Raw genomic sequence first — 72,089 nt, forward strand, 5'->3', positions numbered from 1 at the left:
ACAGTGAATAAATTTGAGAAATAGGAAGCTGTTTGCATAAATTTGCAAACAGAAGAATAGGCAGAAATCAATTTACAACATGATTTGCTGTTACTTGCCCTGTTCCAAGTTATAGCAGCACAATTTTTACTCTATTACAACAGTTTAAATCTGGAGTAACTCAGATTTACATTGGTGTACTTCAAATTTCATTTAGCATAATGTAAGTTTGCCAAGCACTTCAAAAATGTTTGATCAAGGACACTAAATAGATGCCAATAACTTATCTTTTATGCTAGAACCCTGAAAGCAAACAGTTCCCCCAGAGAATAGCTTGTTTGGAAGGAAAACCTATCATTCAATTTGTAGGTCCTGATACTCAGCTGGGGTAAATCATTATAGCTCCATTGTCGTCAGTGAGCTGAAATGGGGTTATGTATAGAACTGACAAACTCAGGATTTCTAGTTCACAAGAAATTTCAACCTTTCAAAATTTGATTTAGTTCTAGTCTATGCTAATTTTGTCTTTAAATTACTCACAAACTGGAAATTTTAAAAAAATTGTTTCGGAAACCCCAACACATGATGTTTCCAAAATGAAACTTGCTTCCCAGGACCAGCAGCTGCTGAGTGAAATAAACAGCTGGCCTGAGAGACTGAAAGCCCTAGGATCTCCTGGCCTGGGGCAGCCCACATACTAGGGCTTCCAGGTTCCCAGGTCTGTGACAGAGAGCCTGAGAACCCTGGCTCCAGCTGGGTCTTCCATGACCCCTACTCCAGAGCTGTGAGCCTGGAAGTCCTAGGATGGATGGTTGCCCTGGAGCCATGGACCCTGGAAGCAGGCAACGTGATTTGATGGAAGCTCCTCAAATCCAACTCACTTTTGTGAGAAATGTAGGGTGCAATGAACCAGAAAATCTCCAACCAGCTCCAGTTATGTGTGTTTTACAGCAGAATAAGTGATAGAATAACATGGCTATATTTGTGAAGGCCTATGCTGTCAAATCCTCCCTTTTGCCATTATTTTTTTTAAAGCTTCATTTTTTTTATTGAGTGCATTTGAGAATATCCATTTGTGTCCTGCTCCACATAGCAAGGATTGCATCCCCCCCCCGGATAACTGAGTGCATTATAATTGTTGATACAATTTGTGTTTAGAATAAATCTGTCCAAAGCTCTATTGGAATAAAGGTTATTTGGTGTGAATCAAAACAGTGAAGGGCTATTGGATTTGAGAATTTATTAAGAGCTAAAAACTATTGCATACTTGTGGACCTTTCTTCAGGTTGTTTCAAAACACTGTATTTAATTTTTTATGCCAACTTTGTGACTTGCCATTGGATACCAAATGAGCAAGTGTTAGTCAGGAAGAGAATTTGTCTCATGATGCTCAGTTCAACACTAATTATTTATACGACCTTGTTTCATAAGACCTGCATAATTGTAACACTATGCCAACAGACTGAGGCTATCCAGCTGGGCATTGGTAACAAAATGCCTTTTATGATCCAAATCAGTAACTCCTCATTCAGTTTTTACACAGTATGTAATGAATTCAAAACTACAAGTGAAGCAGTTTTTGCTTATCCATTATACCTTTTTTAAAAACTACAATGGGAACATTTCATATTCACCTTCTTACTGCCACAGTCCTATCACTGCCTATAATGGACCAGTTTTCGATGTGATGTAAACGTCAACAGTGGGAATGGGGAGGAGTGTCAGGGCTGTGTTGTTGATTCACCCTGCTAGGAGTAGTTAGAAGCAGTTGTAATCAAGGGTAAACAGAATTTACCCACTTCTTATTTTGGGAATATAGTGTTTAGGTTAGTTTACCGACTTTTTTAACCTCTATACCACTGGTTAGAACCCTGCATAAAGCTGCTGAAATTCTGCAAACTCATGATAGGTGTGGCTTGTAACCTCCCCCTGAGATCTAAGGAAGGTTGAGTGGTTTTCTGGAGAGCGGGATCAAAGAAGCTAAGACCTGAGGAAATCCTACAGGTGAACCCTCATTACAGCCAAACCCAGAGGATGTTTCAAGCTGAGGTTTGTGATGGTGGTTAGCAGCAACCAAACAGGGGGTGACCTAGGACACTAACTCAGCTTCAGTGTGCAATATAATGGGATAGAGATTCAGTTATTTATACTATGTATGTTGTTGCAATGGGTGGTGAAATGTCAGGGCCAGAGCAGGAAAGGCAACTGACAAGAGGGTTTAAGACACGGTAGTCTGCCATGTTCTACACCTGCTTACACTCGCCCCCTCTTGGTTGCTTTTCTTGCTGAACTCCTGCTGCTATAACACTGTCCCTACACTGTCCCTGCTATAATACTGTCTATATTTTTGCGAATACAGACTAACACGGCTGCTACTCTGAAACTGTCCCTACACTCTTCCTCCCCCTTTCCCTCACTGAGCACGTACCTTACAGCGACTTGCCAGTACGTTGCATAATTTCAACCATGCAGTAGTTGCAATAGGCTACGATCAGGCTATATATCTCATGTGCAAATATGAATGAACATTTTTTTCCATTAAAAATCTTGTTAAATGTTTAATGGCTTTGTGTAGGCCAGCAGTGGCTTGTTTACCGAGCCAACTGTATACTGCATTTACGGTTAAGACTACAATGCTATTTAACTGTGTCTTCATAGTTAATGAAAAATGTTCAAGACTGTGCTGAAGAGGGGATGCCTTGAGATATTTATTATTATGGCTTATTCTGTAAAAAGGAATAAGAGACTAACAAAGAAAAAATGGCTTTGTTTCGTGTTTCAGGGGGTGACAAAGGTTTAAGAAGAATGGAAGAATAGTAGATTTTATTCTTGTTCAACTAAAAAAGCTATAATAATTTGTTTTATCCACTGAAATGAAGGTCTGGAGGTTTATCAGATACTCAGAATTGCCATTTGCAGTCACAGTAAACCAGCATGAAAGATTTATCTCCCTCCATTCTTGTTTGCTGAGTTGTACTGAATTATATATCGGACAAGTTCATAGAATATCAGGGCTGAAAGGGACCTCAGGAGGTCATCTAGTCCAACCCCCTGCTCAAAGCAGGACTAATCCCCAATTTTTTCCCCAGATCCCTAAATGCCCCCCTCAAGGATTGAGCTCACAACCCTGGGTTTAGCAGGCCAATGCTCAAACCACTGAGCTCTCCCTCTCATTGCTTATAAACAATTCTAGGAAATAGAGAAGAACCTGATAGCATTAAACTTGTTTCACTGAGGATTTGTTTTTGTTTTTTTTAAATCTTGTCAAGGCCAATTTCAGAAGAATAATGCCTGAGAACACCCATTATGGCTCAAGCAAAAGCCTCTTTGGAATTTCCAGGATACCCAATAGCTGCACGTTATTTCCATAGGTAGTGGTAGATAGTAATTTGTTCATCTTCAGTACAGAGATTACAGACTTCGCAATGCAGTTTTCCCACAGGCCACAATTCCATATTAAATGATGGTAGGCTGTACTTTTGAACTCCATGGGCTGCTCTTGGCCCACAGACTGCATTTGGGACAACCTTGATTTTATAGTCAGGGCAGACTTTATGGTATGTGAGGGCAGGTACTTGAGGTTTTTATAGTCACCCAGAAAATAGAATTGTTTAAAATGGAAGCAAAACCAACCCAGACCCAAGGATCCAAAGACCCCCCCATTTGTGAACTTTGTGTGGGGAGAGTGTTAAATTTCAACCTACTATAGATTTTGCAATTGGTACCTATCTGCATCAGGCTGAACAAAAGCTACTGATTAAAACACTTCTGCAGTTAGAAGGTGTTTAAAATTCAAATTAGAATTCTGTGGCTTGAGCCTTTTTCTATTCTAAAGATGACTTCTATATAAGGTATTAGCATAAAGATCTTTTTCTAACCAATTCCAGCAAATGTTGTTTTCACCAGTTATGGCCTGCTTCATTTAATGTCAATTTCTTTTGGTGACATTAATTATCAGAAGTGCAGTAAGTATTATTTAAATGGAAGAAGCAGCCAGGTAGATTTTATGCAGTGACATGACAAAACGCCCGACACTAAAACAGCTTATGACAAGTGCCTATCAATCCCTCTTTGCATTTCAAATGTGGGCAGATGCATCTGTATCCTCTCTAGAATATATTCATCCTCACTGAAATTTAAATAATGGTGAATGAAAAATGTATCTTTGTGGCTGAAAGTGACATAGATTTATGAACAGCAAATGTAAGTTAACAGAATAAGGTATGTACATATTATTGAAGTGTTTGGATATATAATGTGTAGCCTTTTATTCTATTTAACGTTAATCATATTTAAGTGGGTTCAGCTCTGGCAGCTACAGTCTCAAGTTCAACAGAGTTATCTCTGTTTGTTCTAAATTTAGAGTTCATAGGAACAAATGAAACCATAGGCAAATAATACATACATTACAAGAGCATCTATTGTATAGTAGTTTTATTAAAGTTAACAACAAAGCTATAAATGTCACCGCATATGCAATTCCTATAGATATGTATAATGAACCAAAGGAGTACTTGTGGCACCTTAGAGACTAACAAATTTATTTGAGCATAAGCTCAAGAATTGTAACATTCAAAAACCAGTTGGGGAACACTTCAATCTCTTTGGTCATTACAGACCTAAAAGTGGCAATTCTTCAACAAATAAACTTCAAAAACAGACTCCAATGAGAGACTGCTGAATTGGAATTAATTTGCAAGCTGGATACAATTAACTTAGGCTTGAATAAAGACTGGGAGTGTATGTGTCATTACACAAAATAAAACTATTTTCCCATGTTTATTTCCCCCTTCCCCCCCCCCCCCCACATGTTCTTATCAACTCCTGGAAATGGCCCACGTTGATTATCAATACAAAAGGTTTTTTCCCCCCAGCTCTCCTGCTGGTAATAGTTCACCTTACCTGATCACTCTTGTTACAGTGTGTATGATAACACCCATTGTTTCATTTTCTCTGTGTATATAAATCTCCCCACTGTATTTTCCACTGCATGCACCTGATGAAGTGAGCTGTAGCTCACAAAAGCTAATGCTCAAATAAATGTGTTAGTCTCTAAGATGCCACAAGTACTCCTTTTCTTTTTGTGGATACAGACTAACATGGCTGCTACTCTGAAACCTATAATGAACCAGTTATACCTACAGACATACTCACATCCTCCTAGATAGTGTTACAGTCTGTTGGCCCTCTCATGGATTGACTATCAATACGGAAGTGGTTCCTGCTGGAGTTTCCCATAGGAAGCCCAATTGTCCTGCTATGGGCACTAGACAGACTCACAGTATGTCCTTACCTACATTCTGTGCATGTACATGAAACTGTCAGCCCTCTCTTTCTTATTGGTTGATGTCCCCTGGAAACACAAGGGACCCCGAATTCTATAGGCTGAGTAGGTTCTTGCCGATGTTGATGTACCACCTTTGTCCTGTGGATAGGGTATGTGTTAGAGACAATATTTGCTACAGCATTTTATGATTTAAATTTAATCTTCCCAGCTATACTTTCACAATATTACCAGTTTTCCATCATCTTTTGGGTTATTTCTTGGTCATGAACTTGCACCATCATTTCTTGTCTCTAAGACCCAAAATAGTTAAGCTAGAGTCTTGCAGGCTTCAGCCTACAGGCTTTTGCATTTCAGCTTGTCTTACATATGTCTACTACATAGTTCCTCTAAATACTCATCAATCTTACACTTTTGTAATCCTACAAATCAACTCCAATTAACATACAGTGAATCTATGCAATATAACATATTGATTAATAATAACATCACATGATAAATGGATACTAAACTAAAATCATTGCCTATAACTGGAAGTAAAGTGTAATAATAACTAATAGTATCATAGGGCATGGGGCGGAGGAGAAGCAATAAATCCAGTGCTGAAAATGGAGATGGAACTTATTGAAATAAGGATGAGCAATACTAATGTTCCCCAAAAATGTCAACTCTGGGATAATGCTACAATGACTGTGAAAGTCTCTAGGGGTAGCATGTGTAATGAATCTCTGGCCACCCACACTCAGTCATCACAGTTGCCATCTTAAACCACACATGCAGCATGAGGAGTAGAACTCAAAATTTCTGCTCTTAAAAACAGTCCTCTGTCATTGGAGTTCAAAGAAAATACTGTAGAGAATCACACTTCAACTTGCACCTCACTTGCAATATAAAGTCTTAATTTAGCCTAGGGTAATTTTGAGTTGGAAAACTGGATTGGCCTGAAAACTGGCAGATTTTTTTTTCTGATGTCAAGGGAGAATGTTTCTGAAAAGTCTGAAGAAAAATCTGTCAAATAGTTTGAGTTGCACATCATTAAAATGACCCTGAGTTGAAATTCTGGATTTTGTCTAACTCACTTTGTCTAGCTCTAGCTCAAAACTTGCTTGTTACTTCCTTCAAAATTTCCCCATCTTGTTAAATCTCTGAGAAAACCCCACACCAGCTCTATTTTGGGGGCTGGAGGGGATAGTATGTAATCAAGCAAAAAATATTTACTTTGTTTTATCCTAGATAGATATGGGTCTTTTCCTATTTCACTTATGGGTGCAATAGCATTAAAGGTTTGTTTGTTTTTTTGGTCTTTTGTTATTGACTTCACCAGGAGTATTATTTGTATGTCAGCTTGTTGCCTTCTATTGGATGGCGTCATCATAGAACAGATGATTGCTAAAATAGGCACATGTTGTTGGTCTGTAGGAGTTAGTTAAGTCAGACAAGTTCATGACATGTTTCTTTGGTACTAAAATATGTTTAGAACATCTTAAAGTGATGGTTAAAATTAGGAAAATGTATGGTGTTCTCTGTAGGTGAAACTGTTTCCTGATGTGGTTTAAAGGAGATTGCTGAATAGATAACCCAAATGTTTGGGGGGGAAATGCCATGATTAGTGTCCATCTCAGTAGGAGTGCAAGTTGATACTATGAGGGATGGGTAAGCTAATTTGAATAAAATACTGAATTTTTGCCCAAAACTCAAGTAGCATAGCCAGACATTAGCTCAGACATTCAGATACATTACTGAGCTCAGTGAAACAGTAACACAAAGCAGAGAGTAATAGGCACACAAACCCTACTCCTCACGTCTCTTCGCTAACCCTCCATTTACTCACCAAATGGGATAGAATTCTGCATTTGAGAACCTTTGCGGGAAGTGGAGCAGTTGCTCACAACTACCTGTTGTGATTTCTCTGTGGAAAAACAATAAAGCCACAAAAGAATATTTCCATTTTCTCTTGCTGCGGTATGCAGGTGAAACAGTTTCCAATTAACTGGATTGAAGGCAGCAGATATAATATGATAGTTATTCATTTCCAGGAGAAGATCACCAGTCTCCATGCCAAATCTAGGTCCACACCCAGATGAACAAAGCAAATGGTACTGAGACATTTCATCACAACCATCTCAAAAATCTTACTCAAATGAAAGATTGGATACTATACAGTATTTAGAAAGGCAGATAACATCGTGATAGGTTCCTTAACTAAGACTGCACTCATGTGTCTTTCCGAGTAAACCCAGAGGTGCTAACAATCTACACAGGTAATCAACCCAGAACTTCTTCACTAGCGACCACCAGCTGGGAAGGACATGGATCAAAAATGGAAGTTTAGGTGCCAAGTTTAACCTAGCATTTCCAGCTCATGCAGTGAAAAATACTGGCCAAAATTCAAGCAGAGAAGATTTTGAATTAGTCTTATACATACAGAGATGCAGAGAGCTTGCACTGAATCCACACCAAAAAAGAAAAAAGTTCCTCCCAATTGATGGGATTTAGAGCAGTCACTCAGCCAGGTTAATCTAGACTGTCTCTGCTATCTACAATCCAACTCAAATCTATTTGGCATTTTGTGGATGCTATGAGAGAAGCAAAGAGCCATTTCTCTGCCTCCTCACAGCCCTTAGAGCAGTAGTTCTCAAACCTTTCACACAGCAAGCCTCTGAGCGCAACCCCCCTTATTAATTAAAAAACACTTTTATATATATTTAACACTATTATAAATGTTGGAGGTGAAGCGGGATTTCGGGTGGAGGCTGACAACTTGTGACCCCCCCCCCCGAGGTCATAATCTCATGACCCCTGAGGGGTCAAGACCCACAGTTTGAGAACCCCTACCTTAGAGCAGTGATGCTCAGACTGAGGCTCGCGAGCCGCAAGTATCTTTAATGTGTCTCCTGAGGCTCCTTGCAGCACATGATATTAAAATACTGTGTGATTTCATTATTAACCAATTTAAGTTATTAACCAGTTGAGAGGCTTTTACTATGTTGTTAAAATTATAAGTGGTCAGTGGTTCTACAGTGAGAATAATATATAAAGCTAAATATTTCCCTTCATGCTTTTTAAATATGAATATATAGCACTATAGTAATTGAAAGAGTGATTATTCACACTACTGCAACTCTTTTTTTCGTAATGCTGATCACTAATTTGTCTCCTAAACCACTGAGGTCTGAATATCACTCCTGTAGAGGATTTTAAAAAAAAATATTTTACCATTAGCTTTAGCCTGAAACCACTAACTCTATCCATCTTCCTTCTTTTTTTTTTCTGCTACTGATCACCTGAAAACCAGGGTGACCCATGAGGTCAGAGCTGGGGAAGAGGATCCCTGGGGGCTGCCCTATAGGTGATGAGGTAAAAGAGTATTATAAAGTCCCACTAGACTTTCAGTCAAGTTCTCTGTTGCAGGAGCAATGTCCTCCTTCAGAGCCTTCTGGAAGTTCTCTAATTCTATTATTAACCTCAAAGGTTAATAATAGAAAGGGTTTGTTTAGTCTGGAAAAGAGAAGACTGACAGGGGACATTACGGTTTTGAAGTACATAAAGGTTGTTACAAGGAGGAGGGAGAAGAATTGTTTTTCTTACCTGTGAGGATAGGACAAGAAGCAATGGGCTTAAATTGCAGCAAGGGAGGTTTAGGTTGAACATTAGGGAAAACTTCCTAACTGTCAGGGTGGTTAAGCACTGGAATAAATTGCCTAGGGAGGTTATGGCATCTCCATCATTGGAGATTTTTAAGAGCAGGTTAGACAAACACCTGTCAGGGTTGGTCTAGATAATATTTAGTCCTGCCATGAGTGCAGGGGACTGGACTAGATGACCTCTCGAGGTCCCTTCCAGTCATAGAATATCAGGGTTGGAAGGGACCTCAGGAGGTCATCTAGTCCAACCCCCTGCTCAAAGCAGGACCAATCCCCAATTTTTGCCCCAGATCCCTAAATGGCCCCCTCAAGGATTGAACTCACAACCCTGGGTTTAGCAGGCCAATGCTGAAACCACTGAGCTATCCCTCCTCCCAGTCCTATGATTCTATGAAACTGGGTCTCTCATCCCAAAAGGCAAAAGATGCTTCAAGCTCAAAGCCCAGGAGGCAAGTGTCTGTTACAGAGATATGATTCCATCTGTTCTCTAATTTCCATGAGCAATTATGGAACTCATTAATCTATGGCTGAAAAAAATGGCAACAGAAATTATACCATGAGATTTAAGTGACTGGTTCTATACCAGACATAATGTATAGTGAAAGTGTGCAGTTTAGGCACTTGATGTAGACCAAAAATTGCTCATGGAAATTATTTGGTGAATAGTTATGAACAATGTGAATATTTGCAGAAAACAATGTCTGTTCATGAAGGATGTGCAGGCAGGGCAAAAAAGAGTAAACATACAATGAATGTTATTTGCAGCAAATAATTAGACCAGCTCTATTCATCAGTGAGTCAGACAAATCCACTTTATCAACAGGTATTCAAGTCAGTGAGGGCTAGGAATCTGCTTCTGAAGATGTTAAACCATACTTGCCCTGTGTCTGGTTGTAATTTTTATTCATGGAAGACTTGTTCTTTCAACATTTAACTTCTAAAATGTGCTCTGTTGCTCAATTAAGATGCATGACTGTCTGGGTAATGAAGCGCTGCCAAATGATCTGCTGTGTGTACAAGCTGGGCATAAATAGGGATGCACAAGATAATTACTTTATTTATCAAATGACTTTTCAATCAGAGTCTACAAGCCTTTCTGAACTACATGCATAGTAAAGCGGGACCCTACTGCGCTGGTGGAAAATGAATTTCAAAAAAGGGTCACTTAAATAATTCTATTTGTTTAATGTGGAAAATGTGAGAATTGAATGGAACAGAATTGAACTTTTGGCTAAATTTTAACAGCATTAAGCAGGGAGATACATGCTCAAATCTGACCAATAATAGGTGTGCATGTGCACATAGATCTTCATCCATTACTTGCAAAGTCAGATTAACATCCTAAAGACAACAGGCCCTGATTCTGCCCTGACTCACACTTGTGTAAATCTGGAACAGATCCACTGGAATCAATGCAGTTATACTAGCAAAGAAATGATGCAAGTACAATCAGAATCAGGACCAAATCAGCATACGGAGAAAAATTATTCCTATGAAGCAAATTATAGTAATTCACTTTCATATGTTGCCAAATATCACAGAAGTATAATTCCACTGCTGCAGTGTATAGTTATCTGCCTCTGCAAGCATTTTCATTAATAAAAAAATGTTTTGCAGGAATTTTTCAACATGATCTTAAAACTTCCCTCTGTGTTCATCCTTAATATGTACAGTTTCATCTTTGGAGTAAAACTATATGTATTAAAACAGACGAAACAAATGTAGGTACAGCTTGTCCTCCCTTTCCCTTACCCTCCTCTCTGATTGATTCTTGTTCTCATACGTTATACCAAATCTGGATTTAAATAATCCCAGAGCACAATTACCACTATCCCTCTGTGCTGCTGTATGGCCTCTACTTCCTGCTGATTCCCCTGCACACATTCTACCTGTATCACAGAGAGCAGCACGGAGGTGGGGGCGACTGTCATTACCCCACCCACACAGGGAGGCAAGCAAAATGAGCTGCTGCAGCAGGAATAGTAACCTGCTACAGGAATACACAAGTAACAATCTAGGTCCCCCTCCTCTGGAGTGAGATGGGCAACTAGAGACCGGATTTTGACAGTCTGGTTCCTGGTCTGTTCCTCGAACAATGCAGCTATATATTGCCCCTTATTCAGGGCAGACGGCTAACTGGCAATCTTGCCCAAATCTGCAACTTCTACTGACATGAATAGGAATTTGCAAGCATTCTCTGGCAGGGACACTGTCTATCTGTTTGTTTTTTTTTATTGTTCCATGAAGAGCCATAAATATTTATTATCTATTGGAATTTGCAACGAGACAATCATATTGTTGTGTAGGCTGATCATTAGTCACTGTCAATGTGATTTAGCAGGAGTACCAGAGATTTGTGATCAGTAAAAAGTTTAACAGATTGTAATTCATAAAGGACAAATATTCTCCACTTGTGTTGCACTCAAAGTCTCTTCAGTATAAGCACAACTCATTGAAGTATCTCAAGTCTGTATCCTAGGGCAGTGCACCACTAAACTTCACTAATTAATGGCTAACTCACACACACAGTTTGTTTACTGGCAATTTAAAAAATAAGTACTAATGCTTCTGTTAGGAGCTGTTTCACTCTAAATGCCTGTCCTTGCACTGTGTTCCAAGACCACCAGGTGCTTTCACTTTTGAGAAGCTCAGAGCTCAATCAGCTCCTCTGTCAACTTGCAATCTGACTTCATTGTCACTGATGATTTACAAAAAGAAAAGGAGTACTTGTGGCACCTTAGAGACTAACAAATTTATTAGAGCATAAGCTTTCGTGAGCTACAGCTCACTTCATCGGATGCATTTGGTGGAAAAAAACGAGGGGAGATTGATATACGCACACAGAGAATATGAAACAATGGGTTTATCATACACACTGTAAGGAGAGTGATCACTTAAGATAAGCCATCACCAGCAGCGGGGGGGTGGGGGGAAGGAGGAAAACCTTTCATGGTGACAAACAAGGTAGGCTATTTCCAGCAGTTAACAAGAATATCTGAGGAACAGTGGGGGGTGGGGTGGGGTGGGGTGGAGAAATAACATGGGGAAATAGTTTTACTTTGTGTAATGACTCATCCATTCCCAGTCTCTATTCAAGCCTAAGTTAATTGTATCCAGTTTGCAAATTAATTCCAATTCAGCAGTCTCTCGTTGGAGTCTGTTTTTGAAGCTTTTTTGTTGAAGGATAGCCACTCTTAGGTCTGTGATCGAGTGACCAGAGAGATTGAAGTGTTCTCCAACTGGTTTTTGAATGTTATAATTCTTGACGTCTGATTTGTGTCCATTCATTCTTTTACGTAGAGACTGTCCAGTTTGACCAATGTACATGGCAGAGGGGCATTGCTGGCACATGATGGCATATATCACAAGTACTCCTTTTCTTTTTGCGAATACAGACTAACACGGCTGCTACTCTGAAAACTGATGATTTAGACACCCAACCAACCAACATCCCTAGAACCCTAGCATTCCCTGGGCAGGCACTCTAACTTCTCTCATGTGACACAGGAAGCAAAATGCTCTCTTCTTACCCTTGCAGCATTTGGCTGTCCAGGCCTGGCATTGCCCATTATTTCCCTGCCATGCTGAATGAATGCAGGGCCTTGCATTTGCCTTTGGGGCAGTTTACAGCACTCTCTTTGGCTCCTTTCACCCTCAGAGGATTAAGGCTTCTGTGCTTTCTCCTGTAATCTTTTCCTGGCTCCTCAAGTACTTACTTGGCTTTTTTATTAGGTTAGAATCACGGACAGGCTGTATGGCTTACTCCAGTCCAGGCCAAATTGTATTGTCAGTTTCCAGGAAAACATCCTGGACAATTTTGTCCCTGGTGAGTTTTTGTTTCCATTTCCTCCAATCTCATAGGAGTCTGCCAATGCATACACACTCCTTGTAAATGCTTCTGTTGTTTCCCAAGCTTTGGGTCCCTCTGGTAGAAACATGTTGTCCTCATGAATTAAGGCATGTTCCCCAGGAAACAAAATAATCGTCCAGTGTTTCCCTATTGTAGAATCACTTTCATCCTCTTCACTCTCAAATAAGTACTTGAACGGTTTTGCTTCCCTTCTCAGAACATTTATAAAGGAACTGTCACCAGGTTCTTTCCCCAGAGCTCCCCCAGGGGTGGGCCCTTGCACTCACCCGGGCCTCTTCTCTGCAATGTCTGGGTATTCCATCGTGTCAATCCAGTAGTAAGAGGCTCAGCCCTCTGTCTGAGCCCCAAGCAGTCAACTCCTTCCAGGGTTCTCAATAAACACAAATGAATCATCCCACTGGTGGGCTAAGACTCTCTCTTCTGAGGGCTTCCATTAGGCAGTGGCCTCAACTAGGCTCACAGGAAAATAGTCCCATCAAAGATGGATCAAACCTTCAGGTGGGGCCACTGAGCAGCAGTCATCTGAGGAGTTCCTGCCTTCAGCCAGTCCTCTCCAGGAGCTGAAGACTGGAGCTCTGCTCCTCTCTAGTCTGCCATCAACTAGGCTGTTTTCCTTTTTTTAAGCTCCTGCCACCAAGTTTGACATCTCCCACTGGTGTGGTGGGGCAGAGCCGACTGAGCCCACAATAGCTCATTAAGCCACTATATACTCCCTCACAGAACAAACGAGTACAGGGGAGAGAAAACAGACAAAAGGGGAGGAGGGAACAGGACACGGTAGCAATGAAATGGTTATATTCTGCACAGTGAGCAGCAGGCTCACCATGCAGCTGCCTAGCCATTACAGCAGGTCAGGAAATGGACTTTCTGTCCTGTGGGAAATTGATATTTTGACATTCTGTCTCCATCTCAAAATCAAGACAAAGAGTTAATTATTGCACAGGGAGACTAAACCATCCTTGACGATGGTAAAGTACTTCAGTAGCAGAGCTCTGTCTCTTCTCTGAGTCTTTTGGGGTACTCTGAGGAACCAGTCCTTGCTGCCCCCGCCACACACACACACTCTTCACTTGGTCTTCACTTGTGATGGGCATTTGGGTGGGTTTCACAGGGGTGGAGGGAGAGGCTATTTCAGCCTCTCAATCTGAGCTTTTTCAGAAGGGCCAGTCACAATCTCTGGGTCTGGCACAGCATTCTGCCTTTGTGCTTGGCATGATATTTGCCTTCCTATGTGTCAACTACCTCTCTTCTCCTCTCTTTATCTAATTCTTCATTAACATGTGCGGACAGAGCTACAACAAGGATAAATTACAGTTTTACAGTGAAAATAACATGTAATTCAGCAGTTCTAAGCAAAACATCCAAAACCTGCCCTCCATGGGGGCAGAGTATACACGCAAGGGCCCATTCCACTTTTCTATTTTTATCTCTCCACCCTGGTTTTGCTGCCCTGTGAACCACAATGATCTGTTAGATTGAACACACCGCAAGTACTCTTATTTGGGGCCAAATCCTGCTAGCCTTAGTCCTGCTGATTTCATTGAAGACACGGACACAGTGTCCATGTGTAAAAAGAGCAAGATTTGGCTCTTAAATAGGAAACTTATTGAGTCAGAGATCTTGCTTTCTTATTTATCCTAAAACATCATGCTTATCTAGGGAGCTATATAAATAAAGTTCAGTATCACGGTTATGTTTTAATCATCACTAATTTAATCTCTCTTCCTCTTGTATTAATGGATCCAATAGTGAACATCTCTGTAGGTTGGTAGGATTGGTAGGATCTGAGGCTAAAATAAGGAAAGAACAAATTAAGAATTACTTAGACAAATTAGATGTCCTCAAGTCGGCAGGGCCTGATGGAATACTTGAATACTTAAGGAACTGGCTGAAGAGATCTCTGAACCATTAGCAATTATCTTTGAGACCTCATGGAGTATGGGAAAGATCCCAGAGGACTAGAAAAGGGTAAATATAGTATCTACTATAAATAGGGGAATAAGGAGAACCTCGGGAATTTATAGACCAGTCAGTTTAACTTCAGAACCTGGAAAGATAGTGGAGGAAATAATCAATCAGCTTGTAAGCACCCGAAGATAATAAGGGGAAAAATAAGTCAACATGAATTTTGCCAAGAACAAATCATGTCAAACCAACTTAATATCCTTCTTTGATAGGGTAACATGCCTTGTGGATCAGGGGGAAGCAGTAGATGTGATGTATCTCAATTTTAGTAAGTCTTTTTGATACTGTGTCACATGTCCTTCTCATAAGCAAACCAGGGAAATATAGCCAAGAAGAACCTACTATAAGGTGGGGGCACAACTGGTTGGAAAACTGTACCTGGAGAGTTATCAATGGGTCACAGTCGAGCTGGAAGGGTATGTTAAGCAGAGTCCCACAGGGATCTGCCCTCGGTCCGGGTCTATTCAATATTCTTCTTAAATGATTTGGATAATGGCACAGAGAGTACATTTATAAAGTTTGTGGGTAATACTAAGCTGGAAGCACTTCGGAGGACAGGATTAGAATTAAAAATTCTCTTGATAAACTGGAGAAATTGTCCAAAACAAATAGGATATAATTTTATAAGGACAAATGCAAATTACACTTAGGAAGGAATAATCAATTGCACAAATACAAAATGGGAAATGACTCCTGGGAAGGAGTACTTCAGAAAATGATCTGGGGGTTATAGTAGATCACAAACTAAATATGAGTCAAGAATGTAACATTGTTGCAAAAAAACCCAAACATCATTCAGTATTATGTCCAGTTTCAGACATCACACTTTGGGAAGGATATAGACAAATTGGAGAAAGTCCAGAGAAGAGCAACAATAATGATTAAAGATCTAGAAAACATGACCTACCAGGAAAGATTGAAAAATTGATTTTGTTTCATCTGGAGAAGAGAAGACTGGGGGGATGGACACGATAATAGTTTTCAAGTATGTAAAAGGTTGTTACAAAGAGCAGGATTGTTCTCCTTATCCACTGAGGACAGGACAAGAAGTAATGGGTCTAAATTTCAGCAAGGGAGTTTTGGGTTAGACATTAGGAAAGCTTCCTGCTATCAGGGTGGTTAAGCACTGGAACATATCACATAGGGAGGTTGTGAAATCTCCATCACTGGAGGGTTTTAAGAACAGGTTAGATAAACACCTGTCAGGGATTGTCTAGACAGTACTCAGTCCTGCCTCAGTGCAGGGGACTGGGCTAGATGATCCACCAAGGTACCTTCCAATCCTATGATTCTTTATTTTTGTTCCCTTTAGTCCTTTAAGCTAACGTTAACTTACTTCTATTTTGCTGCCATTATCTATTCCCCACAAGTCTAATAGGGATCCTTGAATTCTTGTTTAGTTGCCTTCTCTCTATTCCTGGTATAGGTTTTCTATTTTTAATCTCAGAGTTTTGATCACTCCCTTGTGAAGCCCAATTCCCATTTCTTGTAACTTGCATTATTCATTTTTTCTTTATAGCCTATTGCACCTTAATGATGATGTACGTCCCTCTGAACCAACTTAATTACATAGCTTTCAAGCTCTCTCTGCTCTCTGCTGTTTTAATTGTAGTTGTTGTACTATAGAGAGAGCAAATATTGTACTGACCATTTCCCTGAACCTTCTCCGGTGCTTACAAGATAAAATTGCACTGTTCCATTAATAAACCACTATATCAGATTCTGAGATGGAGTTTGCAAGTAAGCAATCCCCATTCATTTTCATCAAAAATCACGCCCATGTCACTTCACATTTGCTCACCTTGTAATTCTTAATTTCACCATAACATTACAAAACACAAAGCACTCATCTTGCTTTTTTCTCCAATAAGTTATCTATGATGGATGCTTTATCTATATTTAACTATAGCTATAAGATATCAGATACTTAACAATAGCTATCGAGCTAATTTCACTTTATAAATAAAGTGAGATAACAAACAACTAACACTTTGAAATCAAGGTATTTGTCCATCTATTGAAGTCCCCACAGACTTTGCACAGGGGAATTGGATGGTGGTTGGCAGGGAGACTGCAAATGCAAGCCACTCCCAGCCGACACCGAGAGAAAGAGCATCTTTGTGACCCCTGCAAGGCTGCTTCTCTAGTTCCTGGGCTCATAAGCCACAATCCATGTAACCCATTTGCAGGTTTGTGGCTATGGATCTAAATAATTGTAGTCCTAAATGGCCATGACCCTGTCCTTCCTCTCTCTTGCTATCGAGTCTCCCCTCTTCATTTACTTCCCTAGAGCAGGCAGACACCAACTCTCACACAAACTAGAGGTGCAGCAGTGACTATATACACACACACACACACACACACACACACACAAAATCAATCCCTGCTATGCAACTCCTTTCTCCTAAGAGAGTGGCAGCACAGTATTTCAGCTGCATTGGGAGCTTTTCATGGCCCTTGCTATCCTGGGTGAATTTTGCCCCTTATATACTATTAAATGTTGAGTATAGCTTGGAGGCTATATTAGTATAAATTTTTAATGCAATCACATACTTTTAATTCAAATTTGGAAAGCAATGTCACCAACTCTATCCACTGTGGGAGTCACTGCACATGTTGGACTTGTGGCACACCAATCCCTTTTTAGATATTTGCTAGCATGTAATTTGTACCACAAACTCCGAGGCAAGTGTAACCCACTGGTTACTGAGAGTGTGTGTTGAACCTCCTCTCTGTGTTTGATCCACTGAGAACATGAGTCTGTTACAGCTCTCAGCTGGAGAGCCAGGATCTTTAGCTCAAGCTGCAGAGAGGCTTATGCTTTTAGCTCTGGATAGTCCCTGGAATTGGCCAAGATGGTGGCCATTGCACAAGTACTGGAGACAAATGAATTGATTTGGACCTCCTTTCAGTGAAAAGCAGGTTATGGTGATTAGAAGAAACATTTTAGATTGTAGCACTATTTATTTTAATCTCACAGAATTTGGCATTGACAGGTTTGGAGTTCCCAGCATTCATATCTGGAAATCCTGACTTTCAATGTGCGTTAAGAAAAAGTCAAGTGGTCAAAGACTGCATCATACTTACAGTTTCTCTTAACCACCTGTGGAAAGAGCATTCCTTCTTTAAAACTATTCATTAATTTTTTCAAATGACTAATTTTTGGGCTGCTGATCATTCCTAACCACTTTACTGTGGAAAATTTAAATTTTGAAATTTAAATGTTGGTTAGTGTCTTGTTCTCTGGTTAGAATATGTATGTAACTTAACAGCAGTACCTATTGCAAGATCATCAACATTCTCTTTTGGTGACTATTGGAGTTTAAAATTCACTGTTCACAAAAGTACATGCTAGTAAATCCTGAATTTGTAAATGTTGATATGTGAAAAGATTACAAATGCAGTTGAATTAAAACTTGCTTTCAAATTCAAAATAATTTCTACTGTTTATTCATGTCAACAAACTATCCACCTAGGACTGGCGGAAACTGAAACAACCTAGAAAAATCCTTTCAAGCTTAGCATCTAAGATTGTAGCCTTTCCTAATTTTGTCATACTCCATGAGTGTGAGATAGCCAGGTTAATCTACAACATGCCTAATAGTTCTGCAATACCTAACTCTCAATCAGCATTGATCTGCTAGAGGTCTTTATAGAGGCCTCTAAAAGCACTTCACACACCAAACTAAACCCAGAACCCTCATAGGAAATTAAATATAAAGAAAAACACTACAATCAAGATTGTTCATCTTTCTCTTTGTTTTGTGCCCCAAAGGATGCGACTAACAATGGCATCCAGTTCTCTGTTTGTGTAATACCTGTGAATAGACCCTCTCTGCAAAATCTCACTGCTGTAAATACAAAACCAAACACCCGTGTGTTAAATACAGACAGCTGGGTAAGTACCCCCACTGATCCATCTGTAGCATGTGCCATCTGCCAGTGGCTTTATGCTAAATTGGGAAGAAGATTTATTAGACAGAGACTGCGCTACAAATAAAATAAGAAACATTGTGTTTTCCTCCATGTTATTTCTTTCCCTTTTCTCATATTTGATTACTTTTCATTTTAGAGCATTGGTACTAAAAGCTTGTGTGATAGCATTGTGGTACAAAGCCCCCAAAGGCTAAATCTTCCCCTACATAGGAAATTCCTATTCAGGAGTCAGGAAAGTGTGGATGTTTCAACTTGCGAAGCTTCTGTGCCATCATTCTCTTGGTTGAGTTTGGGCCCAAACATATTCACTGTCTGCATTGTGTGTGTATAAGACCCACCACATATGTGATGTGCTATTGGGGAAATCCTGCAGAACTCAGGACACCAGTGTGACAGGGTCCCTGGGATACAACCTGGACTGGGGGACCAATGAGCCCTACAAGCCCACCAACCTGGACTGCCTCTCACACTCTGATGCTCCATAACATACATGCTATTTCTAAGGAGCCTCCCGGATTGTGGGTTTCTTGATGGGCCATTAACACTGTCTGGGCTCTTCTTTGTTGCAACTGAAAGGCTCACAACATATTTCAGTAATGCATATAGCAATACTTCATAGCTTCACATACAGTGATAGTACATACAATCCAATGGGATATTAAAGTTCAACAGATCAAGACTTTTTAATGATACCTCACAAGGCATATTTTGTACAAAACAGATCCTAATCCTATGATACTGGTGAACATGGGGGTCCCAGGGTGCTACTTTGAAGTACAGTGTCACAACCAGCAAAGGGCGAGATCATTTATGCTGATATCTAGTGCCTCTGTATTAGTCCCCAGGCCCACTCCTCTGTCATAATCGTACAGCTCCCTTTGGAGCCATGCTTTGATGGTTTTCCTGCCACCACATGTGAAGCCTCTTTTGGTGTTTCTGCTGTCAACCAGCTTTGAGGCACTCAGACATCATGGTGACAGGTAATTTTATTATAAAAGAGAGAAAAAGAGAGGGGGGGAGTCATGGAGTGCTGGGAAAGACTCAGTTCTCACTATTTCCCATGGATATATCTGCCTGATGACTAGCCTGTTTACTCATTGATTTGTCCCTGAAACACACAGCAGATGGTGTCAAGATAACTTTGTGCCATATGCCTAAACAATCTTTATCTGATTGGGTGATATAAAGAAACTAGCTCGGCCAGCTATCACGTGGCCATAAGAAGGATTGAGAGACTTATAGGTGATATTTCTAATTTACTTGGTAGCAGTCTGTAATAAGCAGACAAAGTAAATTCTCTGCTGGCAGAACTCTAATAATGTCAATGGAGTTACAGCAGAGAATCTTGTCCAAGGTCTACAATGCGGGACTGAATCTTAACGTGTTGAGAACCCACAACTCCTGCTCGCTTCAATGGGAGTTGTGAATCCTCAGTGCCTGGCAGAATAAAGTGATTAGGAATGATCATCAGCCCAAGATGGGTTGCAAGTACTTTAGAGGACAGGATTAAAAATTCAAAATGATCTGGACAAACTGGAGAAATGGTCTGAAGTAAATAGGATGAAATTCAGTAAGGACAAATGCAAAGTACTTCATTTAGGAAGGAATAATCAGTTACACACATACAAAAGGGCCCTACTATGAGGGGCCTTGTGTTATCCCCTATGGCGGGGTGGGTAAACTTTTTGGCCTGAGGACCACATTTGGGTATAGAAATAGTATGCTGTGCCATGAATGCTCACAAAATTGGAGTTGGGGTGAGGGTTGTGGCAGGGGGTGCAGGCTCCAGGGTGGGGCCAGAAATGAGGAGGTCAGGGTGCATCCTTAACATGATTCCTTATAAACCCCACTGTAGCCATACTATCAGTCTCTCCATGCTGAAATTTGAATTTCATGCAAATTTGCTCACTGATCATAACTCTATGTACTGTGCATGTCACTAAATGGCTGCATCAAACAGCTTCTTTTATCCTTGTGAATCAAGTATTATAAATGCACCGATACTCTCACTGAAAAGATCAGAGACTTGCTGCCCTAGCAACAAGAACATAACTTTTTTTTACTTTCATTTACTTCTAACTTGTTTTCTATTAAACATTCATAGATCCTCCCAAATTTAAATTTTGCAATTTGAAATAAAATCAATAAGAGTTTGGGTGGATTAAGGTATTGTAAGCAGGCTTCAGACCCTTTCACCTCTGTCCCTGTATCAAAATCTGCCCTGGTTGGCATGACCAAGAGTTGTTTTCATGTGATGAGTCTCCAGTGGCTCATGGGTTTTAGCCTAATTCCTACTAGAGTCTGGTTTAACACAACAGTTTTAAACAAAAATTACTGTAGAGCTGTATGCTTTAAAATCTGCTTTTCCTGTACTGCTTTTCCTGTACTTCCCTGATTGTGGCGGCTGCTGGGAACTCATTCAATGCTTTGCATATCTTAGATCAAATTCAGGGTGGTCTGTGATTTGCTGGTATGCTTCACTCATGTCCCCTTTCCTATCTCTGGCACCCACACCCATACCATGGTGGTTCTGCACAATCCAAGACTTCCCTTACACTGGGGGAAATCCCCACCTTTCCAATTAGGGTAGCTTTACAGCACAACAGACCCATATTTTAGGCCAGGTTTTAGCCCAATATCATTCTAATAATAATAATCAAATGAGACATTTCAGGAAAAAGTGTATGGAAATATTTGAACTGAAGTGTTGGAAATGTAACCTCTTGTTCACAATCAGTTGCTTAAAGTTGTTCTGTCTCACTCAATAGGATATATTTTTTCTGGAGATCTTTCGTAATCTTACCTTACATTTCAATTAACTACTGCAAAACTTATAAGAGGTAACAAGTTATGACAGTGAAAATCTGCAAAAGATTGTGAGATTATGTGATAAATGTTTCAGATTAACTGTGGAATACGTAAATTTCACCGAGCTTTACTGATACTTCCTTTTCCTTGTAAAACATTTTGAGATCTTTGGTTGAAATATGCTTTACATAGCATGAGATATTATGAAAGCTCAATGAAATTCAGTAAAAAATATTCTAGGCTGAACACTAACACAGGTATTGTGGCTATACGATGAGAAGTAGAAATGAGATTTTGATGTAATAGTTTCAATAAAAACAGCAGGTGAAATCCTGGTTTCAAAGTCAATGGGATTTTTGCCACTGAGTTCAATAAGGCCAGGATTTCACCCAGCATGTTTTTGTGTTATGTACAGCATATTAGAATCGCATTTAAGTTCTGCATTCATGTTGTGCCAATTTCCCCACAACTCCCACTGGAATGAATGTCATTCAAAGGATGCTCAAAATTTTTGTCCAGGGTGATGATTGCTATCTGCGCAGAGTGATTTTTATGTTGGTTTAGTCAGAAATGAAAAGAAATAAATACAGTGCTCTGATCTGAGGACAGGAACTAAGGCTCGGGAGCTAGAGCTCGTAGAGGAAGGCAATGTTGCTCGCATGAAAGTCATGTAATCAAATTCTGGGCTGGCTTACACCCCCTGTGATCCCAATAACCTTGAGGGTCTTAAACTGCTGTAAACCAGAGTGGAATTTTGCTGAAAGTTCTTGTTGTCAGAGCCCTGGAATTCTAGATTGTGTTCCCTTTAGGCATTTTCCCACTTTGATCAGAGGTCCAAAGAGAGTGGCTCAGCTTCTAGACAATCAAAAAGCAATTAGACTTCTGGCATGAGTTTGTTGGCAAAGAAATGAGTTGGGAAACCATCAGGCCAGACTCTTGCCTACATAGTCTGTTTGTTTATTTACAATGTATAAAAATTCAGCCAAAGATAGTCTGTATCATAATCTTTATGCCACTTAAGTGGCACTAAAGGATGGGACACTACTCCAAGGGATGGGTGGCTGCAGGCAGGATTCCCTTCTATGCAAACCCTTCTTTCCACCCCCATGAAGGCAATGCCTTAGAATCACAAGAATTGCTCCAGGCTGCAGTAGCAGCTACTGAGCAGCTCCATAGCCTCGGAGGGAGAGAGCCTTGAGCATTTGCCCCATAATGTCTGTTTAATGCTTTGAACAAGAATGTACAAATCATAAAAACTTACAGCAACATAGCAGCACGCCAGCAAGAAACAGCACTATAAGCAAGTTCTTAATGTGCTGTGATGGGGTGTACCAGGCCCTTTCAGGTCCCCTGCTGGAAACCTCACAGTCCTATCGCACCAGGAAAGGAGCAGCGAATGTGGGTCCTCCAGGCTTGGCTAGAGGCCTCATCAAAACATCCAATCAGACCCCATCAGGCTCAGATAAAAGCAGCTGCAGGGCCTGAATAGGTCTATTTCTGGCTGGGGCCAGAGGGGCAAGGAAGGGTACTCTGTCCTAACCAGAGGGAGCTTGAGGAGCTCCTTAGCTACACCAGGAAGTGAGAGGAGCTGAGAGCTCTAGCCCTAAGGTAATGGAAAGAGATAGAGAGAGAGCAGGTGGGAAGAGGCCTAGGGAATGTAGTAGTAACCAAGCAAAGGAAGCAGCACTTGGCTGCTATTTATAGGGTCCTTGGGTTGGGACTGGAGTAGTGGGTGGGCCTGAGTCCCCCCACCAGCGAGTACTGGAGTGGCCTAAGCTGCAGAGAAAGGGCTGAAATTTAAAGAGCTCAGAGATGGGGTTGAAGACCCTTGGGAGGGCTAATCATTTTGTTGAACTCTTTACAACTCTGGAAGGGGACTGAACTTGAGAGAGAGATGACCTGGCTGGAGAGCTGGGGAAGTGAAAACCTGTGAAAATAAAGAGTCTCTTAGGGAGAAAGCCCTGGGGGGCAGTGCTCTATAACAGGGAAGAACTTAAATTTAACCCAGAAAGGGATGACTACAGAGGCCAGTAAGCAGCTTGGAGAATAAACTAAAAGGAAGAGAGGAATCATTTGTTTGGATGTTTGTTTAAACTTTCAGCTAGACATGTGTTACCCTGGAAGGGGTTTGTTCATTTTAGCCTATGTGACTTAGCCAGAGGGCTGAGCCACTGAAGACCTGCCCAGAGAGGTCTACAGCTGGTGTCAGGACTGGAGAAAAAGGATTGCAGCACCACATCCAGCCAACAGGAGGGGTTGATGAGAAGTGAGTGCCCCATCACATGCTCCGTTTATTTTGCTTATGCATAATACAATACAGCTGGTGTAGTGGAAAACCAGCAGTGAGAAGGTTATGGTTATGTAAAATGCAGACATTTAGGACAATTTCACAGAGCACCATCCTATACAAACACATCTGTTCTGCTACAAAGGCAAGCACTACCCACTGCAAATAAACTATATAACAGAACCTTTAAGAAGTGTCTGACAACCTGTACTAACCTGTGAGGTTAAAAGAAAATGACTCCACAGTGTTAACTTTTGACATACTTATAGCACATCAGAAATACAGCTGAAATAAACAAGGGATCTATCCCTTCCAGCTGGATGGGTATGAGAAATATTTTATTGAGCTATAAAGTGACTCTTTTGTCAAGGATCATAGCAAGAGTATATGGTACAATACAGACATTTTCTGAGTTGACACAAGACATGGCCTAAAGTTTTTAGAGGTGTTATCTGCTATAACAACTACTTATTGATAAGCCATATCCTCCTAGCTATCACTGAGTTTTATGCATAAAACTGTGGCATGTATATGACAAGAAAAATCTATTCTTTGTATTATGTAGCACCTAGAAGCCCTCTTCATGGACCAGGACCCTTTTGGGTAAGGTGCTGTACAAATACAGAACAAAAAGATGGTTGATAGGCCTAACAAAAGCCATATGAACATCCAACCACCAGAAATGTTCAGATATAAATTTCAGAATTGTTTACACTTCGTGTAATGGACCTGTGACAAAGTGTATGGTTCATTTGGTTATCTCTGAAGGGGCTCCTGCAGTCCTGTTAGACTACCCCAGTGTTGCCCCACTGAGTGAGACAGTGGCACGGGTATTTTTGAGTGAAATTCCAACAGATTTAGGTAGTAGCTTCTGAGTCTAGTTAAGCTCAAATGTTACAAAGAGTTGGCCTTCCCTATGAAACCAAGAATCTGGAGTTGTCTCTTCAAGATAGGAAATGTTGGAGACATGAAAGCTGCCCAGGCTATATTGCTATGTTTGGTTTTATTTTTGGAGAAGAAAAATGTAAAGAATGTCTTAAGGGCTTTGATAAAACAGTTCCTTAAAAAAGGTCTATTCAAGTGAAATAGTCAAGAGGTGAAAAACACTGTACTCCCATAGATTAGAAGCCAGTTAAGAGAGAGAACACAAAGTAGAAATAAGTGATCAGGTTTCATCATGTCTAGCATCTTTATTAATGATCTGAAGGGTAAAATCTGCAGTAAATCCTAAATTATTTAGGACAGATAAGACTACTGTACTGGTGTAGCAGCTCATTCTATATTACTAAACTGCCATTACTGAGAAACTATATAAAGTTTTCAGATTTTGAAACTGATGAAGAGATGAGGCAATGTAGTGTAAATTCTACAATGGCTTATGTTAGTTAATTCTTTCTATGGCTACAGTAATAATGTGGGAATGAGGTATTGCTTGTACCTAGTTAGTGTGCTCTTATTGATCACGGCTTTTTGCAATCATTACAATTAAAGGCCCAGACCCTACAGTGGACTGCATGCTTTGTTTGCCAGGGTCCACCCTCATGCAATCCAATGAAGAACTTGGGCAATTCTGGGGAGATCCATTTCTTCTAGGCAGTGTATGTTCACTGGTTTCTTCCTGCTACCCCACCACCACCACTCATACTAGGAGAATATGGATGTTCCTTTCTAGCCTTTGACTTAATAACCAAATGACATCTCAATTTATTGAAATTTGTAACTGTTTTCTTGCATAAAAATAACAGATGGGGGCGGGGGGTCCCTCAGGAAATTCCAAATGAAAACTTTTATTAAAAGGTAAGGGCTAGATTGACAAAGGGATTTGGATGTTGTGATGCTGAGCTATTATGTGTCATTTCATTAAGCAATTATTGAAGTGAGACATGGCAAGATGTCAAAATAGTAAGGAGTAGATCTGTGACAGAACTGAACTTCCTGCAGAATGGAAATTTCACAATTTCAAAATCTGTTTGTTTCAATTCAGAAAAAAATCAAAAGATTGAGATTTCCTTTCAGAACAATCATTTCATTTTGTTTTTTTTACTTTTCACTTCATACTATATCAAATTGTCATTTTAAAAACTTCATTTTAATAAATCAGCATTTTCAGATGGAAAAACATTCCATCTGAAAAACTTTGACCAGCTCTACTCAGGATCTTTAAAATTAATTTGTTGATATTCTCTTGTAGGAAATCATGGAAACTCCATCACTTGGGGTATTGAAATCTAGGCAACACAGTGTTAAACTGGTAGGGGAACAGACTAGATTAAGACCAGTACAAAAGAAGCTATGTGCAGTGCTCTACAAGCGGTTTTATTGGTCCTATACAATGGAGGAACAATGGCATACATTCTTGAGTACCAGCTATGGTCACCTTCTCCATTAACTATTTATAAATACATAGATATCTCTGACAGAACACTCTCTCAACAAAGATGACTAAATGGATATTTTCTTCCTCTAATTTATTTCTCTGAGGATGGGAAGCTAGTTCTAAAATTTGTCTAGAAATATACAAGAATATAAGACTAAAAGAATGGCCATACTGGGTCAGACCTGTGGTCCACCTGGCCCAGTGTCCAGTCTTAACAGTGGCTTGTGCCAGATGCTTCAGAGAAAATGAAGAGAACAGACGAATTTATTGAGTGGTCCACACTCATCTTATAGCAATCAGAGGTTTAGGGACACCTAGAGTATAGGGTTGCATCCCAGACTACCTTGACTAATAGCAATTGATGGACCTATCCTTCATGAATTTATCTATTTTTTTAATCCAGTTATACTTTTGGCCTTCACAACATTCCCTGGCAATGAGTTCCATACGTTGACTGTGGTGTGTGAAGAAGTACTTCCTTTTGTTTTATAAACCTGCTGCCTATTAATTTCATTGGGTGATCAAAACACTTATTCACTTTCTCCACATATTCATGACTTATAGACCTCTATCATATCCCCCATTAATCATCTCTAAACTGAATAATCCTCGTCTCTTTAATTTCTCCTTCTGTGGAAGCCGTTCCATACCCTTAATAATTTTTGTTGCTTTTCAATACTTTTTCCAATTTTAATAATCTCCTTTTAGATGGGGCAGCCAGAACTATATGCAATATTCAAGGTGTGGGTATACCATGGACTTAGGTAGTGGCATTATATGTTATGTCTTGTATATCTTTTTCCTAATGGTTCCCAACATTGTTTGCTTTTTTTGACTTCCACGACACGTTGAGCAGATGTTTCCAGAGAACTACCCATGATGACTCCAAGATCCTTCTTGAGTGGTAACAGCTAATTTAGACTCCATTATTTGTATGTATTGTAGCCCATGGGGCTATCTTACCTTTATTATATTCACTGCCTTGCCTTCATTACATTCTGCATTTATGATATTCAGCAGTAATGTAAAAAGAAAAGGAGTACTTGTGGCACCTTAGAGACAAACAAATTTATTAGAGCATAAGCTGTCGTGAGCTACAGCTCACTTCATCGGATGCATTTGGTGGAAAAAACAAATGCATCCGATGAAGTGAGCTGTAGCTCACGACAGCTTATGCTCTAATAAATTTGTTAGTCTCTAAGGTGCCACAAGTACTCCTTTTCTTTTTGCGAATACAGACTAACACGGCTGCTACTCTGAAAGCAGTAATGTAAGGAACCCACAGGCAGGGCTGGCCTTACCACGAGGCGAACTGAGGCAGCTGCCTCAGGTGCCGGGGGCGCCACTAGAACCCAGAGTGTAGAAAATTGTGTCTGCTGCTGGTGCACATGTATTCTCTCTGCTCTAGATGCACAGAGATGGTGGAGTGCTGTGCTGGAGGAAGGAGGGCACAAGAGACATAACAGGCAGGCAGGAGAAAAGGTGAGAGGGAATAACAGAAAGCAGCAGGAGCTGCAGGGAGAGAGAGGAGGAGGAGCCTCTTATGTACCTCTCTAGCACCCCCAGGAGCCTGGACTGATTAACACCAACTTCCCAGGGAGCGTCCTGTTTCCTGCTGCTTCCCTGAACTTGAGGAGAACAGGCAGCCAACTGAAATAGTAGGAGCCAGTTAGGCCCTTTAAGATCTTCCTTCACCCCGGCTCTGCTACCAGCCTGCTTATTTGTCCCCTTCAACTGGGTGTTGAGAGCCAATTTAGCTGGCACAGAACAGCAGTCATGAGTGAAAAAAGAAAACGCCATTCTGGGGCAGCATTCAGAAAAAGAAAGGAAGCTTTTATATCTAAGCAGGAATGCGCTCTCCTGAGATACATAGACACAAATGTTCACGGTGAGCCTTCCAGGGCCCCAGTGAGGATGTGAGTGGTGAGGAGATGCCTGATCTTCCAGTTAGTCAGAGTGCAGGTGACCTTGCAGCTACTGCAGCATCCATATCTCCATCTCAAATGGATGTAACCATGCACATTCCTGAAGAAAAGTGTAGATCAGAGAAGAGTGTGGTGGAGGCACAAGAAACAGCTGCTGCTGAGTTTAGTTCCTTAAGTCTAGATGATCCAGTACTGTGGACCCACTTGTGCAGTAGCCTGAGGGACTTCCTTGTACTGCATGGGCCACACAAACATGAAGTGAAAAACTTCATGTTCCGCAAAAACAATGAAAATAGAAGATTCCATCCAACACATTACTGGTGTGAAATCCCCAATGGTGACAAAGTGGAGAGGCCATGGCTTATGTACTCAAAAACCCAGAATGCTGCATACTGTTTTTGCTGCAAACTCTTCCAGTCTAATGTTCCAGCCACACTGGGTTCTACAGGAACAAAGGACTGGAAAAATCTGGCTAGAAATCTGACATGCCATGAGAAGGCAGCAAATCACCAGAGAACATTCCATAGGTAGAATGAGCTTGAGATGAGACTAATGTTAAAGGCCACCATAGATGATCTGCATCAAGAGAAGATTGCATCAGAGTCTCTTTACTGGCAAAATGTTCTGAAAAGGCTCATTGCCATTGTGATGTAAGGGGACTGTTGCTCCCTTACTAACATTCAGTGGGGTGTTTTGATTGGCTAGCTCCCAGTACTAAAAGGGGAAGGGTCTATGGGAAATCAGGATCCTGAGACTGACAGTGCCCAGGAACAATCGGGAGAGGCCAATGCCCCAGGTCAGCCTGAATGACAGGGTGGGCAGGGAGAGTCAGGAGGCCAGGGAGGTCCCATCCTCCATGTGAGCTGGATTTGCCTGGGTCAGACAGAGTGGGGCTCAGCTAAGGAGAAAGCAGGGATCCAAGCTGAGCTGAGGAGCAGAGCTGTGCCAGATCCAGAGAGAGCAGACACTGTCCTGGGAGCAGAGCTGCAGCCCCAAAGCCAGAGGCACAGCCCAGAGAGAGCAGACTTACCCTGGGAGGAGAGCTGCAGCAACCAGCAGCAGAGGGACCAAAGAAGCAGCCCAGGAAACTGGAGGCAGAGCACCAGCAGTGCACAGATAGAGTGGTGGAGCTGGGGCTGGAGCAGTCCAGAGCTAGGTGCGGTGAGCAGCGGGGGAGAGTGAGGGGGACCCTGGGCAGCAGGCCCAGCACAGGGAGACGCCTCAGCCAAGAGGATCTGCAGGCCAGGCTTGGATCGTAACCCCGACAGGGTGGGGGCGACACTGGGAAGAAGGGTCCTACCACTTAGAGCCTGATAGCATGTGGCCACCACCAGAGCAAGTGTCCAACCCACAGCATCCCTGCAGCACAGCCAGGGCCTGAGAAGAAGGCCTGGAACTTACAAGGAACAGACTGTGAACGGCCCTGACATTCCAGAGACACTGTTTGTGATGTTCCCTGCCACAGAGCGGGTTGATGTGTTTCCTTTAACCTTCCCATTTTTCCTTCTTCTTTCTAAAATTAATTGTTGATTAAATAACTTGCATTTGCTTTAACTTGTATGTAATGGTCAGCGGGTCAGAGAAGTGCCCAGTGCAGAGAGAGTACCCCGGAGTGGGTAAAGGAAGTGGGAGCGAGGATTCAGATCCTTTCGCTAGCCCACTTCACCGGGGTAGTGCAGAAGCCAGGAAAGTTCCCCACACTAGTGGAACTATTCCCCTGCTGACAGTGAGAATGCATGCTACCCAAAACCTAGTACTGCATGGCACTTCAGATCAGCTGTATGTGCCAAACAATGGAAACTTCCTTAAAATTGTGGAGCTGATGGCTGAGTTTGATGCTACTGGAGTACAGCATCAAAGAAGAGTCACTGCCCAAGAAATGTACACACGCCACTACCTTGGAAAAACAATTCAAAATGAGATCATACAGTTACTGGCAACAAAAGTCAAACAGAAGATTGTGGCAGATCTGAAGTCAGCAAGATATTACTCTGTTATTCTGGACTGCACACCTGACACCAGCCATATGGAACAAATGACTAATGGTGCGTTTTGTAACAACAACAGAACCTAGTGAAAGTATTCCTACAATGGTGACTGTCAGAGCATTTTCTAGAATTTATTGACATTGATGATACTACAGGAGCTGGTATGACAAATATGCTTCTTAAAAAGCTTGAAGATACGGGAATTGTAATAGCTGACATGAGAGGTCAGGGCTACGATAATGGTGCCAACATGAGAGGAAAGAATAGAGGAGTGCAGACACGGATCAGAGAGTTAAACCTTTGAGTTTGTTTGTTTTTTTTGTCCCATGCAGTTCTCATTCATTGAACTTGGTAGTCAGTGATGCAGCATCAGCTTCTAGTGAGGCTGCTGATTTTTTTAATGTAATTCAAAGCATCTGTGTATTTCTCCGCAGTAACTCATTGATGGCAAATTTTGAAGCAACATCTGGGAACATCCTCTCTGACACTCAAACCACTGAGTACCACACAATGGGTAAGTCGAGTGAGGTAATAAAGCCTATCAAACATCAAATTGAGAAGATAGATGATGCCATAGTTGCCATTATGGAGGATAATGCTATGACAGGAACTGTTCACGGGAGAACAGTGGCAGAGGGAAATGGAATCACCAGAAACATACATAACTTCAAATTTCTGCGTGGCTTAGTGTTTTGGCATGACATACTGTTTGAAATAAATGTTGTAAGCAAGAGACTCCAAGGTGTTGACCTTGATATATCTGGAGCAATGGAACTGGACAAAGCAAAGTCATACCTACAGTCAAAAGAGGGATTTCAAAACGTTCTGAAGAGTGCACAGAAGTTGGCAGAGAAACTTCACACTGGAGCTATTTTCCCACCCATTCAAGGATACAAGAGTCACCAAAGAAAAAGACATTTTGATTACGAGGCACGGGATAATCCCCTAAGAGACCCCAAACAACAACTCAAAGTTGAATTCTTTAACTAGGTGCCAGATTGTGCAATACAGTCAGTTGAATAACGTTTCATGCAGCTCAAGGAACACAGCAGTATATTTGGGATGTTGTATGATATTCCAAAACTCCGCACTATACCTGAAGAAGACCTACACCAGTAATGCAGGGCACTATAGACAGTGTTGACACACGATGACATGTGCAATATTGATGCGAGTGATTTAGGTGATGAACTGAAAGCCCATTCAAGATACATTTCAGCAGAATCAATTCCAAAGGCTGTTCTGGAATATACGTGCACAAATAAGATGACTACCCCCTTTCCAAATGCTTTTGTTGCTCTGCACATACTTCTAACCGTTTCTGTAACAGTTGCCAGTGGCGAACACAATTTCTCCAAGCTGAAGTTAATAAAAACACATTTACACTCCACAATCACACAGGAGAGGCTGGTCCAGACTGTAGACCTTCGGCAGGAAGCAGTTCAAATCTTTGCAACCAAGAAGGCACCGAAAGCACCACTTTGATTATTCAAACAGATAAAAATGCAAGTGTTTACTATGCAGACAAGAAAAGTTACATTTGCTGTTTAGGAGTTTGAAAGTTAAGTGTTACTTAAAATTTTTGAACAAGGCATTTTAAGTGGTTAGTTCTCCTTTTATTGGCATAGGTAGCAGAGCAGTGCCATGAGAGGAGTAGAACAGAAAGAAGGTAGAACTGAGACTTTTGAAAGTTTTGGCCCAAGAGAGGGGGCATGGAGGTGTCATTTGAACTCCCCACCTCAGATGCCAAAACGTTGTGCGCCAGCCCTGCCTACAGGCCTGTATCCTAGAAGACAGCAGTTCTCAAACTTTAGCAACCTGAGGACCCCTGTTTTGATATAAAAAATTTTGGGAACCTCAAGTTCCTCTACTTAGCCCTTGCCCTGCTGCCTTCCCTGAGGCCCCACCCCTGCTCACTCCATTGCTCACTCTCCCCCACCCTCCCTCACTTTCACCAGGATGGGGCAGGGTCTTGGGGTGCGGGAGTTTTGGTGTGGGAGGGGGGTGTAGGGCAGACATGCCAGCTGCTTCTAGGAGCAGTGAGGAGCTGGGGCAGGAAGGGAACCTGCCTTAGCCCCACTGTGCTTCTGGACTTTTAGCATGCAGGAGGTGCTGGGAGGGAAGGGGAGGAGTTGATCAGCGGGGTCCACAGACCCCCGCCCCAGGGATCTACGGACCCCAGCTTGAGAAACACTGCTATAAGACATTAGCTTCAGCAGTTAGCATAAGGCTTGAGGCCTAAGAACTCTGGCAAAGATAAACATCCCAAAGGTAACCCCTACATTTTGGGGAACTGGAAATAGAGCGTACGGGGGACTTTTGTTCATAATAATGTAAGCCAGCCCCAGAAACATGAGCTAACACGAGCTTTTGGAAAATTTTGAAAAAACATCCAACCACAAGAGAGCCCTGGCAATGAATTAACTTGTATGATCAGTTGAGATCACCTATAAGAGAAGGGCACCTCAACATTAGTAGGCTGAGGAAATACAAATAAGGAAGAGGAGAAGTACCCCTACTGGCTATGCATTAGATATAGCAGTGTCGGTGTACATTATAAAAAAAGTTACATGCTAGCTTGTGGACGGTATGGGAGAGAGAGAGATGTAGCCCGCAGGTGGTATCAGAATGATGGACATTGGTGATTTATGAAGATGTGATGGGTTGAATCACAGAAACCCCCTTGGGACGGCCACCTGACATGCTGGGACTACCTCTGAGCCTGATTTCCCTGGCAGCTGGGGACATCAGTGCCCTGCCTGGTTGTGCCAGACACGCTAGCCTGCTGCAACACAGACCCAGGTCTGAACTACATCCCCCGCAAAGCTGCAGGCTTAACTGAAAACAGCTTAAGAAGTGTTCATGTCTCCAACACCCAAATACACTGTTCCCAATGGGATCCAAACCCTGAATAAATCTGTTTTACTCTGTATAAAGCTTATACAGGGTAAATTCATAAATTGTTCGCTCTCTATAACACTGATAGAGAGATATGCACAGCTGTTTGCTCCCCCAGGAATTAATACTTGCTCTGGGTTAATTAATAAGTAAAAGTGATTTTATTAAATATAAAAAGGAGGACTTAAGTGGTTCCAAGTAATAACACACAGAACAAAGTGAATTACCAAGCAAAATAAAATAAAACATGCAAGTCTAAGCCTAATACAGTAAGAAACTAAATGCAGGTAAATCTCACCCTCAGAGATGTTCCAAGCCTCTTTTAGTCTGGGTCCAGCAATCACTTCCACCCCTGTAGTTACTGTCCTTTGTTCCAGTTTCTTTCAGGCATCTCTTTGGGAGGAGAGGCTCTCTTTTGTACCTGCTGAAAACAAAATGGAGAGATTTCCCAGGGCTTTTTTAGTCTCTCTTTTGTGGGTGGAAACCCCTTGTGTTTTCCTATGCAGCATCACAGCTACAAGATGGAGTTTTGAGGTCACATAGGCAAGTCACATGTCCATGCATGACTCAGTTATTTACAGGCCAACAACACGGTTCACATGTGAGCCCAAACGTTTCCAGGAAAGCTCAAGTGTGGATTGGCATCTATAAAAGTCCATTGTCAGCTTAAGTGTTTCTTGATTGGACACTTATTGAGAATAGTCTTTTCTCTAAGAAGCTGACCAAATGCTTCATTGAGGCTACTTAAAATCAAACAAGTACATATTGGCTATGTACTTGTTTGATTTTAAGTAGCCTCAATGAAGCATTTGGTCAGCTTCTTGAGAAAAGACTATTCTCAGTAAGTGTCCAATCAAGAAACACTTAAGCTGACAATGGACTTTTATAGACGCCAATCCACACTTGAGCTTTCCTGGGAACATTTGTTCTCACATGTGAACCGTGGCGTTAGCCTGTAAATAACTGAGTCATGCATGGACATGTGACTTGCCTATGTGACTTCAAAACTCCATCTTGTAGCTGTGATGCTGCATAACTTCCAACAGAAAAATGATACATGCATACAAATAGGATGAATATATTGAGTAGATCATAACCTTGCAGAGATATGTTACATGGCATATCCAGAGGTGAAAGTAAGCCAGTACACCCAGTACGGTGTACCAGCAAGAGCTGGTGCACCATACTGGGAAGCCCAGCTTCCCCGGGGGCAATTTAAACTGCTTGGGGCTCCCAGCAGTGGCTGGATCCCCAGGCCCTTTAAATTGCCTCCAGAGCCCCGCTTCTGGAGCCCTGGGGTAGCAGCTGCGTGGCTCTGGTGGCTATTTAAAGGGCCCGGGGCTCCCCTGCTTCTATCAACCCGGCCCTTTAAATAGCCGCTGGAGCCCCGCTGCTGCTACTCCAGGGCTCTAGGGACTATTTAAAGGGCCGGGGCAGTAGAAGCAGGGGAGCCACAGGCCCTTTAAATAGCCCCCAGAGTCCTGGGGTAGCGGGGCCTCTAGCTGCCTCTGCCGCCCCGGTCCTTTAAATAGCCACTGGAGCCCCGCCGCTTCCCCAGGGCTCTGGCAGCTAATTAAAGGACCGGGGCAGTAGAAGCAGGGGAGCCCCAGGCCCTTTAAATAGCCCCCGGAGCTCTGGGCTGCTGCTGCTACCCCAGTGGGGGAGTGGGGAAGGAGAAAGAGGAGAAGGGGAGGCACTTACCTTACAGGGTGGGCTGGGGCTGGCTGACCCCTTCTGCCCTAGGCCCCGCCCCTTCCAGGGGGCCAGAGCTGGCCCCAGCATACCAATAAGTCACTTGACTTGCTTTCACCCCTGGGCATATCTAGTACAAAACACATTCCAGTTATGTAATATATATGAGAAAACAAACACACTGAAACACCCAAACAGTCTCATGTTCCCAATGTTTAAAAAAAAAAAAGAGAGATTTCTAAATGGCCTCCCTGCCAGAATTGTACAGCTCTGCAAATGAAACCAGTGGGAGGGACATTACACAGAAAGAGGAATGGAAAGCTGCCCAAATTGAGATGATGTGGAAAGTTACATCACTACTCCTTCTATTCACACTTCTTGCAACAGCTGATGAACTTCCAGGTGCTTTTCACATCAGAGCCCACCCCACAGGAACACCTTGAGAACCTTCCTGTAGGTTGCCTAGTTCAGCTGGGCAGAGTGTGGCACTAATGAAGCCAAGATGGTGCAAAAGAGCCCCTAGGTGGCTGTGAGCCTGAGGAGGATGGCTTTTGATTTTTGGCCTGACTGCTACAGACAGCAAGGCCAAGAGTCATCTGCCTGGCTAGATGGCTGGCCAGCCCACCCACCATGAGCCCTGTCAACTGCTTGGAGAATGTGAGTATCAACCCTATTACCTCGCACATGTAAAGCAAGCACTCTACTGCTTGAGCTAATTCCCCACAGCTAGCCAGATTCCCAGGCACCAGGGAAAAAAGACAAGGGCTCCATGGATGGAAGCAGAACACAGCCTGAGTTGGGGGGCTACCCAGAATTGGGGAAGGGGCCCTGAGTCCCCGGCATAAACACCAGTACTCCCTCCCTGGAGTGTGTCAGTGGGTGAGAGTTAGCCCCTGGAATAAGCACCAAATTTAAGACGACAACACAGGGATAGATCACTTGATGATTGCCTGCTCTGGCCATTGCCTCAGAAACACCTGGCATCAGCTACTGTCAAAAGACATGATACTCGGCTAGATGGACCATTGGTCTCACCCAGGAGGGCCATTTTGAACTTCACCACTTTCCTCTAACCCAAGCAAAGCCAGGAGCAGGCCTAGCTCAGGAACCCTAGCAGGGCTCACAAAGGCTCCATGGCCCCTGGCACAGCATACAGCAAAACAGCCCTGCCTCCACCAGGATAGACACCCACAGACTCAATGTTCCAGACCAACGCAGCCCTGCCCCGCTTTGGCTTTCTCCAAGCCGTGTGTGTGTTCTGGTCCACGGCTGTCATGCTGGCTGAGATCAGGAGGCTGTGTGGTTTACATGGGTCTCAGCTGAGCTGGTATCATGTGCCCCCCCACCCTGCCCATCTCCTCATTCCCTTCATGGACCCCTGGGATGTGTGTAATTCTGTATTTGAGAGGCACTCCTTCCCAGCCAATCAGCCTTGTGTTGACTAGCAGCTGGGGGGGGGGGATGGGATCACGCTCTAGTGACAGCTCAGCAAGAAAGGGGCAGGTCCCCCACTGCAGGCTGGAAAACATGTGTGTCGATGTCACCACTTCTCCCATGCTCTTCCATTTGAGCTAGCTTCCTCAACCTGTCTCCATCCTCCCAGCCACCAGAAAGGGGAGAAGGGCCGTGGACGAACAGCTTTCTGCTTCGCAAGGGCTGGCTTTTTGGGAGGTCAAGCTGGAAGAGGGATGGAGGCCATTGGAGGAGCTCAGCTGCCTGACTGACAATGGCTTCTAAAAGAAAGGACTGTGGCTCCCTGGCTGCTGGAGAATGCGGGTATCGATCCTGCTGCCTCTCGCATGCGAAGTGAGTTCTCTGCCACTTGAGCTAATTCCCCTGTCTTGCCCACAAGCCACTTGATCCACTCATGTCATACCGGAGTCCTCACCGTCCCTGCGCTAGGCAGTGGCTCCTTCCAAAAGAGTCAGGCAAGTACCTGTTTCCTGTGGGCCAGCTAGCTCAGCTGGTTAGAGCGTGGTGCTAATAACACCAAGGTCAAGGGTTCAAGCCCCATGCTGACCACTCTGTGTGCTGGAGGGAGAGGGGAGCTTTTGCTCTTTTTGATGACTGCTAGGGGTCAGAGAAGCCAAAAGGAAATGGGCTGAGGGGCTTGCAGGGAGCAGACAAGAGCCCTGGTGGGGGAAGGGGCTGGCCAGCCAGCGCAGAGGCTGGCAGGACGAGGCTCTGTCCACCTCCTTTCCTCCCCTCTCTGGGCTCCTTGCTTGACCAGCTGGCTGAAAGAGACGGGCCTGGGGAGGGGAGGAGAAGGTTGAACCTGGTCAGCTGCCTTCCCAGCTCATAGCAGACAAGGATTGAGCTGGTGGCCCAGGAAGCAAAATCGCAGGGCTACTGACTTGTCCCCAGTGGGTTGACCTGATGGCCCAAATTCTTGCCGGCCGCCATCTCCACCCAAATGTACCCAAGAGTGATCATGCTCTCCAGCCCAAGCCACAGAGGAAGGCTTAAATACTCGGCATCCCAAGGTAGGGGAGAGGCTTCAGAGTCAGCTTGCGCAGGGGGAGCTTGGGAGTTCCCTGGACCCCAGCCTCCCACTGCCCACAGGCAGCCCCCAATCCCACACTGGAGTCCAGACAGGAAGGAGCAGGACGAGCACTCTGCCCAAGGGCACCACCACTCTAAGTCAGCTTGACTTGCGTTCTCTTCTACCCCTTTTCTCCCAAATTCTGCTGGCCTCAGTAGCCATCCCTGGGACACAGGGAGGACGCGGGCACGGGACTCTACCTAGTGGAAGCCAAATGCACGTACCAAAAGTTTATCACAGGCTATTGAGGCACTGTAGAAACCGCATTCAGATGCATTGGCGTAGCTAAACTTTACTTCCATAGCCGTACTTGTGCAGAAAGCCAACAAATAAAAAGATAAAGCATGTATTGAATAAACTAGTCTGTTTATCTAATTTGGAACATTTATGTTAAAATACCTCACATATCAGTATGAACTGTATACTTGTAGTCTACAATAAAATTGGAGTCTCTTAGCTCTCCAAAGTGAGCACAAATTAGACAAATCAGTAATGATTGATTAAATATCCAAAAGCAGTACAGAGTAGCAGCCGTGTTAGTCTGTATTCACAAAAAGAAAAGGAGTACTTGTGGCACCTTAGAGACTAAAAAATTTATTAGAGCATAAGCTTTCGTGAGCTACAGCTCACTTCATCGGCAGCATGTAGTACTATTCAGGCTGGGCTTCCTGCCAATGTCTTTGGTACCTTCTGGCTGTCTGCCAACTGCAGCTCTCCCTCTAGGAGCATCTCTTCCAGGCTCCCTACTCTAGTGGGCTCCCCAGAGAACTCTGTCTCCGGTAGCACACCTCTAGGTTCCCTGCTCAGGCCTCTTAGGCAACTCCTGTGGAAAGGAGCTTCCATCTTAGGAGTCTCTCTCTAACTGAGCTTGGGTATTGGTTATTAGGATCAGGTGCTCATTTGCTAATTAACCCTTAATTATCCACCTGGGGCAGTCAGTTACTCCCAGATCGGCCCTGATTCTCCATAAAGGGTCCAGTGGCTCTGTGACAGCCCTTGTAATTAATTTTATTCTGGCATATGGTTTATGAGACTTTCTTCCTAAAACTTAGACCCAAATGTTAATAAGATAAGACACAAAATAAGCTTTCTTGCTTGACACAAAATTGTCTATTTACTTGGTTTCCCCCCTAATTATCTTCTAATTTGTGTTTTAATTGCTTTCAGGCAAATGTTTGTCCTCTGTTTTCCTCATCTTCAATGCAAAGAAGTCTTGCACTGAGGAGAAACAAACTCAGCCCAGATTGGTTGTAGTGATCAAAAAACCCACATATTTTAATGGCCATGTGGAGGCCCATGATGGTTTTATGCAGTGTAACTATAGCTGTGTCAATCCCAGGATATTAGACAGGCAAGGAGGGTGAGGTAATATCTGTTATTGGACCAACTTCTGTTGGGGAGAGAGAAGAGCTCTGTGTGGCTCGAAAGCTTGTCTCTCGACCACAGAAGTTTGTTCCAGGAAAAGATATTACCCACCTCATCTCTATGATGATGTTAGTCCATGTCCTAGTGGACATGGGTCCACATCACAAATGCACACAGCACAGTGACAATAACTGGAGGCCTTGTTGGTAGTCTGAGCAGAAGTAAAAGAATGAGTAGGTATGTCTGTGCTATACTCAATCTCCTAGAAGCGATCCTTGCTGGAAAGGTTTCGGTATTGTTAGGTAGGGTGAGGGATCTGCACTGCTACTGACTGTACTGTACCTGTTCTGTGAATGGAGAGCTTACTTTTTTCCATTGAGCATTGTTTCATAAGTTCACATGTACACACAATTTACCAAGGCATAAATAAACACAACTTCCACTTAACTCAGTGGTGACCCCTGTATAGTGAAATGTAGAAAAATAACTGAAAGGGTCATTTCTTTAGTAACTGGTGCACTGTGGGATAGCAATAGGACTATTTGCATCATTTTGTTAAATTAAAAGTGGGATGAATTTCACCCTGTCATTTAATTCTGATTCAGAGTTGTATTGGCTGTGAACTGGAGTGACCTCAACTGACTTAAGACTAGATAACTACGTGTGTGTGTGCGTGCGCGCGCGCAAACACAGTGGTTCCCACTGATTTGTAAAATACATTTCTGCTTTGATGGTGATCAGCACTAGCACCTAAAAGGCTAATTTCTACAGTTAACTTTCTTTGAACCTCAAGATTTAATAAGGCTAAGGCAGCCCACACAACAGACTGGAATTTGAATAGTAAAGCTCACCAAAGATATAGCTGCAACAGAGAAGCTGTTTCCTTCAACACCTGTGTTTTGGTTCCAAGAATGTATAGTAAATATGCACAATAAAATCTCTGCACGTCTCAGCAATTATTTACTTTTTTATTAATAGAGTATTAAATGTATTTTACTATTTATCCTTCCTCTGCTCATCCTAGTCTTTAATTACAAAAATATAGAAAAATGAAAATATTTTTATTATAGGATTGTGCTGGCTATACCCACAACTAATTCTGATTGCTAAATGGAGTGTTTTTCTGATTTTAGAGAGAGACCCATTTTTGCTAGAGAAAGAACTGTCTTGTTTTCAGGTGGTACAAGTCTGAGTGTCCTTCATACTATTTAAATCACTCCAAACATTTCATCTTCTTTCCCTGCAGTAGAAATCTCGGTTCCATCTTTGAATCTGACTCCTCAACCCCACCCCACCCCCTGGGGAAGTTTCTGGCTTGTAATTCACCTCAACTGGAATGATGCCAGGATTCACTCATACCTCTAATGAAATCATTACACCCGTCTTAATATCTTCCTGTGTTGGTAATTGTAATTTCTTTCACCCCTTTTTTCCATAATGGATTTAAATAAGGTCCTAATCTAGTGGAAATTTAGGAACATACATAACTGCATGCTCATGAGCAGCCCATAGACTACAGTAGGATTACCTCCAAAATCTTGGCTTTCTGAACCACGGAGTACAGAATGCTCTGGCTAAACTGCTCTCTTGTTCCAGGAAAAGGGGTCATCTCAATCCATCTCAATCTTCACTGGCTTGCTGTTCATTGTACAGATAGAGGACCCTCCTTACCCATACACAAAGTAGGCAGCTGTGTAGGGTACCTTGCTCCGGCTCTTTCCCAGGGTCCCCACCCCTATTCCGCCCCGCCCCTTCCCCGCCCCAGACCCGCCCCCAGTCTCCTGAGCTCTGCAGCCGGGATGGGCCTGCACTCATCGGCCACAGGAGTGCAGCGACCCAGCCTCAGCCGCACTGCTGGTGAGTGCTGGGGGGTGGTTCCTCCCAGCCACGCCCCCCCGCAGAGGCCTGGAGCCAGACTACCCACTTCCCCCCTGCAGAGGCCTCCCCACCACCTCGTGTGGGGGCTGCATAGGGCCCCAGAATTGCTAGGGACGGCCCTGTAGAGATAAAATTCCAGATTGCTTTTCTGTATCTGGAAACATTCAGTGTTGCAAACATATACGTTTCCAGGTGGAGAACAGGAAAAGGAGTCCATAACACTTGCATATATGCATATAGTGCCAACCTACTGTTTTGGAGCTAATTACTGACAACTGAACAACTAACCCCCCCAAGCCTTTCCTCCCACTGCAACTTTTAAATTTGAGTTCCACAGTCCAACTCCCTCCCTAATAAATCAGTCCCTACCAAATTCACGGCCACGAAAAACGTATAATAGACCATGGCGACTGGGCTTAGTGTACGTTTGCCCTATACTCTAGGGTAAAAATATACAGAAGTACACAGCAGTTCTCAAAACAGGGGTCCTACCCAAAAGGGGTTCAAGCCTATTGTAGGGGGGTCATGGTATTGCCACCCGTATTTCTGTGCTGCCTTCAGAGCTGGGTGGCCGGCGAGCAGTGGCTACAGCACAGCTGCCTCCAGCAGCGCAGAAGTAAGAGAGGGATGGCATGTGCAGGGGGGAGTTGTCACTTGTTGGGAGAAGGTCAATCACAGCCTGGGTAACTTACAAACATCAGAGTAGTACAGTACAATACTTGTTCATACAGTGTGTATATATATATGCAACACATCAGCAAAATTTGTTATTTATGCCATGACCAACCTGCGGAAAATGTGATTTCTCCATGATTTAACATGATGGCATATATCACATTGGTAGATGCGCAGGTGAACGAGCCTCTGATAGTGTGGCTGATGTGATTAGGCCCTATGATGGTATCCCCTGAATAGATATGTGGACAGAGTTGGCAACGGGCTTTGTTGCAAGGATAGGTTCCTGGGTTAGTGGTTCTGTTGTGTGGTGTGTGGTTGCTGGTGAGTATTTGCTTCAGATTGGGGGGCTGTCTGTAAGCAAGGACTGGTCTGTCTCCCAAGATCTGAGAGAGCGATGGCTCGTCCTTCAGGATAGGTTGTAGATCCTTGATGATGCGTTGGAGAGGTTTTAGTTGGGGGCTGAAGGTGATGGCTAGTGGCGTTCTGTTGTTTTCTTTGTTGGGCCTGTCCTGTAGTAGGTGACTTTTGGGTACTCTTCTGGCTCTGTCAATCTGTTTCTTCACTTCAGCAGGTGGGTATTGTAGTTGTAGGAATGCATGATAGGCTCGTTCACCTGCGCATCTACCAATGTGATATATGCCATCATGTGCCAGCAATGCCCCTCTGCCATGTACATTGGCCAAACTGGACAGTCTCTACGTAAAAGAATGAATGGACACAAATCAGACGTCAAGAATTATAACATTCAAAAACCAGTTGGAGAACACTTCAATCTCTCTGGTCACTCGATCACAGACCTAAGAGTGGCTATCCTTCAACAAAAAAGCTTCAAAAACAGACTCCAACGAGAGACTGCTGAATTGGAATTAATTTGCAAACTGGATACAATTAACTTAGGCTTGAATAGAGACTGGGAATGGATGAGTCATTACACAAAGTAAAACTATTTCCCCATGGTATTTCTCCCCCCCCACCCCACCCCCCACTGTTCCTCTGATATTCTTGTTAACTGCTGGAATTAGCCTACCTGCTTGTCACCATGAAAGGTTTTCCTCCTTCCCCCCCCCTGCTGTTGGTGATGGCTTATCTTAAGTGATCACTCTCCTTACAGTGTGTATGATAAACCCATTGTTTCATGTTCTCTGTGTGTGTGTATATAAATCTCTCCTCTGTTTTTTCCACCAAATGCATCCGATGAAGTGAGCTGTAGCTCACGAAAGCTTATGCTCTAATAAATTTGTTAGTCTCTAAGGTGCCACAAGTACTCCTTTTCTTTTTGCGAATACAGACTAACACGGCTGCTACTCTGAAACCTAGAACATGTAAGTTTTTAATTTGAAGAACACAGTGCCCAGCATGTGGGTTCTAATGACAGGCCATCTGCTTCTACCATAGGGTAGTAATAAGCTCCCCTCAAAGGGGGACCAGGAGTGGGGGATGGCTGCTGCAAATATCCAAGCTGTGACTAGGCTATGAAAATGAATCTTGGTGTACTGGGGAGTCTAAATCCGGGGTTTTCAAAGCAATCTAAGTGAGTTAGGATCCCAATCCCATTGAATTTTGATGGAAATTGAACATCTATCTTCCATAAGTGCCTTTGAAAAGCCCAGCGTATATGTTTTAGAGAGGCTTCAGAACTAAACTACTGGGCTTCCGGGATTTATTCATCTAAACTAGAAGTCAGAAGAATTGACACCACAGAGGCTGTCAGAAATGCAAAGAGCATAGTAAATAGGAGTGACCTTAATGGGGGAGAAAAGGAGGGAGTTGATTTTTTTGGTCTATAAAATAAGAATTTATTTGAGATTATTATAAAATTAATGGGTCTGATCCATCTTTCAGATATGCAAATATAAGTCACTCCACTGGAGTCAATGGAGATGCACTGCTGTGAAACGGATATGAACAAGAGAATCGCTAAGAAAGAGCAGCTGCAGCGGCACTGCTGGAGGTCAAGTGAAACATGTGAGAGATTTGATGCAAATTGCTGTATTCTCTAACTGGTGTCCTTGCATAAGCCAGTATTGATTTGGGGATCAGTGTTACCATTTAGCACTGTGTACGAATCTTGCCAAATAAGCTTTGTTGTTATTACATGTATTTTCTTCCTTTATAGAGTCAGGTACACTACTCAGCATGCTGCAAGCATTTCTATGAAAGTCAAGAAAAAAACATCCCTTCTGTTATGCCATGCTTTCTCACTTAAATAGTATATTACTCCACAACCTTAACTCTCCGCCCCTTTTGTGCATATACATTATGTTACAGCCTTTAAATACATGATACATTCTATTTTTTTAAGTCTCTCTGCCTCGTTCAGTGTGTGATAACACTTGGCAAACATGGCAGCTGTTCCGATATTTTTTTTCCATCCTCATTATTCAGTGTGTGGCCTAGGCCCACTTATTTCATGCTATCCTAGGCCTAAATAAAGATTTTTGTTTTAGATGTTTCTATGGTGCTTCACACCATGATGTGAGTGCTTCATAAGCATAAATGGATTTCTTTCCAGCATCATGTGAGGCATTCAGGGCCAATCGGGGGGGAGGGGGCAGGAGGGCCATTTAGCCTGGGCCTCGAGCTCAAAGGGGGCCTCAAATTTAGGCACTTGTTAATTTTTTGGCATTTGATAAGTTTCACAACTTTTTTTATGCGCATTTCGGACCAAAATGTGACACACACACTCACCTTAGAGCTGCAAGTTTAAGCAAATAAGAGATGTGATTTAGTTAAAGAAATATTTTTTGTTAACAGCTATAGAGTGTCATATTAAAGTTAAATATGTTCATAAAGATTAATAAAAAGATATCGGTTCTGATGGCACAAGATTAGACTGATGAATCTGTCCTCTCAGATCAGCTGATTATATAAACAAACCACTAGTAGTGGCTGTTGTTGAATCAAGTGCATGTTGAAAGGTAGAGAATTGTTACATTTTAGTGTCTTTATAGTTTTACATCTAGTTGACTAAGGAATTATTTGGGTGAGAATTCCTCGTTATTATCTTCATATGGTAGCCAAAGAGGTGACTGGTTGAGACCTAGCTTGGCCATCATCATAGGCTTTCGTAGTCTATAGGTCCAGATTTCAAGGTGAAAATTTGTGAGGACAATCTTGTACAGTGAGTTTCGTGAGGACACACATTAGAAATTTTTGGACATTATCCCTCTGTCTATATCTGTGTCTGCATTTACTATTGATATATCATCCCTTTGTCTTCAGCTCAGCCTGTTATATTATACCTTGCATGCTTGAGTTTTGATTCAGTGATAAGGATAATAACTTGTCTAACTGTTTCATTTTGTGTTCTTAATTAGTATTCCTTCATTTTAAGTCTTTTCAGGATTTGTGTACATGTTTACAGTAGAAGAGTTCAAGTGTAGATAAGCTACTTATTTACAGCAGAATATTTCAAGTGTGGATAGGCTACATATTGACCAGAAAGATCACTATGAAGAGGAGATTTGAAAGTGGTGCAAGCAAGAGATGGAGAAAACAACTGAGTGAAGCAGCAGCTAAGAATTCAAAGCCAATAACTTCATTTCTCAAAACTACTGGAAAACACACCTTACCCAACAAACAATGCTACAGATAATGAGAACTCCACAACTGCAACAGGTGATATTTCAATGCCAATACCTGAACATGAGGACAGTAGTCAAGAAGGAGATGTGCCAACAGTAACAAATGCAGCAGAAGATCCCATTTACAATCAAGAAACTGAACAGCAACAGGAAGATGTAGATCTTATGCAGCAAGAGCAATTCATGAGTACTACAGGTTTGACTGTGACTGACATTGGAATTACTGACAAGAACAATGCTGCCCAAATGCAATCTTTTCTTCAAATTAGATGCTTTGAAATTCCAAGTAACATTCTACGAGATGCTGATAATCATGCTTTCCCTACTCATCTGCTGACAAAAACTCTTCCAAACGGTGAGACCTGTACAAGAGATTGGTTATGCTGGAATATGGAAAAACAGTCTCTGTCCTGTGCATCCTGCTTCATTTTGAACAAAAGTTCTGCAAATGCATCAGTCAGGATGGGGCATCAACAGACGCTGGAGGAAGTTGAAAGACCAAATGCCATCACATGGGAATTCAACATCACACAAAGAAAACTATGTTGCATGGAAATCAGCCAGCAAGGCAGCATCAGCTGAAAGTTCAGTTGAGAATTTACTCTTGACTGAAACTCTCTACAGAAACTAATAACTGGAAAAAACTTCTTGAGCGCATCCTGAATGTCATCCTTTTTCTTTGAGTGGGGATTGGCTTTCTTTGGTTCCAGTCAATGTATTAATGATCGTGCAAATGGAAACTTTCTAGGCATAGCTGAGCTCCTCAGAAAATATGACCCACTTTATCAGAGCATGTTACACATGTTTGAGAATTGCAAGAGAGAGTCAAAAGTACATGCAAGTCCATTATCTCTCCACACACATACAAAATGAGTTTATTGAGCTATGTGGGTCATTCATACAAACAATTCTTGATGAGATTTGAAGTGCCATGTGTTTTTTCAATCATTATTGATGCCACTCCAGATTGTTCTCACAAGTAACAGACTACTATGGTTATTCAATATGTTAAGATTGTAGACAGCTCAAAATTTTCAATTGAAGAAGAGTTTATTTTGTATGATAATTTCACGAGAAACTGGAAAAGAAATTGCTGCTCGAATACTAGCAATTCTAGAAGGTTTTAAGCTAGATGTTTCAAGTCTGCATTGGTCAAGCCTATGACAATGGATCTAATATGTCTGGGAAGTACAATGGTGTACAAGCAGTTCTGCTTGAGCATAATTCAAACTGTATTTTCGCCAGCTGGGGAAACCACACACTAAACCTTGTAGGTGTTGACTGTGCTGAATCATGCAAGGAGGCAATTACTTACTTTGGAACTGTTCAGCAAATGTACAATCTCTTCAATAGCAGTCCACAACGATGGGAAATTCTGAAGCAATATCTTCCTGTTTCACTGCATGGGATTTCCAAAACTACATGGTCTGCACAGATTGATGGTGTTCAACCAGTTGCGCAGCATTTGAATTCAGTGAGAAAGGCTTTAAATGAGCTTGAATCTCCCAATCTCACTGCACAGGCTTGAACGGAACTTCAGTCTATTCAGAAGCACATGTCCAAATATGAATGCATTCTGATGTCATCTTTGTGGATGAAGCAACTTACAATGATCCACCAAACAAATCTGGTAATTGAACACGCAATGCTACACTTGATGTTGAGAGGGATAACATTGAAAGTCTTATCAATGACATTCAACGGATTTGTGAACAATGGGATGCAATCCTGACTGAGTCCAAATTACTAGCACGGAATATTGGCATTTCATCTGAGTTCTCCACCAATTGCAACTTACCTACTGAATCCGATGCTGAGCAGCATTATAGGCACAATGTCTTCCTTGTTGTCACTGACTCTATTCAATCAGGTCTTGCATGTTGATTTGAGTCACTGCAACTAATTTGTACCTTTTTTGGGTTTCTTTGGCAGTTCAACAGACTGAGTAATAAAGATCTACTTTCTGCAGCTGAACAATTTCAGCAACAGTACAACAAAAATCGCAAAAGATCTCAGTGACCAAGGTCCTCTTCCTCAAAGAAATATACTCCATGAACTTTAAATTGGATTGCAAGCCAAAGGAATTGCTTCAAGAAATACTCGAACTTTGACTCTCTTGTGATATTAGGAAACATCCCATCACATTGCATATTTTTGTCAGTTTGCCTGAATCAGTGGCTTCAGGTGAACATATCTTCAACTTGTTGAAGCAGGTAAAGAACTATCACCACTCAACTATGGGACAAGAGTGTTTGAATGGGCTCACCATGCTTAGTATCAACTGTGACATTGCACAAAAGCTAGATTTTTCCTCAATAATTAGAGCATTTGCACAGAAAAAGGCTAGAAAAGCATTTGTTAAACAAAAAAATATTCAAATTATGTCTCACTTTTTTGGTGCCTTACTTTGTTTTCATGCGGGTTTTTATTATTATTATTATGGCTAGGGGTCTCAAAACTGGAAGTGGCCTGAGCCTCTCTGGACCTCAGAGAGGGCCTGGACAATTCTAAAGCCCAGACCAATTTGCTATTCAGCCCTTTCTAAGCCTATACATAATGTACCTGAATGAGATTGGTGGGAGGTGGGTCAGGGCGGAATAAAGGTAATCAAGTAAAACATTGTGTTGTAATGCATATGCACAAGAAGGCAGCAACCTTAAATGTGCCATTTCATTACTTCATTTTACAACTTTCTTTGGGTTCTTATTTCTCTGTGTGAAATTTCCTTTGTTTTAAAAATAGCCATTAGATTCAACTATTTGCTTGTCTAGAGTAGAACATTCTGTACTGCATAATATTTGCAGTCCATGAGACAGGAGCCTTGACATACTTTATATACATACCTTTTTTCATATCCTATGACTTTCATTAATCATGGCAGACACAGCACTGCCTGAGAACTCTCCTAGCCTGCATGCACAGAACCAATAGAATGCTGTGAGACCAGTATGAGATTGCATTGCAGACTCTTGTATGAGCAAAGCACTTAAGGATTCTTTTTTTAAGATTGAGAACTTGCCCACCAAAGAAGTACAACTGTGAGCTGGGAGCTTTCTACCACTACCATGACAGAGTTGTTTATTTTGTAGTCAGGATAATTGTTTATAACTTTTTTCTAACTTCCTTAGAGTGGAAACACTTGTGTCATGGTACCGGAGCAGGCTGCCCCTGCTGAGACTTTTTCCAGTTCCCCAAGGGCACCAATATCAAGTGGCAGAATGTGCCTTCTCTTCTCTACGCAGAATTCATCCTATTCTTCTACTGGGTCTCTGGGCTACACCCTCCATTGCTGATCATGTTACTTTGTAGGCCCAATGGGCTTGGCAGTTTTTCCCTTTGTGAGCTTGTGGACAGAAATAGTATGCAGTGATACAGAAGCAGCTTTTTCAAAACAGAATATGACTTTTATTTAGAGAAGTGGATTTAAAAAGAGAGACCTATACACCCTCTTAGCCATGCTTGGCATACCCTTGAGTAAACCTGATACCACTCTGTTCTCCCTGGCCACCAAGTTACAGTTTGCTTGCAGCAGATCCCCCAACTCCTACTCAGTCTTCTTTCAGTGTCAGCTTCACAGCATGCTGACGACTTCCCCTTCCCTCTCTGTGGGACAGATCCTTTAACAGACCAGTGTCTTCTGATCTCCAGATTCTGAGCTTAGGCAAACAGCCCTCTTGCCACTTAGGTACTGAGGAGTCCCCCTCCACAGGTTTAGACCTCTCTATTGTGTTTTGAGGGGTTGTTCTTTGTCTATGCCACTGTTTTACATTTCTTGCTTGGTTTATTTAACAACTCCTGTTGAGCTAACTGTGATTTCAGGCAGGGTATCACACTGAAATATTGAGGGATATATGATAGTTTTGAGAACCAAAAATACAAGTATTTTCCAGTTCTCCATAACTTTGGCAATCTTAACGACAGACATTGCTACACACTATATCTATAGATATAGTTATTAGTAGCACTTAAATGGTCACTGTTTTCATTCAGAGATCTCAAAGTGCTTTGTGTAAAGGTGGGTGAGTATTTTGTCTCTATTTTACAGAAGGGAAAACATAATCACAGAGGTGGGAAGTGGGGATTATGACCAACATTTTCAGATTTGGATCCCAGAACTGCAAAAGTATCATTGGACTGGTCTTCACTACGGGGAGATGGATGCTGCTGCAATCGATGCAGCAGGGATTGATTTAGCAGGTCTTGTGAAGAGTTGCAGAGCACTTTCCAGTCGACCCCCATACTCCAGCTCTCTGAGAAGAGTAAGGGAAGTTGACCAGAGCGAATTTCCCATCGACACAGCTCAGTGAAGATACTGGGGGAAGTCGACCTAAGCTATGTCAACTCCAGCTGCGTTATTCACCTAGCTGGAGTAGTGTAACTTAGATCAACTTACCCCCATAATGAAGACAAGCCCACTCATTAGAAACCAGGCAATTTAGGCCTTAGTCCAATGATACAAAGGTATACTTATGCATTGCATGTAGTCTTATGTTAGTCTTTGAGGCTGCTCAATTGCATACAGTTATGTCTCTGCAAGATCAGGCAGGATCAGGATCAGGCCTTATTTCAGTGCTTCCTTGGAACTACTCACTAACCTAAAGTTAACTGCACATGCAAGTCTTTGGCAGATAATAGCCTACATATGGAAAGTTATGTACCCTTGTCTGACAATATTGACCTTATTTTCTTTTTATTAAAAATTAAGAGTTGTTGGCAGTATAATTAATGAGCTAGATTTGTCAAGGTGATAGAATTTTCCTAATACCAGCTGATGCTATTCCTGGATCGTTTATTTGCTATTGTAAAAAAAAAAAATCAGCATTTTCATTAAACAAAGATTTTGCATATTTAGATATAGCTCAAGAAGATTGCCATATACAAATTAGTGGGTGCAAGTTTGAATGAATGACTTGATAATTGGGCAGTTGAGATTACTACATTTCTATATCTCTTTTCTTTATATTTTTGTCAGAGAAGTGTTAAGTCAGCTGAGCTCTCTAGCCAGTGTTAACAATTGCCAAGAGCAGAAATGGGAGAAAAGAGTGTGATTCAACACAGAACAAAAACTGGTGAGTAATTGCCAGTCTGGTAAAGGATGAACATTGGGTTGCTCTGCTTAAAGCCTTAACTGAGAATGTTCAGTGATTCCTCCTGACCTTCTATTTCACATACAGAAATACTGCCAAGAAGGTTATTCTAGTGAGATACATATGTATTAAACAGAGAAGTCACTCTTATTATTATTAAGCTTATTGATGGTCCAAAGTCTTTATAAAGCCAGACCAGAAACCCTGGGCAGTTCAGACCGAGGCTCTTTTTATATCTAAACTATCAAAGCTCAAGGCGTGATCAGTTTAAACTTCTCATGATGTGGTTTTGTCCTGTTGTACTTGGGTGTTTCTATAGACCCATCAAGGAGGAAGAGAGCTGATTGGAAAAAAATTGATACAGCTTTTTTCCAATCAGAATTTCCTGTTTTGGCAAAATGGAAACATTTTGCAGAGATGGTTCGATTTGTTTTTGACTAAGACAATTTGAAACAAAGAAAAAAATCAGTATTATATCTTTATCCATTTGTTTTGACTATAGAATTTTGAATTTCTCCTTTTATTTAGACTTGAGGCTGAAAAATTCCACTTCAGTGCAGTATGTCAGTCACTCATCTCATATGTTGCAGTTTGTTCACTCATTGGATGAATGCACATACTTCAGATTGGTTGAGGTTACCCACATGAACTCACAGCCTGCAGCAGCCTGACTGTTTGCTTGAAGCTGCAGAGTCACTGCAGCATGTTACTCTTTGCTGAAAGAAACAATCTAAGGAGTCAGACTCTCAGGATGGGATTCAACTAGTGTATTAGCAATTACCGTCTGTCTCACCCTTCTAGCTGCAGGATGCCTGCTGTGTGAGGTCATAATTATTCGTTGGCCTATTTTACTTAACAAAACCTGCTTGCACTTCACCTCACCTATTCTGCAAGATCAAAAGGGACTTTAAAGCAGCAGATGTCTGGGGTGGGCCAGGCAGAATTGTTGATGCTAGGGCAAATAGCAAAGAACAGCTCTCCCAGAGCCCCTATCTTAAAGCTAAAAGAAAAGGAGTACTTGTGGCACCTTAGAGACTAACAAATTTATTTGAGCATAAGCTTTCGTGAGCTACAGCTCACTTCATCGGATGCATTACGATGAAATGAGCTGTAGCTCACGAAAGCTTATGCTCAAATACATTTGTTAGACTCTAAGGTGCCACAAGTACTCCTTTTCTTTTTGCGAATACAGACTAACACGGCTGCTACTCTGAAACCATCTTAAAGCTGTGTCAGGGAAGTAACAGACTCCAGTGCAAGGTAGCTTGGAAGCAATGCACTTCTATGGAGGAGTTTAGGGTGGGGGAAAAAGAGACCACGTCTGCAGGTTTGGGAATGGCTCAGTGGAGAAGCTGTTGTAAGTTCTGCAGCTGGAAACACAGGAAGTAAAGGGAGAGGATTTGGAACCAGGATCAAGCCCCAACAAAGGAGTCAGGGCAATCCTCTTTGCCTAAGGCATACAGCTCCTCTGGAAAGGAATGTGCCCTTGGGACACAACCAATCAGTCAGTGTGTGGTGGTGGTAGTGGTGGTGGTGGTAGTAGTGGGAAGAAGGTTGACTGGAACTGTGACACTAATCAAGCACCACATGACTTGCAAGTTCTGAAGCAGAGGCAAGGTTCTGCCCAGAGACCATTATCTCCCTCTGAAACGCTGCTCTGTCACTACTTCAGATCTGGAAAGGATGTGGTTGTTAGTCACAGCCCCCAGGTGCAGGAGAGGTCACAGCCTTCCTCTCTGTTGGACATGGTTTTGGTGTGAACACTAGAGGGGGCAGCAGTGCTCCCACCCTGCATTTAACTCAGCAGTAACTGTCACCAGCTACAATCCCCCAGCCCCCTCCTGGCAAGCACATTGAAATGTTTCCAAAGCCAGGAGAATATCTTTTTAAAGTGAATACTGGGGACAGTAACAGTGTCATTTGCCAGCCATACAGCTGTAGGATCAGTCTGGATGTGACCACGAAAGGCTGGGAACATCAGGCATACTGAGTCACATAGAACACACAGAGCATGCATGCCACAACTGATTAGCTCAGGAGAAAAGCAAACACTGGGCCTTCTACAGAGGAGAGCCTGACACCTGTATCTTCAATTACTTTCTCAGTTAAGCCCAGCAGCATTACTCAACAGATTCGCAAAAAGAAAAGGAGTACTTGTGGCACCTTAGAGACTAACAAATTTATTTGAGCATAAGCTTTCGTGAGCTACAGCTCACTTCATCGGCTGTATACATACATACAGCTGTAGCTCACGAAAGCTTATGCTCAAATAAATTTGTTAGTCTCTAAGGTGCCACAAGTACTCCTTTTCTTTTTGCGAATACAGACTAACACGGCTGCTACCCTGAAACTCAACAGATTGTAGCTGAGTGTTTAGCTTCTTATGTGGCATCTCCATTACTGGAAGTTTGCAACCATGGCAGTCTGTTCTGTACAATCCTTGCTAATCTCTTGGTGAATGAATAGTCCTCCTGATCCACCCATATATCATATTATCCATCCAAAATCTTTTCTTGTGTTCTTCTGCCATCAAGTTTCCTTTCCAGTGCCCATAAACATGCATTGCCTGCTGAACCTATTAGAATATGCCCTACAAATCAAATTTGTCTTTTTTTAATAAGATCTGGCTGATTTTCTGAGTTCTAAACATCTCCAATAATTTTTGTTGCTTACATGGTCTAGCCAGGATTCTTCTATAATGCATTAATTCCAAGGATTGTAGTTTGTTAATTAGTGATTGATTGAAAGTCCATGTTTCCCAGCTATAATGTAACACAGATCAAATCTAAGGTTTTTTTGTGGTCTTTTTTTAGTCAGAATTCAGTCTTCAGATTAGTCTCTTTTCATCAGATGTTTGTTCTTCCAGATTGTTTCTTTTGCTCTGGCTGTTCTAGTGCTGCCTTCCGTGTCCAATCTTCCATCTTCTGTAACAGTGCTTCCTAAGTAGAAATTTCGCACTTTCTGGACAGCTGTGTCATTCATTGGAATCTTTCATGTTTTTCCAGTATCCTTGCCTACCACCATACTTTTTTGTCTTGTCCATATTCAACTCTAGACTATATTCTCCACCATATTCCTCTATATTCACTAACTTCATCAGATTTCCTCCTTCTGAATCAGCCAACAGTATTGTTATCAGCATAGCAAATGTTGTTCACCCATTTTTCATTAAACTTATACCTCCTTCTGTTTCTTCAATTACCTTAAACAAACACTCGCTATAAATGTTGAATAAAGCCAGTGGATTATACAATCTTGTCTCACTCCTCTGATATCTATTAGATTTTCATTTTCATCTCCCATCTAATTACCTTCTGATTCTAGTATAATTGTTTTATTTTGAAGAGTTCATGCGCATCAATCCCTACAGATTTTAATATGTTGAACAATGTGTAGTGGTACATTCTGTGAAATGTTTTTGGAAGTCAGTAAAACACAAGTATTTTTTCCTAACTTCAACTGATCTTTGAAATTTGAGCTTCAAATTCATAGTGGTGTTATGCCCTTTCCAGGTTTCAAGTTGTATTGTTTGCTTATTTCCTTATCAAATTTTCCTTGTATTCAGTCTTCTAAATCTCAAAGAATAACACTGGACTGTAAAGGCTACAGAACAATCAGCCTAGTATCACATGCCCCTAAGATACTTGTGTAAGTTGTTCAAAGCCAAATACAAGGAAAGATTGATAAGGAATATTAGCAGAGGGGGCAAAAATATGGTTACCATGACTCTTGCTACTGAATGTGTGAGGATGCTGGCTTTAGACATGCTTCCTTGATGGAGGGTGACAGCTTCATTCACCTTATGACTGCAGTTGCCTCCTGGTGGCAGATCCCTAACTGCTCCTATTTCACTAACAGTGCAGTGAGATTGGTGTGCTGTTCTGAGAATTGCAGTAAGGTGCAGGAGGGTGCCCTTGAGTTCAGATATAAAGATCAGTGGTCAGCCAACTGTCTATGTCTGTTACAGCCCACTGGGTGAACAGTAGCAGAAAGACTAGCAGCAGCAGTACTGACCACACATACCCCCCCACCCCTCAGTCAACAGCATGCCATAGAGTCAATGTAGGTTTGAAAAATAGCACAGCTTCAGGACCATTTAGCACAAACTATATGCTGTCATGAACAAATGGCGTAGGCTCCTCAACCTCTCTGCTGCATTTCTGCAAGGGACAATGGAACAAATGTCACAAAGCAGTGATGCAACTTCTGGATGAGAGTATAATGCAGGTACTGCTGTCAACAGCCAGGAAGCTGCGTGGCCACTTCAGATGACTGTGTGCAGTGCACCGCAAAATTAGAGAGCTGTAGGCGTCACTCCAACTGCCATGCCACTAGATATAGCAGGATGTGGAACTGCACCTCTGACATGCTGGAATATCTGTATGAGCAGAGATTTGGTGGCAGCCTTCAACATAGAATTGCAGGACTGGAAGGGACCTTGAGAGGTCAGTTAGTCCAGTCCCCTGCACTCATGGCAGGACTAAGTATTATCTTGACCAGTGGTTTTCAAAACGTGGGTCACAACCCAGTTCTGGGTCGTGGAATGGAAGGGACTGGGTCATGGCAGCTCTGATCGGCACTGCCAAGCAGACCATTAAAAGTCCCATCGGTAGTGCTGCCCAGCTAAGGCAGGCTAGTCCCTGCCTGTTCTGATGCTGCGCTGAGCCACGGAAGCTGCCAGCAGCAGGTCCAGCTCCTAGGTGGGGGGCCCACGGGGCTCTGCGCACTGCCTCTGCCCTGAGCACCGGCTGGGGGGGGCAGTGCCTGTGGGCGAGAGCTACGTGGAGCCACTTGCATGCCTCCACCTAGGCACCGGACCTGCTGCTGGCCGCTTCTGGGGCACAGCACGGTCTGCAATGCCAGGACAGGCAGAAAGCCTGCCTCTGCACCCTGCTATGCTGCTGAACGGGAGCTTCCCAAGGTAAACCTGGTGCCCCAACCACACACCCCAATCCCCTGCCCCAGCCCTGAGCCCCCCCCAAACCCAGAGCCCCTTCCTGCAGCCCAAACCCTTCATCCCCAGCCTACCCCAGAGCCTGCACCCCCAGCCTGACAGCCTCTGTCCTCTTAAGGAGAATGCAGGGTTTTTGCCTTTTGAGGTTCTGTAAAACCTGAGAGCAAACCTGCAGGGCTTGTTTTGGTGAAAACCCCTGTGAATGCATCTTAGTCTGGACAGTGTCGCCTCCCACACTCCCAACACACTTTGGTGGGGGGGGCCTACCCCCTGCTATTGACAACTCTGAGATAGGGGTAAGTAAATATATTTGAAACCATGGTATTTCTTAAAAATGTAAGACTGCTTTTCTTGAACAGTTGGAAGAAGCTCAATATATAAAGGCAGGCTCAGAGCGTATATAGCTGAAAGAGTAAAGGAAGTACAGCTTCTATTATATCAGACTCAAATATACTCCGTCCCAGGATATGTGCCGTTGCACCCCACTAATATCCATTTGGATTCATTACTTCTCTGCTCATTTTTTGCTCTCTTTACATCTCTTACTTTATGCTAAAAGGTGCTAGGTATATTTAATAAAATTCAGTGTTTATATAAATTGTCTTAGGCATAAAGCCATTTTCAAAAAGGGACGCTCACACAAAGCTTCCAAATTAAAAAGGCAATGCTACCTTTAAGTTTAGCTATATTTTTATGTCCCTAGATAACAAAAGAGAAGCATAACAGATACTATTTACACATTCTAATGAACTGGAATTTTTACCTTATTCTGCACAGCCAGTATCATCACTTCCCTGAATTTGCATTGCTGTAGGGACATAGGAAACAGACTTCACAGAGGGAAGGGATGCAGGTCCTTGTGAATATTTCTGGGCTTTCATGAAGACCTAAAATAACTCTGTTTAACATATTAACACTTTTTTTAACTCTTGTAATGGAGCCCTGTCTAGACATGCTAAGTCTCTGAAGCTGTGGTTGGGGACAAGTGAACAGCAAACTGAATTGCTTAGCTTTGAGACTGACCAATTTCCTACTAAACAGAAATGTTATTGTGCAGAGAAATATACAGAGTAAATGTGACACATTGTGGCAGGAGGAAAGAACTTTGTCAGCCCTATTGATTCCCTCTTTCTCTTGATTCCTCTGGTTCTCTGTGTTTTGGCAGTCAAGTGAAAGGATGTTAAAATGGCTGCAGTTTCCATTTATCTCTAACTACAGATTACTAAAGCTCATTTTATAAATACAAAACAAGCTCGCTTTCTCTTCTCTATATTGGCTGGTGTTCCAGGCCTTTAACCCTTGCAGCAGCATACATCTGTTCTCAGTGTCTAATTTTCAATGATCTACACTTCAGAGATACTTCAGAGGAAGGTGTGGGAATGCTATAGTAGGCACATGTGGAATAATCTCTTCTCTCTTCCCCCCCCCCCGCCCCCCAAACGTAGTCTCCTACTGACCTATAATACTTAATGATTGACTTAAATTCTGAAGTATAATGTTTAATATATTAGATGTATGTACAGTAACTAACATAATTGGGTTCCAATCTGAATGGCCTTTAGACCCTACCACAATTCAAATATTTGAAATATTTCAAATACTTGAAACACCCCTTCAACAGGAGTGCTATATTCCTCCCAGTTCCTGGTTCTCCCACAAAGTAAACAAGACACCCCATTATGTCTCTGCCCAGACACTGGTAACTCTGACACACGAAGAGCTCACCTTCTGCTCCCAGCAAGCAAAGAGCATCACACTCTTCACTTTATTCTGGAATAATTTGTGCACTTTCAAGTGGAGTAACTATTCTGAAATAAAATCACTTTTTTATTCCAGAACAGTGTTCACTTACTCCAGAATAGCTATTCTACTCCATTTCCTCATGTAGGACAAGCCCTAAGGCCCATGTCAATTCCTCTTTGTCTCTGGTCTGACCTTCAGGGCTAGTTCAAATACATTTGGGGTTCACTGCAGATCCACTCAATTGGGAGGGGGAGTTGCAGAATTTGTCTCCACAAAGACACAGTTGTGTTAATGTATTTTTAAAATAAATTAAGTTGTATGATGGAAGTGGACTTGGGTTAGGAAGGAGAACAGGGGTGGTCTGGCTGGCAGTAAGGGCAGTCCAGGGACATGGAAAGGAGTCAGCAGGCAGCATGAAGCTGGGATCCTAAAGAAACACTGACTCAGAGGAAACATATCTGGGGGGATTCCCAAATCAGACCCAGCAGTGGCTAGGAAGGGAAGAGGACAGAAGAAGTAGGGGGAGAAAGGGAGATGGGAGGGACCCCCAAATCAGGGATAGCATAAAACAGCTACTTAGAGGACTCCCCAAGTTGGGGACATCAAGTTACTCAACTGAGAGATGGACTCAGACCCTTTCTGCCCTTACTCCAATCTCAAATTTTGCTTCATGTCTCACTCAGTGAGAAGGGGGAAGCTGAAGGAGAAGTTTTTACCCCATTAAGTGGATCTGAAGTCTTAGCAGAGTTTGGGGTCAAGCAGATTTTGGGTCCACAAGGCTCAGTACAGACTTGGCTTTCTCACACTTGCTCTGTAAGTGGTATAGTGTGAAGAGCAAGTATGGGCAGCTCTGCTTCCTTGTCAGTGGGGCCCAGCAGGCTCAGCTTCTGCATCCTGTCAAACCAGCCTGTTTGTTCTGCTGGTTCTCATTCTGAAGGAGAAGAGGGAACATGAGTGAGGAATGAAGCAGGCTTGGCTGGTGAGAAACAAGACAGATCAAAATTTGCTTCTTCTGAAAGCCTGCCTTGCAGAGGCCAAAAAAATCCTTCCATCATTCCTTATTAGCACAGTGCCCATCCCCAAAGGCTCCAAAACACCTGTACAAATTAGCCACTTTCCTACTGTCACCCACCTGGGAATTAGCTAGCTTCCTAAGGGTCATCTGTCTCCGCCAGATTAAATTCACAATTTTGATTGTAGTGTATCAAAAACCATTAATATTGTAAGATATCACTTCAAAGGTTCAGGGGCTTTTCCTGGTCCTGCTTGCAGGTGAAGGGGTCTGTAGGGAAGTGTAAGGTCTGGACACAGCCAAGTCCGTTTGCAGCCAGCCAGTCTAGAGTAAGGTGGGTTATGCTTCTCTGTTTTAGGGAGTAACCTACTTTGTTTCTCTGGTTTGCGGTTCTTGTTGTTGTTCTAAATTCTAAGAAAAGCAGCATTGTTACACTGCAACCTTCCAGCAAGTGTATTTATGTTATTATCTAATTTCTTTGTGTGTATGCCATGAACGTAAGACTGGTCTTGCAAAACTCTCCGCAGGCTGTACCAGGCTCTCTCAGGGACAGAGCTTTCTCTGGATCTGACCTATGGCTATGGAACTCTCTCTCAAAAGAGATTAGAATGACCATGAATCTTCCCCACTGCTTTTTATTCCCTTGGCACATCAGAGAAAACACAACTTGAAAGAAAGAACTAGATTCTGTTCCGTGAACATCAACAATAGAATTTCTTCCAAAGTTCCAGTCAGTGACACCTATGGAAACCCACTTAAGGTAATAAATGTGCACAGATGTTGCTGAAGGTAAAAAAATTTGGGCCATGGAGCCTTTATTTCTGGCATTGATAAATGATTAGTCAATAACTCTCTCAGAATCCAAGCGGAGTTTGCAGAACTGGCAGTTGCGGAGGGAGAGAGGCAGGGAGGGAAGAAGGGAGACAAACAATCTGTAAATGAAGCGTATTGGATATGGGAACCACTGGGAGGCAATAAGCTTCCATTGTGCCAGTTTTACAGTCACTTCTCAGACTAGAATCCCTGGAGCAGGGATTGTCTTTTAATAAATGTGTGAAACAGTTCGCAAAATAGGGCCCTGATCCTGATTGGAGCTATTGGACATAACAGTAATACAAATACTTATCTGCAGTTTCAGCCCCAAAACATCCTCAACCCCATGACTGCTTGTTTTTCTAAAATAGTTTTATATGATATGGGCCAAATCCTCCATGGAGTTATTCCTATAGACTATAAAGAGAGTAGACTTGATTACAGTCACAGTATTTCCATGAGTAAGGGAAGCAGGATTTGTCTCTAAATCAATTCCTTCCAAGGTCTTGTATATATCAGTTGTGATCCTTTCTATGGTGTTGTCTCTTTCAACTTTGTCGACAGGACTTCAGTGACTAGTGCTGCAGCTCTAAAGCCCTGTGGAAACTGTTAAGACCATAATATCCTCTTTCTAAGTTCTAGAGGCCAAATCTCTCCCTGCTGCCTTCATAAATCATTGCTCTGAAACCATTATGACCAAAAAATACCTGTTTGTGCCTCCCATATATTCTATTTCTCTGACTTTCCAATGGGGTGGCAGAAGGACATATATCTCTGGCATATAGGTAAAGGCCATTAAATCAGGGCTTTGCACTCTTGTTTTTAGAAGGATTTTTTTAAAAGGACACTCAAGGACATTTTTCACATCTTTAATGTTCCAAAGTAAGGGCACACACACAGATTAATGAGTTACAATAAATAATGTAGAACAATATTGTGTAGTGTGCAGTGAAGTTTTACTGTAGGCCTAAATTTTGCAGTGAGTTTGCATGCACAAGTTTAATGCACAATCCGTGTTTTAGGCCGTTATTCAGCCCCAGTGAACTTAATGAGACTACACATACGCTTTGTTATGCATGTGCTTAAGTACCTTGTTGAACTGGGACTTTAGAGAATAGTCCAGGGCTTTCAAAACGTCCCTGTACAACTTCCTTCATTCAAAACCTTTTTTCTGTATCATTTTAATCTCTGTAGCTATTGCTTTGCAATTTTCAATATCAAGTGTCATTCTTTGTTATCTATCGTCCTCATTGTTGGGCACTTAAACAGATTGGACAAGTTTAAGCAAGTTAAAGTAACGTGGTTTAGAAATGCCACACATGACATTTCCATATAGACTATTACAGCTGGAAAATAATTTTAACTTTTATAACAATATTCTATATTTGTAGCTCAGATATATGGATATCTGATTTTGCTCTTAAATGCCCTGATGCAACAAAGCACATAAGCATGTGCTTAACTTTATGCATGTGTATGGTCCCACTGACATGGCCAAAGTAAGACTTTCACTTCTCCAATATGAAAACAGCTTCCTACTTGCAGTATAACAACTGAGTAACCAATACTAGTTTGAATTTTGCTGAAATCAAGATATTACTCACTTTAAAGTAATTAGACAACAGATCCCTCTGACCTTGTGCTACCACCACAGTGCCTTGGCTGAGATCAGAGTTTAAATCCTATTGTTGGCTTCTTGCTACCCAAGCCATCAGTGCTGCAGTGCACTTATTTCCTGGAACAAGGGTATGAAACATATGAATTACATATTGCACTTTGCCTACACTCGATCACTTCCTTTCCTCCCTTCTGTTTGTCAGACTCTTTTCAGCTCTGTATTTTCTCTATGGCGCCACCTAATTTTCAAAATTTTTCTGTAGCAGTAGATTTTATTTACACCCTTTTTGCTTTCTCTGGTAGTACCTATCTGTCTTACCTGAGGCTTTCATTTTAACTCTGAATTTTCTTAAGGGCCAGATTCTAACATCCCACTTAAGTAGTCTCTTACTCTGAGTAGTCCAATTAATTTAGTTTGTACTATGTATGTATGTATGAGTACTATGTACTCAGTGTGAATAAGGGTATCAGAACCGGTCCTATACATGGCAGATTTCTCTTTCACCTCATCTGGCCAGGACTGAATAAGGTCTTCCTCTATCCTTGCTTTCCACTAGGGCCATACAGAATTAAATTGATTGGTAGGAGTGAAAGTTGGCACCTATATCATTTTTTACATGTACTCTTTTGCAGGAAGAGAATTCAGACCTCATCATGTTCTCACTGAAATAATGACAAATTTCTCATTAACCTCAGTGGAATCAGGCTTAGGCCCACTGGATGAAGTTGTCTACCAGACATTCTGCCTCTTCATTGCTGGAACCAATTAAATTGTAATCAAATAGCAGCTGAAGGAAAAGCTTTCCTGGGGAGAGCAAAATGTTCGCATGAAATGAGGTACAGTTGGCAACTCTTCTGCAGAAGCATGAAATTCAACGTAACACCTAAATTGAAGTAACTTGACAATTGCCCTCTGGTCAACCCATGTCTGTTTCTTCAAAACTTCAGTTCTGCTAGGTATTAAACCAAGACCTTTTAAAATATAACTGTTAATATCGAAGTAAACAATATTACATACACAAGAATATCTGATACTGTGTGAAGCCTGTCATACACAAACAAGATTTTTTTAAAAACAAAGTTGTTCACTCAAATCTTGAGGCATGCAAAATCAGCGATGGTTTGAGAAATTATAGCTGTAAGGCTTTTTTGTACTAAATGGGAATGTTTTTCCCCCTCAAGGTTTCTTAGATGATATGGCAAATTCTGCTCTTAATGCTATGTACATCCAGAGTAATTCTCTGGAGCGGCTTGTTCACAGCAGTATTACACAGCAGAAGTTGGTCTAATATCTTAAGACATCTCCACTGCCCCCATCCCCTATTTAACTGCTGAGAGCAAGACTTGATATCCTAACCCAAACCCTGTATCCCATTGCCCTTTTGCAAACTCTAAGCCATTTGAACTAGTAAGTGACTTAAAAGTACCGGGACATGAATTGCAGATATAGAAAAAAAACTAGCCTGTGAGAAGTTCAGACATAATTTCTTTACAAGTAGGGCATTATGGAATAAATTGCTAGGGCATTACAGCAGCAGGACAAGTATCATAAATAAATTCTCAGATGTAAATGGGACAATTGATAACTGGAGTAAATCATGGGGTATGCTCCTGCTAGCTAGGTATGTCATTTACGACTACAACAAATAAATGCACTGATTTGAAACCTGGGAAACAGAAAATAGGGAAGTAGGGAAAATCAAGGGTTATCAAGAGGAAGTGGAGAAAATACGTCCCTTCCTTTTATTATATTACACCTGCCTATGAAACATCCCTGTTTAAATATTGCCAATGGCCAACACTGCAGTCTCCTGATAAAGATAACTTAATTTTTACACACTATCCAGAGGGTTTTATTTTTCCTTGCTATGAATTCCCCTCATCGAGAAGTCAGGCTAGAGCATTTACTAAGCTGAGGGACATCAGTGCTTGCCCTTAAAGCTTGGTAATTGAATCTTGACCATGGTACATTACATTTTTCATTGCGCCAATAGGATATTTAGTAGTAGCCAGATACACTCAGCATTTCAAACAATTCAGCCACCATCTAAAATGAGTAATGGAGTAGTCAGGGGAGAGAAATCAATCTTTGCAACAGAAGCATGGCCTGGTGCAGGACATTGATAAGGAGCTATCAGTTTGATTCACTTCCCTTATATTCTTTTAATCTAGAGTTTAAACAAGCAAGGCTAATATGAGTAATTGACAAGCTACTTTACACAGGATTGTGTGGTCAGGTTGGGCTCAAGATAATAAGAAAACAGGATAAATGAGTAGGAAGAGCTTTGTGTGAAAGTCTTTACTTTACAAAGGATAATTTGTAAGGAAGGGGGAGAGTAGGTGTATTGTCACTATCTCACCAAAACCCAAATACTATGTGTGTGTCAAGAAGAATGTTAAACAAAAAATCAGGCCAATTCAAAGAATGTACAAGTAATTTCTGCTTCTCCATTATCTGGAACCAACTTTTAGTGGAGGATGGGAAGGGGGAACAGAAGGACTTTAGAGTTTAAGGCCTCCGAAGCAAATGGGTTTATATAAACTGTGTCAAAATCTGAAATCTTGGTGATATTTTCCCTCTTTGTTTTCCCCAGAGGCACCATACCAAGTGGTGACTATTAGATTAAGAGTAATAGAGGTGCATTTAAAATTATGCTGGAAGTGCATCTCTTTGTTGAGGAGTTTCAGTATGCCACTTCATTCAGTTTCAGAAATTAACAAGAAAATGGTAATGACTGCTTTTTACCCAAAAGTACCATACTGCATAATGGAAAAGAGCACGTCGTCTTGCAAAGGTGTGTGCGGATAATCATTTAATATATGAGTGCGCAAGAGAAAATAAATACAGTTATGGCAAAAAAGTGGTAATGAAAATACATTTTATGAATTGATGTAAGTACATGATGTGAAATTCTACATCAAATGGGCTAAATGTAGGGTAAATGTGATGGTGTGGGGATGCAATTCAGACCAGTGAGAGATAATCGCTTCTTGCCCTGCAATCCTGGGCGCCTGACAATGCCTTGCCGCTGTAGCTCCCAGCCAAGATTTTCCCCCAAACCGTGTGCTCTGCAATGTCCAGCCCTCTCCTAGATTATTCAGAGAAATAATATGTTCCTCTAAAGACCTGAAAGCACATCAGTGTATTAACTACACTGGGGTAAACCCACCCTTCCATTTAAACACAGCACTGGGTGGTTTATAGTGAATATAAAATAAATATATTAATAATAGGACATAAGTTAAGCAATACCAAGTAAAAAAAATAAAGTTAGAAAGAGGTACAAGAAACTAACCGTGAGAACATATGTCTAAAACTTAATCTAACAAGGTACAATCTTTGCCTAAGCAGATTTCTCACCTGTATTCAGTTCCCAGAGACTTCAGACCCATTCTTCTCAGCTTGCAAGAGTTCTGTTCCCTTGTCTGTCTACTGATGGATGCCAAAGATGGCTTCTGCCTTTGCTTATATCTTCCAAAGTTCAATGACTTTTTGTTTCAAGAGGCAGGATGACCACAAACCATCAACAATACAATAAATCTCAAAAGCATGTATTAAAAGAATACACACATCAATTCAAATGTATAAACTCTATTCACACAGATACGATTGTGGACATGTTAATATGTAACATTAACATTCTACAGTTGCAACTGGTTTCAAGTGGTTACATTCTGCATGCAATGGCCAGTTAGATGTAGGATGCTGACAGCAAGGTCTTAATCATTTAAACTATACACATAACAGATACACAGACAGACATCCCGCTTTATTAACTCATTCATACCCATACATACATTTAATAGTTTTTAGATTAAAAATCATCATGCCTACTTTCTCCTGTAGTCTTCACTCCCTTTCTTATGGTCCTTCTGTTCTATCCTGATTGTTCCCTTGTCCTTACTGATCTGCTGTCTTCTGATTTTTCAGCTCTTTTAGATGATTTTCCTTCTGATAACCATCTGACTGCTCATTCACACCAGCATCTTCCATTCACATTGAGCAAAACCTGTCAGCTCTCTGCCTTATATATGATTTTTGACCCTTTCTGATTAGTTTCTCTCTCAAAGCATACCTATTCAGCCAAACAGTTTTGCTTTGTTCTGATTGGTTGTTTGTATGAACCAATCATAATTGCTAAACCTATTTGTCAATCAAGCTGGAACTGTTTAAGAACTCCTGTTGCTACCTGGCTGACCCCTTCCTTCAGGTATTTGGAGTGAACTTAATCTCACTCCAGTGAATTTAAACTTCTCCCTAGTATACCTGTCCACAATTGGTCAATTCAGCCTAAGACCACCATTTTGATTTTCTAAGGTAAGATCATTGTGCCCATCATTTTGGATCCTTAGCTAAACCTGTTTTAAACTATCACTATTTAATACTTATTAAACACCTTAAATCTATAACTAACTACATTTTATGTATGTTCAAAAATTATGTTACTGTCACCACCCTGATTATGTTTCCCCTAGGCTCTGGGGTGGGGCCAGACATGAGGGATTCAGGGTGCAGGAGGGGGCTCTGGGTTGGGGTGCAGAGTGGGTGAGGGCTCCAGATGGGTGCATGGGCTCTGGGGTTGGGCTGGGGATGAGGGGTTTGGTATACAGGAGGGGATTTCAGCCTGGGGCCAAGGGGTTCAGAGTAAGGGAGTGGGCTCAGGGCTGGGGCAGAGGGTTGGAGTTGGGGTTTGGGTGGGGATGCAGTGTCTGGGAGGGAGTTAGGGTGTAGGAGGGGGTGCAGGGTCTGGAAGGGAACAGCATATCCCTGCAGCCCCTCGGTGGAGGCAAGGCCAGGCAGCTCTGCATGGTGTGTGCTGCCCACACCCACAGGCACTGCCTCCGTGGCTCCCATTGGCTGCGGTTCCCAGCCAATGGGAGCTGCAGGGCTGGTGCTGGGGGTGGTGACAGTGTGTGAAGCTTTCCTGATTGCCACTGTGCCTATGGGCCTCAGGGAAACTGCACAGAGCCGACCACACTTTTAACAGCCTGGCAACCCTAGCTTCCCCCCCGCAGCAGGGCGAGCTGGCACTCGCAGCTCCAGCCCCATGGGGGGGGGGGGGCACCGAGGCTGGGGCTTCCAACCTGCTTCATGGAGACTTGCTGTGGGCCAGATAAAATGAAGCAGCACACAGGATCCAGCTCGCGGGCTAGAGGTTCCCCACCCCGATCTACAGTGTATGTACATCATGCAAGAACATTAATGATCACTGAGTTATTAGGTTTCAGATGATACTTCACAATGCATATTTTGGACAGAGATTATTACAGTAGTGTGCAGGGTGTGACTACAGGGGTGTTCAGTGTCACAGCATTGTCCATAAGCTCACACAGGGCTGGATGCATTAACCATCGCCATACTGCCATTAAACACACTGTGTTTAAACACCTCTCTGCCTCAATGGAGAGTAGCAGAGACGCTGTCGCTTGTGGAAATTGGCTGTAATTGAGCCTTCCTGACAGGGTGCGGGAATTTTTTCAATGAAAATTGACATTTTTCAAAAATTAGTCAAAAATGAATTTTTTTGCTGGAAACAATGGGTTTCAAATTTCTCAACTCAAAACCTTTTTCACAAAAACGTTGAAATTTTTCCATTTTTGACATTTTCAAAACAAAATTCTGGTTTCTGATTCAAAGCCACATTTTAGTTAGAAATTTAAGTTAGAGTAATTTTTTAATGGTTAAATTGAAACAAAACATTTCAACTAGGGCGGTCAATTAATTGCAGTTAGCTCACGTGATTAACTCAAAATTAATTGTGGTTAAAAAATTAATATGATTAATTGCAGTTTTAATCACACTGTTAAACAACAGAATACCAATTGAAATGTATTATATATTTTGGATGTTTTTCTACATTTTCAAATATATTGATTTCAATTACAACACAGAATAAAAAATGTACAGTGCTCAGTTTATATTATTGTTATTACAAATATTTGCACAGTAAAAATGATAAACAGAAGAAATAATATTTTTCAATTCACCTCATGCAAGTACCATAGTGCAGTCTCTTTACAGTGATAGGGCAATTTACAAATGTAGATTTTTTTTATTATATAACTGCACTCAAAAACAAAACAATGTAAAACTTTAGAGCCTACAAGTCCACTCAGTCCTACTTCTTGTTCAGCCAATTGTTAAAAGAAAAAAGTTTGTTTACATTCACGGGAGGTAATGCTGCCCCCTTGTTATTTACAATATCACCTGAAAGTGAGAACAGTCGTTTACATGGCACTTTTGTAGCTGACATTGCAAAGTATTTACATGCCAGATCTGCTAAACATTTGTATGCCCCTTCATGCTTTGGCCACCATTCCAGAGGACATGCTTCCATGCTCATGATGTCATTAAAAAATAATGTGTTAATTAAATTTGTGACTGAACTCCTTTGGGGAGAATTGTATGCCTCCTGCTCTGTGTTTTACCTGCATTCTGCCATATATTTCATGATATAGCAGTCTCGGATGATGACCCAGCATGTTGTTCGTTTTAAGAACAGTTTCACTGCAGATTTGACAAAATGCAAAGAAGGTACCAATCTGAGATTCCTAAAGATATCTACAGCATTTGACCCAAGGTTTAAGAATCTGAAGTGCCTTCCAAAATCTGATTGGGACAGGGTGTTGAACATGCTTTCAGAAGTCTAAAAAGAGCAACACTCTGATGCAGAAACTACAGAACCCAAACTACCAAAAAAGAAAATCAACCTTCTGCTGGTGGCATCTGACTCAGATGATGAAAATGAACATGCATTGGTCTGCACTGTTTTGGATCATTATTGAACAGAACCCATCTTCAGCATGGACACATGTCCTCTGGAATGGTGGTTGTGATGCTCTGTACCTTGGGGGAACACCCTACACCCCCATGTTCATCCTTATAATATGATTGTGTGGTATCTAATGCAAAGTTTGTCACATCGGGTATCTTTGGAAGGCTCATAATGTTATAGTAATGTCATAGGTTGTAATTTCATGTACATAGATATGAGGCTGAAAATGTGTCCTATGACTTAAAGCAAGCCCAGGCAAAAACTCTCCAAGAGCAGAGGGGCAGTTCACACCTCATCAGGGCATGTATGGGACAAACCCAGCCCAGCCTCACAGGAACAAAGGACACTGGCTTAGGCAGCAACAATGAATCTGTTGGAGTCTTGAGTGAGTCATCCCCCTTCCTTTGGTCAGTTTGGGATTGTGACGAGGTAAAGCTCACCCAACTCTGAAGGGGAGGCAAAGCCAAGAGGGAAGAAAGGACAAGATAAAAAGCAGAGACGTTTGCCATGTTCTTCCTCTCTCTTCCACTTCCATCTACAGACATCACCACCAAGCGACTGAAGCACTGATCAAAGGACAGAGCCTCGCTGAAGGACAACCAGCCAGCCTGTGGTGAGAAGCATCTAAGTTTGTAAGGGCACTGAAAGTGTTAATATTAGCTTAGAATGCATTTTGCTTTTGTTTCATTTGACCAAATCCGACTTGTTATGCTTTGACTTATAATCACTTAAAATCTATCTTTGTAGCTAATAAATGTGTTTGTTTATTCTACCTGAAGCAGTGTGTTTGGTTTGAAGCATGTCAGAGACTCCCCTTGGGATAACAAGCCTGGTGCGTATCAATTTCTTTGTTAAATTGACAAACTCATATGAGCTTGCAGTGTCCAGCAGGCATAACTGGACACTACAAGATGGTTGTGTCTGGGACCAGAGATATTGGCTAGTGTCATTCGGTTGCTCAATCCAAGGAGCAGTTTACATGCCAGAGGCTGTGCATGAATAGCCCAGGAGTGGGGGTTCTCACAGCAGAGCAGGGTAAGGCTGGCTCCCAGAGTCACTGGTCCATATAACACCCAAGGGTAACGTCACAGTGGTTGAAGGATGGAAGGGACATATAAATGTTTAGCGCGTCTGGCACGTGAATATCTAGCAATGCCGGGTAAACCAGTGCCATGCGAATGCCTGTTCTCACTTTTAGGTGACATTGTAAACAAAAAGCGGGCAGCATTATCTCCTGCAAATGTAAACAAATTTCTTTGTCTGAGTGATTGGCTGAACAAGAAGTAGGACTGGGTGGACTTGTAGGCTCTAAAGTTTTACATTGTTTTATTTTTGAACGCAATTATTTTTTGTACATAATTCTACATTTGTAAGTTCAATTTTCATGATAAAGAGATTGCACTACAGTACTTATATTAAGTGAATTCAAAAATACTATTTCTTTTATTTTTACAGTGCAAATATTTGTAATAAAAATCAGTATAAAGTGAGCATTGTACAGTTTGTATTGTATTGTAATTTAAATCAATATATTTGAAAATGTGGAAAACATCCAAAAATATTTATATAAATAGTATACTATTATTGTTTAATAGCGAGATTAATCCCAATTAACTTTTTTAATTGCTTGACAGCCCTAATTGCAACATTATCAAAATGGAATGTTTTGATTGACCTGAACTGAAACATTTTTTAGATTTTCAGTTTGTGACAATTTTGGAGACTTTTACTTTGTGTCCTTATCCAGGACAGGAAACATTTTAAAATCTCAAAAGTGTTCATGGATGGGAAAACAGTTTCCCTCCTATCTCTGCAGAGGAGTTTATTTGTGTTGTAAAGCAGCTGGAGAGATCATACCCAGAATCTGGCCCATCTAAATTAATCCATGCTCAAGGTTCAAAACAACAAACTCTATGTGACAGTTCTGTGTGATGTTGGGCTGAGGATTTCCCAGGAGATTCTAAAGGTGATAGGCAGGAAATGGGAAAAAGAGGGTGCATTGAGTCCAGAACTATGAGACGATTGGGCACAGAGAGTGCTGCTCTTCAGGATCTTGGGATAGATCTGGTGGAAACCTTAACTGGGGATTTGTGAGCAGAATTGCTATTTGCAGGTTTGCTGTAATTTTTTTTATATTTTGTGAATAAAAATGGAATATGTGAAAATAGCCATAAGTCTGTGTGATCAATTTACCCTCCAGTGAGAACCTGCAAAGCCTCAGATTCTACTATTGCTCTAGAAAGGGATTTCAAAACATGAGCAGGCATGCATTTTTATAGTGGATTGATTGCAAGCAATTAGTAGAGACCGTGTACTGCAGGTTTATCAACTAGAGAAGAGACTCTCTACATTTATATTGTAAAAATCAAGCCCATCTAATGGACTAAAAATCTAGATGATACAGTAAAAACTGGTTAATAAATTTGTTTTTAATGGCAAATGTTACATTTATTAACATATCAGATTATTCTATAAATACAGCAGAGGCATGGCATTCCTTAACAAATGCTACAGATCTTATTGAGTTTGGACAGTAATGAATTTCAAAATAAGGAATTTAGAGCTGGTAACTTCATGGAAAAGGTAGCGAAGCCTGTTGGCAAAAACTCTACTTTTGTTTGTTTTTTTTCCCCCTCCCCTGCATTCTTGATGTCCGTACTTGTTATAAATATAAAGGGAAAGGTAAACACCTTTAAATCCCTCCTGGCCAGAGGAAAAACCCTTTCACCTGTAAAGGATTAAGAAGCTAAGATAACCTCATTGGCACTTGTCCAGAATGACCAATGAGGAAACAAGATACTTTCAAAGCTGGGGGGTGGGGGGGGAACAAAAGGTCCTCTCTGTCTGTGTGATGCTTTTGCCGGAACCAGAGCAGGAATGCAGGTCAGAACTCCTGTAAAGAGTTAGTAAGCAATCTAGTTAGATATGCGTTAGATTTTGTTTTGTTTAAATGGCTGATAAAATAAGTTGTGCTGAATGGAATGTATATTCCTGTTTTTGTATCTTTTTGTAACTTAAGGTTTTGCCTAGAGGGATTCTCTAGGTTTTTAATTTGATTACCCTGTAAGGTATTTACCATCCTGATTTTACAGAGGTGATTCTTTTACTTTTTCTTTAATTAAAATTCTTCTTTTAAGAACCTGATTGCTTTTTCATTGTTCTTAAGATCCAAGGGTCTAGATCTGTGTTCACCTATGCAAATTGGTGAGGATTTTTATCGAGCCTTCCCCAGGAAAGGGGGTGTAGTGCTTGGGGGGATATTTTTGGGGGGAGACATTTCCACCTTGACAGTACTCAACAAGCTTTTCTTCACTATGTTTGGCAATCTGGAAAGCATTCCACACTGAGCAGGGAGTAGAACTGAGTTATTTTCCCATCCCTCAAAAATTTTCAAGATTTCAAACATTTTTTTTCTGTCTCAAATGTTATACAAAGTTGAAATTTCAAAAATGTTCACAAACAAACAAACAAACAAACAAAAAAACAGTTTTTCAGTTGGGGTCAGTCAAAATATTTCATTCCAATTTTGACTTTTTCTTATTTTAACCCTTTTTAAGCTAATCAGCCTAAATTTCTAAATGGAAAGTCACAAAACTGGAATTTTTCATTTAAATCTTGAAATGAAACATTTTAACACTTTCATACTTGTTTTTCTAAAACTTTTTGAATTAGGAGATGTGTCAGAATTGACCAATTTTAACAAATAGGCATTTTTCAACAAAACAATGTTTTTTGTTAAAAGATTCCTGACCAGCTTTAGTAGGGAAAGGTATGCTGGAACTTCTACTCTGATAAATCTCATGACTAGTTGTTTGAATCTCTTTGTCATTTCCTTAAGAGCAGTACTGAAGAAAGTCGCAAACTAAACTGCAAGATCAATACCAAGAAGATGCACAAACATAAAATATTAATTTAATCCAGCTGGAATTCGAACTCCTTTCTGAATCACATCAGAACATACATCACTAAGGTCTGATGTATACTTACAAATTAGATCAACCTAGCTCTGTTGCTCATGGCTATGAAAAATTTTGCAACCTGAATGCTGTAGTTAGGTCAACCTAAACCCTGGAATACGTGCAGGTAGATCAATAGAAGAATTCTTCCATCAACCAAGCTATCACCTCTCAGGGAGATGGATTAACTACTTTGACAGAAAAAAACCTTTTGTAGATTGTAGGAACTGTCTGTACTATGACACTACTGTAGCATGTTCATGGCCTAAGTTATGTATAGCTACTGTTGTTATTGGAAGTCCACTGAAGTAGTTGGAAAGACTCTCATTGACTTCACTAGGCTTTGGAGAAAGTCCCTAGTCAGCTAGTGTGTGGCAAGCCAGGATGTGTATTTACAGTGCACTAGTCTGTCATACATACTGGCCATACAGACCCTACTATAACTTTTAAATTCTTCCATCTGGCAATGCATGCCATTATAACTCCTATGAGGTTTTGGTTACTTTTTGAGGGCAACACCTTTGAACAGGTACCCCTGAAGAATACTGGTTACAAAAAGACTCTGCTACCATGCACTGAAAGTTCCGTAATGTGCTTTGATGTATTGCCCTTTCAAAAAGCAGTAGGTTAAAGCACATGAGTGAACTGTTAGTGCATGGAAGCAGGTCCACACCACAACTTAGTGCGTAGCAGGCTAGTGCATTGTACATTGGCTCCCTGGCTTCCCATGCACTATCTCCATGAAGACAAGCACTTGTTTTGCTGCTGCTGCTGTTCTGATTAAATTAAGATAATTTCAGTTCAGTCAAAAGGCATGGGTGGCTGACTGGATTCTGGGAGATATAAATCACATCGCATATCAGTGACAGCCGATGAGTACATGGACTATTGGTCTTATTTTCTTATGGTTTAATTTGCCAAATGCCTAGCTCATCATTTGTCAGCAAGGAAACATTACAAGTAAAACTGTGTGGTTTATTTCAAGTATTTGGGAAATGTTTTGAAAGAGACTAGGGCAGAGACCTCATTAATAGTTTTTTGGAAGGTTGTTCCAAGTATAAGAGTCAGTTTGAAGAAGTTGTGGAGATACTGGAGAAATGAAGATGAATGAAATATTGACTACAGTTCAGTGAAGGGCCTTTTCAAACAATCCATGCTTAACTAAAATATGCAGCATAAAGGGGAGCCAGTGATATTGCTGCTGTATATCAAAAGCCCTGGACTGCTAATAACTAATGGAGTTCTCCTTTAGCTCAAGTGGCCCGTGCTTTTAGAGGGGGGAGGTTGGCATTCTATTCCCCACTGACAACTTGAGGTGGTAGATAGGCATCGATATTACAATATTTTTATTACACCTTCCCATTAAACTATCATGAAAATATTTAGGGACTGCATCTATTTGCAAATGGTTAGTAATAGTTTCTGTAATC

The 72,089-nt window shown here is 41.7% G+C and overlaps 1 non-coding gene across 1 annotated transcript; it reads left to right on the forward strand.

Annotated features, from left to right (window-relative positions):
- The first annotated feature begins 36,602 nt into the window (after positions 1-36,602).
- Positions 36,603-36,676, forward strand: TRNAI-AAU. Its single transcript has one exon. It is a non-coding gene; the product is annotated as a tRNA-Ile (tRNA).
- The last annotated feature ends 35,413 nt before the right edge of the window (positions 36,677-72,089 follow it).

The sequence above is a fragment of the Dermochelys coriacea genome, chromosome 4 (assembly GCF_009764565.3).
Source record: "Dermochelys coriacea isolate rDerCor1 chromosome 4, rDerCor1.pri.v4, whole genome shotgun sequence".
In the NCBI taxonomy this organism is placed as follows: domain Eukaryota; kingdom Metazoa; phylum Chordata; order Testudines; family Dermochelyidae; genus Dermochelys; species Dermochelys coriacea.